Here is a 72089-nt window from a genome sequence, read left to right on the forward strand (position 1 = left end):
CTGAACCCTCAAAACCTTCCCTACATTATCAAATACAACGGCAACCAAGGCAATATAATGATTCGAAAGATTTGCAACAACACATAAGGCTCCACCAGCACTCCAGAGGTTTGTTTCTGGGAGGCTGTCTCAGCAAAACATAGGGTATGGATGAGAATCATCATTTGACTAGACTTTGTTAAGCATATTGGAAAATTGAAGCGTAAAATCTAATGACGTGTATTCACAGGAAGAGGATCTTCACCGGTGGAAATTGGCCGGAGAGCACAGATTAGAAGAGGCACAACTCGCTGAGGAAGCTGCATTTGCACTGGCACAAAAGGAGAATGCGAAAAGTAATGCAGCGATTGAGGGGCACAAGCATCGGAAAGGGTTGCACCCACTTTCCCCGAGATGCTTGACCCTGGCCTGTTGAGGAAGCCTTAAAGTTGGCGCAGCTCGCATTAGAGTGCATTGAAATGAGGCAAAAAGACAGACTGGATCTTGGTAAGATTGTGCTAGCATAGCTAAACAGATTGACAGCAACGAGAGCATGAATTCTTTCAAGCTAGGTGGTAGTGCACTAAACTCACCAAGACAAGTACGTTACAGAACAAGCATGAAAGCTTTTCTTTGTTATAACTTTATTCTGCATATGTCCTCAAAGTTTTTCGTTTTGCTTTGTTGTTTGGTTTCAATGTAGGATGCGATGAGCGACCGCCAACCGGAATACTATAGCCGTTCGAGCACATCATCGTATAACGAAAGAATGTTATCCGGTTATGTTGTCAGGCATTAGCTTAGAATTTCAAATTTCAAATACAGCCTAGAAGTAGCCAAATTTATGTATTAATCGGATTACGTAAGAAGGATAATGTTGTACTTTTTGACCCTAGACCCTAAACAGAACGAGACTGAGTTACAGGCCGCATCAAATTTGGCAAGAGACTTATAACTCAAGTAATTTAAAAACGTGTATCGTTAAACCTGATGTTCTATATTCAAATGACTACAAAATACAACGAGGAGTTCTCGCCAGCGTAAGGACATTCTCGTGATTGGCAAAAGGAAATGGAACAATCAACAATAGGATCAAAGATCTGGAAGAGAAATACTTGTACTACAAGCAGTCTACTTTCTACCACTTCGAGCATTCTACGTTCTTTCAGCAACAAAACTAGTACTCTCTTCTCATTGATCAAATATTTACAGGCCTCGTCAAAAAACACAAACGTACGTTCGTCCCAGCTAGCTTTACAGGTGCACAAGCATTTTCATCCACAAAAGGATTCTTACAATAAAAATAAGGGTTTCTGAATACGAAAGAACCCTTGTATCACCTCTGCATTACATCTGACAACAAAAGTTTTATGTGAAAGTATCATCGCGATCTCCTTCCACTGTATCACCCTCCTCCAGGTTGCTGAACTCAAGGTAATGGGTCGGCCGGTGGTCCTCATGATAGTACTCCCTGGGTGTTCCAAGCTTGATGCCGTACTTCATGCTCGGCGTATGCTTCACCCCCATGAAGTTGTAGTTCCATGGACCAGTGTCCGGAATCTTAAAACCAAACAGAAAATAAACAAATTAACCCAGTAAAAGTAGAGACCCTCCAACAATATTAGATTTAGTGGGAACACAAATAGGCCGAACAAAGTGTATTTACAAATCTCACCATATAGAAACCAAGGAAGCGGTCACTGAGAAGCATCTGCACCTTCTCGTAATGAGTGGGAAGGTATCCGTGAGGATTGCTTCCTGTGTCTTTATTGACACGTCCCCATTCATAACCAGATGGAGTAAGCTTGTACGCAGTTAAGGAGCAGGAACCTGGAGTGAAACTGCAGGTTAAAATGATGCATTTCTCCCCATCCCATTGCTTGGTGTTCTCTAAAATCTTAGCATGAGAAGTGAGATCCTGCAAAGCAACAAAAGGAAAGGGTTATTTTCTTGTTCGCCACATTCCTCTATAGAAAGCAAACCCCAAACAAGCATAACAATCAATCAAAGATCAGAGGGATTGATAGATTGATCATGCAAAATACCTGAGGAGAAAGCTGAGGAAGCTCATTCGGCTGTGTGTGCATCCATCCCAGAGGCTCCAAATCGTTGAGGAAATCATGATCAGGAAGAGCTGATGGAAGATGAACTTGCTGGTGGGTACCCCATTGTGGTGGCATTGCAATGCAGCGGATTTCCTTGACCTGAGGGTTATCGGGTGGGCTTATGCCATACAAGTAACCAGCTATTTGCGTCCTCAGATCCGCAATGCAGATGAACTTTTTTAAAATGTTCTTTGGCATAATATAGGTGTAACCCGTTTCCTGTAACACCATTCATGCTCCCATGTCAATGAATTGAACAAACAAGGATAAGAATAAGAAAAGATCAAAACACAAAAACTATAAAATATCATATTTATTAAAAATAGAACCCTACCTTAATATCTTCTGAATTCACATATATATGATTGACACGGAGATATAGATTTGTAGCTGATATTGCTCTCACACGCCAATCAGTTTTGGAGCCAAATGCACTTTGCTCATAGGGACTAGTAGTGGTGACAATGAGTTCATCACCATGCACATTTGTAGTCCTTGTTGTGACTGCTGTCAGCTGGCTGGCTTCTTTGGCCTGAAAATGCAAATTCAACAATATAAGTTAACTTGAGACGATCAAAAATGGCCCACATATATAATTGAGTCATGAAGAACAAGTCTACATATACACGTCGGTGTTGTGTGTATCAAAATGCAAACCACCAGAAGAGAAACATCACCTGTTTTTCTATTTCCGCAATTTGCTGCCTCTGTTGCGAAGGTGGGGTGATCTCAGCTCCAAGTATAATGTCACGGATCTCAGATTGTGTTAGGGCTGATGTATTCACATTGTTCTTTTTTGCGTAGTCTGACAATATGAGATCCCTAAGAGCAACCTCAACCTGTACCATGCATCATAGAAGTGTGAAAAGGTTAACAATATGGTCAACCGTGGAAAATCTAGCAAAGGTCCATTTGGATACAAAAATCAAAATCATTTTCAGATTTCTGGACAGATCAATGAATGTAACAGACGATGACTAAAGGTTGTCATAGCAACTCTGACTAGTGAGAGTGTGACAACAAAAAGCTGCTTGCAGAAAAAATATTATTTAAAGGAATGCAACACAATGAGATTACCTTCATCCATTGATCATCAGAAAGAGAAGGCCAGATGTGATGTGGCTCGGTAACAACTGTTTTATCAGGCTTCAATAACATCTTTGCCTTCTCATTGTTCACATGAAGAGCACGAAGAATCAAAATTAGCCGAGAGAATGCAGTGTATGATGAAATACTCTTCAACCAATCATCATAAATATTGAAAAGAACCATCTGTGGTTCAGTAGCCTTCAATATCAGATCACCAAACTTCTCAATCTTCAAACAAGCTTGAAAAGGAAGCTGCAGCTCACTTCCTTTTATGACTATGTTGGGGAAATCGAGCAAATGAACCTCTAAGGGATCCAACATTCCCTTACGAGTCACAATAATTTGCTTTGGCTGTTCTTCCACTGGCAAAGAACGCACAAGTGCAGCAACTTCTTCTGCAGTTTTCCACTTTGCCAACTGACCGAGACGCTTCTGTCCTGCCCAGACACTAGTGTGGATAACCTGCAAAATATGAACTTATGACATGAGGTTCAAAACCTCCACAGAAGGGTGAGAAAAGGAAGAAAAAGAGAGAGAGAGAGGGGAGGGGGGGGGGGGGGGGGTGGGGGGGGGTTGGGGGTGGGGTTGTGGTGTTTGTGTGTGGGGTTGAGGGATATCACAGAAACAGAGACATACCTTCAGGAATAACTGCCCTGTCCTTGGATTGAATATGAAGATAGCACCATTGATTGGTTTTGTAGTGAGATTTCCTTCAAATGTCTTATGGATTGTAACACGATACACATTGGTGTCATCAACAAACCAAATAATTTGATTGCTGAAGATCTCCCCATAGTTTTGGGATGATAAATATGGCTCTGTAGGCTCAGAAGAATATAGCTGCAATCCTTTCCTTATTCGCTCCCTCAGGACATATAAGGCTGGATTTGACTGCAAGCACACGAAGACCAATTAGTTAGCTGCTTCTGTTTTAATCTATTCAGAAAATATATCATAAAACTTCAAATGTGTCAGTTGACAAACCTTCATGATCTTGTTCATTGCCTGTTGAAGCAGGGGTTTTGAACCAGGAAACCAGTTACCAAATGCAGAATGCAAATTATAGGCCAAATCAAGACCAATCATCACCCCTGCATGGAACAAGCATGATTAAATTCCCAAAAAAGATAAATACAGACACTGAAACAGTATGGCAACCAGAAAAACCACATACCCGTGGGAGAAGGATAGATGGACATGTTGTCAGTGGTATAGTCCATAAACTTCGCTCGGGTGTAACGCTCAATATCGTGAGAATCATAATCTCCCCAACGCAGTTGTACATCTATCCAGTACTTATTGCTCGCTTTCTGGTCAAAGACATCCTTGGGCTCAGCTACAAGACTAGGTTTTGACATTGGCCATCGATGGGCAGCAAACAGAAGAATGTCAGCACAAGAGCTGTTCATTTTGTAACTCTTCCTGGGATGTATCGTTTCTTTCTGCACGGTTTCAATTTCCAAAGCATCCAACTCTTGATCCAAAACCTGACAGAGATCCATGACAACACTTTCATGAATCTTCTGCCACAAGTGAGCACGGAATATCTGAATCAGTGATATCTTCAAGGTTGGAATCTTCCCGTGCATAAATATTCCAGTTAAATCTAGCTGCACTTGGAAACCAACATATACGTTGGCCCGATTTATGGTAGGTGACCACCAAAGAGTAAATCTACGATTAGGGATTTGATTGAGCCCAGATCTCTGTGCATTGGTCAACTTTTTATACTTCATCGACTCCTCAAAACCAGATGCTTTCTCCCAGAAGAGCCCCTCCCATGTAGGAAAGCTGAAATTGGAAAAAAAAAAAAAAAAAAATGTTCAGTGATGTGCAATTAACTTTCAAAATCAACAGAAATACAGACACTTTACAGAACTTATTTGCCATCCATAACCTGATGTCACTTAAAGATGAAAGCATATGTTAAAACTTAAAACTGACATCTGTTTTCCACACAACCATATATAAGTTTCACCTTTGATATACACCTAAAGCACATGCTAGAATACAAAAAGGCCCCTTAAATATGCTAGGATGCATTTATGTTCCGATGTAATGATGGCTTCTGATTAGTTGCATAAGAAGTAATCTCAGCTATACTTGTGTAGGTCAATATCTTTCATACACAAGCCATGTAATAAAGCACAGTATAATGTTCTGTAGTTTATGGTTTAGGATGACAACAATAGATATTAACTTACTATGTTCCTTTGAATAATGTATGCTCAAGGATTCCTTCAACACCTCCAAGGGCTTGAATCACATCAGTTCTGTAGTTGTTTAAGTTCCATAACTTTCCATCATGCCTCTGGTGTGTCCACCAGAAAGGATTTTGTTTCAACACCTGGTACTGCTTAAAATCTGTCCGAACTCTCCATCCTTTGTCATATGCTAAAGTATGCCGGTCCTTCTGGAACAAAGTATTTATGCGTGGTATTCCCCTATCCCATGAATCCTGTCAACCAAACGAAAAAGTATTTAGAACGATGCAGCAGAATGAAGAAACTAAAATAATGTACAACCCCAGACAAAAGCAAAGGAAGAAACCTTTTTGAAAAAAAATAGGATATAACAGCAGAATGAACACTGGGCAAGAACAGTATACTCACTTCCAAATCTTCAAGAGTCAGACGCCTATTTTGTGCCTGAGCTTCCTGCCTTTTCAGTGCATATTCTGCCCAAACACGTTGAGAATCTATAAATTCACTCTCCCATGGCTGTATGTATCGGTAAAGATTTGGGATCAGCTGGTCCTCTTCATGACTCATTCCACTCCTAAAATGAGTCACACCAACATCTGTCTGCTGACTGTAACGGAGGTCACTTTGTGGAATCAATATGTGACCCATAGATAACATGCCAAGTCCTCCAATTTCTTTTGGCGTGTAAAATATGACAGGTGGAAACCTGCTAGGCATCTTTGAATTCAACCCAATCTTAATACGGGTCTGAATTTTGTTTTCACATTTGACGAGCAAATCCAACAGTTCTTGTGTATGAACAGTTGCTTCACGGAAGTAAGTCATTAGACCAATAAGCGCTGTATTCCATTTGTTAACGATTTTTGTAAACGTTGTAGACCCTGAAGACATAAGAATCTGCCTCACACGATTCTCAAACACCTTCATGTGTTCATCATCAACACGTAAGAAAGCAACTGCAGTCCTCTCCTTTGTCTGCTCATTCTGCAAATTCCAAACCCCATCCCTCGTGTTACTAAATGCTTCTTGACTCATTCTTATCTTCGGAAGTATCCGAACTTCAAATCCAGACATACTGAAAAGCAAATTTGGATTATCCTTGCTGTAAACAGACACAAAGCTGTTCTCCCACTCCAAAGTTGTGATGCTTCGAGGGAGACGGTTCTTCATATCCCAAAAAACACTCCTCCCAAGATTGACATCATGTTTCATAAGCCTCATTCTAGCATCTCTTGGCCAGCATTTCTTATTATTGTATCCAACCATATTTTCATTATTGGGGTCCGGATGCTCAGTAAGATATCGCTGAATAAGGTCCCTAGCCTCCTCGTGGGTGAAGCGGAACAAGATATGCACCCTGTCTATGTATCTAGAATACAGCCTGATAGGATGCCGAGTCTCAACCTTTGTATCCCAATAAGTGATGAACTCATTTGGCATTTGGGGTGGACCGGCAATCTCACTGGCCCGAGTCAGCCCAAGAAGTAACAGATCCAACACAAGCCCATAATATTGTACTACAAAAGATGCAAACTGAAGACCACGTATGAGACCATACGAATTTGTATGACTCATATCTTTGTAGGACAACACCACATTGTTCTTTGCAGTGACATAATCAGCAATATTATGGTCAAGAACAAGCCGCAGGAGCCTATTTAGCATTGTCAAGTCGATCTTCTCAAAGAACTTCTCAAACTTTGTTTGAAGCATCACCACACATTGCCCCTCACTTGTATCCCATATGCTCTGCAAATTATTGATTCCCTGACACCACTTATAAACCAAGAGTGGAGGTGGCTCTGAATCTGCAGGCTTGATCCAGTTGGGAAAGAGATGACGTTTGTCACCCTCATACCATAAATATTGATCAAGATATGCATCTGTAATCTTCTCAAGAGGTTCTATCTCATAAACTGGAATCAGATAGCTATACAAGTCCATGAACTCTATGCCAACTTCTTTGAATGCACGCTGAGTGAGCAAGTGACGCTTAATTCGTGACAATGCCTCATGAGGATTATCATAGGCTTGTTCAATGAGACCCAGCTCTTCTCTTTGAAGTTGGTTCAATCTTACAGCCACACTATAAGACTCCTTCAACCTCTCCAAAGCAAGGATCAGAAGCTTGGTATCATGCTTGTACGACAATGGAGGGAACGGAATGGGTGTAAACTTCCTTGACTCCAACCAGTGCACAGTTGTCGTGTAAATTGCGACTGCCTCTTCTGGTGTGACATATGGACCATCTTTCAAATAATTGTGTTGTCGTTCCTGCTCCGCCTTTAGCCAGAGACGAGTTAATCTTCCAAGATTCTTTCGACAAACTGTCTTATCAACAGTAGCACCTCTTCTTATACGTTCACGATTATAATGAGCAACATTTGTCCACCAGTCTGCCTTTGATTTGACATAACGAAGAATCATATTTTCAATGGGAACTGGCAAACCAGGAACCTTCCAAGGAATGTTTGCTTTCCAGCAACGCCATGCCTCACTGAGATGTTGCAAGATAGTTCTGGCCTTATTTTGCTTGATACCCTCAGGCATGGCATCAAGAACATCATGCATCACAGCAGCTCGAAGCTCCAAGTCAAAATGGCTTTCAACACGCTGCTTAGTAACAGTCTTTGCCACTCCTTTTGAATGGCGCCCCTCAAATTGACGTGCTAGTAAATTCCCCAGCCACCGTTCCAGAAGAGGAACTATGCCACGAAGGAAAAACAACCACACCCTCCACATTGGTGCCCAGAACCCACATCCCGGTCCTTTTCCCACTGGCCCAGTATTGAACCGGTAGTAAATCAAGTGCTTCAAATCTTTGCACATTCTAATCTGCCTCATCAACCTGTACTTGTAACGGTACATTCCAGTCAACTGACCAACATGAGAAAACGTGTATTGTAAGCCATCAGCCAATTGAAAGGCATCAACATTACCCAAACGAAATTGGATATTGGCATCAACTACAAGCTTTGTCAACCGCAAGATTTCACGGCACAGATGAAAAGCATTACCAAACCGAGATTTCTTACGCTCCTTTGTTGTCAGGGTCTTCACAGGCTTCAGATTAAAATTGTAATCAAGGTGAAGGTAATTCAAATTTTTCCTGTGGATCAAGAGATTCAGCATGTTATAACCCTGCTTACAGACTTGAAGACCCGCTTCAGCCCAATCAAGTTCTGTAGTTTGGAAAAACTTGGTAGCTTGGAGAGATCGAAACAAATGTTTCTTCTTTTGAGCTTTGGGTGGTCTGTGATGCAGCTCATTCAATACAAAACATTTCAGCAACTTCTGATAGCTGACTCGAACTTTAACTGGATATGAAGGAGGACAATGTTCCTTATACCACTCGGACACAAGGGGTATATCTTCTGCACGACGAGTCCGACCAGATCTCATGTTAAAAGGGTGCGGGGCAAACAAAAGGGAGATTCCGGCAGCTGTTGTGTCAGTATAAAGCTGAGTATCTTTCAGAAAAGGTTCCACAACATCCGGCAACGTAAAGATATCATCTTCCTCCTCATCAGAAGTTTTCTTCTCACGCCGCTCCTTGTTAGTGCTGGGTATTGGGTGTATCAATGGATCATAATAAAACGCAGGTAGATCAGGATCCTCGGTCTTTATGTACATCACCATGGGTGTGTGATAAACACAGAGCTTGACCTTCCTTGGTCTATTGTTGTAGAGATGAGGGAATGCAATTCTGTACTCTGTTCTAAGAGGTGACCGAATAATGAGTTTGTTGATGTCATTAAATTCATTCCAGTCCTCATCCCCTTTCTCCATATCCCGATACAATGGTTCAAATTTAGGTCCACCTGCAAAAGGTGTAGCAAAACAAAAGAAAAGCATATAAGTTCAAAGCTGATACACCAAATTGAACAACAGGAAAAGATATAACCTAACAACGGCCTTTTTTTAGTTACTCTGTAAGTTAATATTTGTGAAAGGTCATGAAGAAAACAGCGAGCAGCAGAGCATTATCCAAAAACAGTAAACATAACCCTGGCCTAGCATTAACATCCAACATGGGCAGTAAAAAATTAAAAGGAATCACCACTGCACCAAAAATTTTAAAGAGAAAGATTTAAAGTATAATAATGATTGAGACACAACAATGTATATGCTAAATGAAGGAATCAATTGATACTATTATTTCCATAGACTGCACATTCAACTTCTTAAAATCATGCAAAGTGTGAAGATATAGTGTCAAGCAGGAATCCAGAATCACATCAATCCACAAACAGACCCCTTTGGACCTGACAACTATTAATATTGCTAGACGAATGTATCAAGCAACAGTCCATTTCATAGAAGGTTGACACTAGAAAGACACACCACAAACAAACATTGAAAAACAAAAACAATGAAACAAGAGTTATTTTCCTTTCAATAAGTGGCAAGACAAGAGAAAAAATATGGATACCTGGAATGCACATGTTGAGTGCTTTGGCTGTAAAAAAAGACTCCATGTCAAACAGGTAGAAATAATTGCGGTCAATAAGATCAGAAAGCAGCTGTCCTGCTAGTCGATGAAGAGTTGCCATGATCGGAAGCGACAGATGCCACTTCCTATAACTTGGACCGTTAATGAGCTTTGTTTTGACAAGAGGTTTATGGTCATAAAACCATGTATACACAGCAGAATCTTCTTCTTCATCCAACTCCAATTGAATTGGCTCTAGAGGATCAACATCTAACAGATTATCAGCATAGTCTAATGGAGGTTCCTCGTCATCAAATGGTGGAAACCGCATTCTTTTGAAATGCCGACGATCCCTCTTCTCCCTTCTCATCATAATCCACATCGTACCCCACTGTACAAATTAAATAAAACGAATCCACTAAATAACAAGAAGGAGCAAGAAAAGACTATAAACTTCAAGAATTGGATAGCATACTATATAACTTAAGCAGCATATCAATGATATGAAAGAGAGATAAGCACCTGAGCCAAATAGATGGGTTCAACAACCCATGGTATTTCATTTACAAATGTAATTGCCCCAGTTATATGGTACAAAACCTTCACATCCCGGACCTGTTACAGAAGTGATTAATAAAATCAGTGCCACTTTGGTAGATATCACATAATGGACAAATTTAACCATCAAAAATGAAAAGTTTGTAAGGATATGAGAGACATAGAACAAGTACCTGCTCCCATGGCATTGGCATATTCTCAAGGAGCTTGTAAACTGCATGGGGGACAAACTTAAGCGCTCCGAGATACACTCGTTTATCATGACGAAATTTCTTTGAGGACATGTCCCCATGGTCTCTGTCAAAGGACACACCAAATTAAATACTATTCAGGACAAGATCTACCTAATGCAGTAAAGTACAAGCACATTCATCACACGAAACCATGAAAGGATCAGGACACCAGTAAAAAGCATGAAAAAACATATATCATGCCGATTCTAAATAGTGATAACAGAAACGAAATCATACTTGTGAATTCGAAAAACTTTCTAATGAATCAATTTTTCGTGAAAGATGAATATGTACAACAAAAAATAAAAGATATCTCCAATGAAAAATTGAAGTTTCTCTATCTCACATATTCAACCAAAAACAAATCAATTTTCCACTGCTCCTAGGGTGCGTATAAATTGACAAACGGTCCAAAGATTTTCTCATACAATACTTAACCCAACAACATTCAACAATAACCATAAATCTCAAACCCAAAATCGGTCTAACCTCTTCAATAACCTCACACTTACCTGCTACGTGAACAATTTCAACACACTAATACTTAAGCAACCCTATTCTTCACAGTTCTTCTTCCTATGAATTTTCTAGTCATCTCGTTGAAATATAAACACAAAAACCCCAAAACAAATCCCCTATCCGAAACCTAACCTACAGATCTTCGACGCCAAAATGTATATGAAAAATCAAATAAGCATAACAAAGATATACATCAAAGTGAAGCAGAAGCAAACTAACCTAATGATCTTCCTGACATGTTCAGGAGGCATATCCTCCTTCTGCGACTCGACGAACCCGAACTTGCGCTTATCGCTATACCGCTTGGAATTTAGTTGCTGCCATTTCCGGGCCTTCTCCTCAAGCTTCGCCTCGGCATCAGCTGGAGAAGGCAATACCGTGTAAGATGGCTGGGCAGCCGGCGGTGGCGGAATCGACGAACCACCGGTGCCAGGCGGCGCAATCTGGCCGTTGTTCCACATACCGCGGAACAAGAAACCGAATCGAATGTGAAACCCTGCACAAGGCTTGCGAGAGAGAGATTTCCTGCTAGTGTTTCCGCTCGAAGAAGCTTTTGAGGAGCTTCAATGGCGTTTCGCGTTTTCTAGGGTTTTGCAGGGTTTGGCCCTGGTCCCTGAAAAACGCAGAGCCGGATTTGAGATGTTTTTCTTAGAAGGAGAGAGAGAGGCGGTCGTATCGCACGTGACGGTAATGAGGGGTGAGGACCAGACCGCCTTTGGAATGGGCTTACTTCGATAGTTGGATTCTGGTGTGGGCTTTTGGACGACCCAAATTGAATTTAAGCCCACAAACATTAATCCAGTTTTTTATTTTTTCCTGTGGTCGTGTTTGGTACGCGGGACGGGACGGAACAGAGTGGGACGAGGCGTTCCATCCCGCGTTTGGCGCGCCTAAAATGAGTGGAACGCACTGTTCCACGGAACAAGTTTTGGATGATTTTTTTGTTCCACACCCCCACCCTGGAACGGGTTGTTCCATGTCTGTGGGACAGAAATTTCCAAAATTTTAAGACAAAAATACCCCTCGTCTTTTTCAAAATTTACATCAAAAATCATATAACAAACCCTAAAAACTATCCCTCTTCTTCTCAGCTGTCGTGTTCCTCCCTCTGCATCTTCCCTTTCCTCCTCATCTTCTTCCCTGTAGCCTCTTCACCTCTGCATCTTCCGTGTAGCAGCTCTGCGAACCTTCCTCCTCATCCTCTTCCGTAGCATCTTCAGCTCTGCATCTCCGTTCCAGGTTCGATCTGTTTTCGTGTAGCTCTCGGTCTCTCTTTCTTCGATTGTTCAAATGTTTTTTATTTGTTCTCTGTTTATGTATTTGTTCTCTGTTTATTTGTTCTTTTCTTATTTGTTCTTTGTTTGTGTTTGATATTTTGTATCAACTAGAGTGCAGCAAAATACTAACTGATTTCTCATCTGGGTCTGGTACATTTTTTTTCTTTGGTTTTTGTTTCCGCTTTCAATCTGTCTTTCTGGACGGTTAGTTTGGTCAATTTGGTGTTTCTTGGATGCCTTTGTGTTCTTGATTGTTGAGTTGTATGGTTCTGATTTTGTTTCTTGAGTAAATACATATCAATCTGTAATTTGTATTTTGTGAAATGGGAAAAAAAAGGGGATTTTTGGGCATCAGGGTTTTGGTACTTTGATCTGATTTAGGTTTTCTCCTTTGAGGTGCTTTTCTTGCTTTCTGGGCAACAGGGTTGTTGTTCCTGTGGGTGTTTGCTTGAAAGATAAAGCTTTCTCCTTTCTATCTCATAGGAAAGGTAAGCAATTTGGGTTTTGTTGACTTTATCATATTTGTATGGATATTGATTTGAAGTGAGTGAGCTGGTTTTGTTAATGCCTTTAGGTCTTAGTGGATTTCAGGATTTAGCTGTTCATCGCTCATGTTTTAGAGGTTTCAAAAGTTATAATAGGCTAGCTTTTGCACTTCTCTTGACTTTTTGTCGTCTTCGTTCGTTGAACGCGCTGTCGTGTTTGTCTTAAGTTTTAGCTTGAAGTAATCATGCCTGTAATTGGATTGTAATGACTAATGATTTTTGTCTTTGTGAACATTTCTTTCAAACATATCTTGTTTCCAGAGCTGTATTGATTTATATTTTTGTAAATATAGCAATTGGAGAAAAACAGGCCCAATCTCGTTTGCAGCTTTCCAAACCATTGATCCCCTAACTGACACTCAAACAACCCTTAGAAAGCCAAAACAGTTTCGTGATGTCATGCTCAAATCATTTGAACTATGCCTTTATCAGGAAACTAAGTGGTCTGCTTTAGTTTTGCAAAGGAAAGTTAGGAAATGAGAATGTAGAAAAAATAGGGTACACGAAAAAATGAGGGGAGAGGACTTAATTGTTGCATGTTTGAAATCAAGTCAAACTTGATCTGTGAAGTTAGGGGAGAGGACTTCAGTTGTAATTGTAAGGGACATATACAGGATTGGATTGATAGTTATGAGGAATTTATGCTGCACAATGCTTTATGGAGGTAATGTCATATCCAATATAATCATATTACTTTGGAACCTTCATAATCAATCAAACTATATCGTTCGATTGATTGGCTCTTGGTATCCAGACTCTTGCACGAGCCAAACAGTTTTTGCAAAATATGTTCATATGTTAGTCACGTATGTGGTCTCAGTTATTCTTAATCTCTACCAACCTACTTGCCCGCTGTCTGCATTACAGTTTCTATGTTATTGTTGGCAATCAAATGCTAATAATACTCTGTTTAACTTTTGAGAGGCAAGGGTTTGTGCCTCGTGGTTGTTTATTAGTCTTCTATTTTTCATTATGAGACATGACTGATCTTACTTCTACTTTCCTAATTTTTAATATTAAATGTTAGTTTGTTATTGCAGGTATATCCGCTTACAACTTGCCATATTCTAGCACTCTAATCAGTGCAGTTGGGAATTTTGTGGCACATAAATAAGCTGAGTTGCTGGTTCCCTTTTGGTAGCCAACGTTTCTTGAGGACTTCATTCCTTTTTTTCTTATGGTAATGTTCTGTCTCTGTACATAAAAATTCGTTCTTTTGGTTTTCATCATTGCTTAACTATAATAAAATATAACATGATAGTTATATGGACTAGTATGGTCCGGTCCATACACTGGCACTGGATCATATGGCTCAATGGTTTTAGGCTAAGAAAGCAACGTCCATAAACATTATATATTATTACTTCCTTTTAATTTCAATGACTTACTTCATTAGTCTAAACCAAACCCTCCAAGTGAACTATTTTGCGTTGTATAGTTTGTTGGGCCTTGCTTTTTATTATACATTATATTATCATTATTAGCAAGTCCAAGTATCTAAAATGAATTTAGCGTATGTTGATACTCCACTCATTCATGTGTTGTTTTTTTGCATGTGAAGGTATGGATGAATATGAGACTCAATTCTTTGTTCTTTTGAACGTTTGGATTATAATGGCACAAGTCTTTACTATGAATGCACAATTGTTGAGGTATAGACAACAACAAAGGAGACAACGGGAAATAGCTAGTTTAGAGCAGAGGACATTTGTTAGACTTCATGTTAGGAGAGAGGAAATAAATCGTATCACGCGATTGAGTGATACTAACTGTTTGTGGGAGCTACGAATGGATAGGAATGCATTTGCAGTTTTATGTGATTTACTACAAACTCGTGGTGGATTGGTAGATGATGGTCATGTTACAATAGAGGAGCAAGTAGCTACTTTTGTTAACATATTAGCCCAACACAATAAAAATAGGTCAATGCAAGTTAGATTTTTTAGGTCTGGTGAAACTATTAGTCGATATGTCCGTAGAGTATTGCGTGCATTACTCAGTTTGCAAGATGTGTTGTTTGCAAAACCAACCCCTATCCCAGAGGATTGCACAGAATCGAGATGGAAATGCTTTAAGGTAATAATCATAGTAGAATCATTAATAACATAATTATTTGTAATTGCTAATTAATATAAATTTTTCTTTTGTCTAGGGTTGCTTAGGAGCGCTAGATGGAACATACATAGGGGTCACTGTGCCTGATGTCGATAGACCAAGATATAGAACAAGGAAGGGTCATATAGCAACTAATGTGTTAGGCGTATGCACACACGACCTCAAATTCGTATATGTGTTATCCGGTTGGGAGGGATCAGCTACTGATTCGAGAGTTCTTGGTGACGCTGTTACTAGAGCTAATGGCCTCAAGGTCCCAACTGGTAAGATAAACAAGCACCTAGTATTTTTCCTTACCTTTGTTGGCCAACAACTAAAATTTATTATCAACTAATATAGGTACATATTATTTGGTTGATTCCGGATATACGAATGGTGAGGGTTTTCTGGCACCGTATAGAGGCACTAGATACCATTTGCAAGAGTGGGAAAACAATTCACGTGCACCTAGGAATCATGAAGAATATTTTAATATGAAACACTCACGTGCTAGGAATGTCATTGAGAGATGTTTTGGCCTCCTCAAACGACGTTGGGCTATCTTACGAAGTCCTTCCCACTATCCAATCAAGATTCAGGGACGAATGATCACCGCATGTAGTTTACTTCATAATTTTATCAGAATGTATATGGCAGTTGATCCTGAAGAAAATGCAAGGCTTGTGTTTGATGAATTACCTATAAGGGAAGATTTACCAGAAGTATTAGCCTACATTGAAACCGTTGAGTCAAGCCAAATATGGACTCAATGGAGGGATGATCTTGCAAGAGAAATATATGATGAGTGGAGAGGAAGGAGGGCTTGAAAATTGGTTAACACGGTAGTTGTTGTAATTGTCTTTTAGATGTGGACTCAATTTAGTTGTTGTAATTGGCTTGAAAATTCGTAACATCAAGACTATTGAGATGTTTGTTATTGTAATATGGTAATTGGGAGTTATCTAGATGTTATGGCTTATTTGATATGTTTATTTGTGTTACTAAATTTTAATAAATTTTAAAATTAGGGTGTAGTCATTGTCATTTGATTTGGCTTATTTGATTTGGTAATTGATTAGTACAACTAATATAAATTTAGTCATTGTCATTTGATTTGGCTTATTTGATTTGGTAATTGATTAGTACAACTAATATAAATTTATTTGTGTTACTTGTGTAATATATGGCTTATTTGATAGATTATATGGCCACCTCACGTAATTGGATTGATCATGAGGAGGATGTACTACTTACCATCCTCGAGGAGATGGTTGCTGATGGTGTTAGGTGTGAGACCGGCAATTTTAAGGCTGGTACTTTTGTAACCGTTGCCTCCAAGATGAGGGAACAGATTCCTGGCGTTAATATAGAGCCGAAGCATATACAAAACAAATTGAAGCGTCTGAAAGAAAAGTATTCGTCTGCATATGACATGATGAATACATCTGGATTTGGTTGGGATGATGAGAAAAAATGTGTTGTTGTGGATAGTGACGAAATACTACAGGAGTGGGTGAAGGTAAATTTTTTTTTCTTATTCTTTATCAATTAGTTGCTTTGAAAGTCTTAACCTTGATTTCTTTGGGTTCTTATTGTAGAAACATCCCAATGCATCTTGCAAACCAAATAAGCCATTCCCGTTGTATCCACGGCTATGTACGGTGTTTGGGAGAGACCGAGCCACGGGTAGCATTGCTGAATCAGCGGCAGATGCAATTGAAAATATGGGTTTGGAAAGTGAGGATTGTGAGACTTCTGAGATACCTCCCCTTTCACCTACCCCATCTCCTTCTGTTGCTACATCTAGTGCTTCTCAACCTGTTAGGAAGAGGAAGAGGAGTAGGAATGATGGTGATGCAAATATTGTACCTGTTATCAGTGAAGGTTGGAATAAAGCTGTTACTGAAATGAAGAAATTAGGTGAAAGTTTTACTTTTAGAGAAGCAAAAGCTAGACTACCTTCTGAGCTTCAGGCCATGGGTCTCCCATACGATCAGGTGTTAAGAATTTCAATGAAGTTAGTGAAAGATACCGATCTGATGGGTATTTGGACCACCTTGGATGACTCACAGAAGCCAGATTTCATTAAAGTGTTTATGGAGAGCCTTTGAGGTTTTAGTATTTATGGTTTTAGTATGGGGAACTTTATCAACTTCTAAGTGTTTTCATTATTACTTTAGCAAGACATTATTTGTTTTTTAAGTCAGGACGAATGTTTGATTTCAGATATTTCATGTTTAAGTTATGCATATTTCATTTTCTTTGTTTAAGTTCTAAATGTTTAAACCCTAAAATGTTTACGATATGCATGATCATTAAACTTATATATTTTTCAACATTTGTCATGTGCTCTTATGTGGTTTGCCTTGTTCCTACAATGGGGAATATTTAGAGGGGTGTCCTTCTAAACAATGCCAATTCTAATGTTTGTAGAACCTAAACTCCCTGAACAACAACCCACAATTGAAAGGACCAAAATTAGGGACTAAAAATTGAATTGGGGTGTGGCTTTTGCAATTTGCACAATAAAATTTGGCGGGTTTGTGGTGAAAATTCGAATGGAGGTGTAGAAAACGGGAAAAATTACAAATTTTAAAGGGGTTTGCATGTGAAACACAACATATACCTATTTAAATTTGGACCAAGAAAAACAAATAATGGATAATAGTGTTCAAATTTGAACAACTTATTAAAAAAAAAAAAAAAAAAAAAAAAAAGAGTCATGTCCCGTTCCGCCCATAAAATTGTACCAAACAACAGCGGAACATGGGTATTTTAGTCATTTAATCTTTTGGTTCCGTTCCGTCCATGTGCTACCAAACACAGGACGGAACAACAGTCTTGTTCCGTCCTGCGCGTAACAAACATAACACAGAACATCTGTTCCGTCCCGTCCCGTCCCGTCTGCGTACCAAACGCTACCTGTGTGAACCTAAATCCAATTATTTCAAAAGGTCTGTCGTATACGAAAGTTGAACTTAAGATATTTCGCACAAAAATTAAGGGAGATGGTATTAGGACTTGTTTGGAAAGCTTTTAAAATGACTAACAGCTATTTTAGTAAAAATACTTTTGAAATCAATCCTTTGTAAAAAGAGTAAATTGTAGTAATCGTCCCTCAACTAAAAACCCACTACCATTGGTCCCTCAACTTATCAAAATGTGTAGTTATAGTCGTTTTCATCAATTTAGTCAAAATTTTGTCAAAATAAGTTATGTTGGAATAACCATTTATATAATTAGGGTTCCTTAACTCATCAAAATGTGTAATTATGGTCCTTTTCGTCAACTATTTCAAAAATTTTGTCAAAACAAGTTATGTTGGAAGGATCATTGCTACAATTAGGTTAAAGTTAAGGGACCATTTCTCCAGTTGAATTAAAGTTGAGGGATCAATGGTAATAGATTTTTAGTTAAGAGACTATAACTGGACATTTTGATGAGTTGAGGGACCAATGGTAATAGATTTTTAGTTGAGGAACCATAGCTACAATTTATTCTTATAAAAATTCAAGTCAAATTTTCATTTGGTATGAAAGAGATCAAACTTATTTGTTTTTCTGGTGAATTAGTTGAGGGACCATGAAGAATATGGAGTTGTTTTTGCAATTTTTTTTTTTAACTTATCCAATCACATTATATTATTATTTTAATTAGTTTCTTATATTACAAACTTTTTGCTACCCACATATTCTTTTTTATATTTCAACGGTTGATGATGAATATGAGCAAATTTAACGGTAAAAAAAATCTAACTTTCCAAAATTAAATCAAAGGAGATGAAAGTCACAAATAAGCTCAATTTTTTTTCTTTGGCGATGCTGCACCAATTCACTTGCAGCGAGACAAAATCCTGCTCGTCGGCATATGAATGTTGAAACAGAGGTGGAAAGATGTAGATCGAAGAGAGGAAATATTGCGCAAGTTTGTTTTTGCCTTATGGAACAGTAGAAAGGAGATGATCTTTACAGGCTCTCAAGCGAATCCGATACAAGCTTTGAGGTATGGAGAAGACAGGTTAATGAATTCAAAGCTGCAATACCTGGGAAAGTTGTCAGCAAGGATGTTCAAGAAACGGCAAAGTCTTGGGTGTTTGCTGGTCAATTGGTGAGATGGAAGCGACCTGACTTCGGTTCGATCAAATTCAATTGCGATGGTGCATGGAATGCAACTATAATGCATGCAGGAGTTGGGTGGGTGGTTAGAGACTTTTCTTGGGATTTGCAGGTGGCGGGAGGTACGGGGACACTGATCGATGTTCTTAAGCTCTATTGCAGCAGAGGCTGCTGCAGTCAGAGCCGCGCGTAATCCAAACGCTAAACCGGGAAATTGATTGCGATGCAGATGTTGAATGCTTAATTTTCAATATATGGGGGCTTGCTTCTAGGATTCAAGATGCGAAGTTTGTTTTTGTGCCACAAGGAGGAAGCTAGGCATTTTAGACCATTTCCAAAGTAGATGTCAAATTTTAAATTTTAAATTTAAATTTAACAGCTTATATGACATTTTGACATATTTTTATGTTTTGCTCTCTACCGATATGTCAAATTAAACTATTATTTTATAACATTTTTTTTCTTAATTTCTGTCTTATACTTTAAATTTTACAAATAAATAATTCATAATAAAAGTCATATTAATTAATACTAATACAAAGCCGTTGGAGGAGGACAACGAGAGGCGACAGTCGCAGGGCGAGAGTTGATGTGATTGGTTCCTATTTAGGGAGAAGGAGGTCTTGGACGAGAATGCGATCCCGAATGTAAAGCCGTCAAACCTCTGAATCTTGGTGTCTGCACATGGGTTGTACACGCATTTTGTGTTAGATGCTCCCACATTCACCACAATTAACGCCATTAGCAGGAGGAGTAGCAGCATCGCCGCCACCATTGTTGCCGGTGGTGATTGCATTTAGGGTGGTAGTAAGGTAATGGGATGGATGATATTTGGTGGTGGTCAGTGGGTGGTGGTGGTTGAAGCTCAAAAGCCAAAAAAACTCTACCATTCAACAATCAAATAATAAATGACATTAAAATATTAATAAAAGACATTTAATATTTGGTAAAAAAAAATTTAAAGTTGCTGTCAAAGTTGACAGCAAGCCCCTTTGCTACCATTCCATGTCATGCACATAGGATTTGGCATTTCGGTTAGAAACAATTAATGGTTGTCTTTTTTTACTGGCTTATGTGGACAATTTGGCATCTCCTTCAGAGATGCTCTTACGCTGTTGCAAACCATGCTTCCAGGCACGGAGGATCTTTCTTGTGAGATGTATTTGGCCCTGAGTTTCTTTTTAACATTAAAGAAGATGTAAACATTTCAATTTGTATTTAATAAAATCTATATCTTTGACAAAAATAAAAAATAAAAAATAAGTCCAACGGCTAAAACAATTAAAAAAATATTTAATTCAAAGTTCACTTAAAAACTCTATACATAAATGTTTTATGAAAGAAAAATTTAACTTGCACTGAACTTTACTGAGTGGCACTCCTCCACAACTCAAAATTTGTCATGTGTAAAACCAAATTAATATATGATTCTCCTTATTAAATTTAATATAAAAGTTGAAAAAAAAATTACTACATAAACTAAAATCCAAAACACATGTAAAAGATCTATTATCTCAAGCTCACCCTCCTTCCTGTCCCCACCAACCCAACCCCTTCATTTAGTCAATGTTCAATGCATGCCCAAAAATACATATTTCTTGATTCATCAAACCTTTCTTATTTTCCTCTAATCATCAAACTCTTTTTAACAAAGTGAGAATTATTAAGAAAGAAAGGGGGGGAGTTTTATTTGGTTAGGGTTTGAATGTCACTGTTCTTTGTAAATTTATCAAAGTCTTTACCCAGAAACCCTAAAATGATCAGACCAATAAAAGTCATTCCAAATAATGAAGGGAAAACATTAATGAATGGGGGTAGACCAAGCAAGGTCATTAGAGGGAATAAGAAGAAAAATTCACTAATGCAACTAATTTTTAATTGAGGGATTCCAATGAACTGATAGGGGGTGGTTAGTGGGTGTGCATTATGTTCTTATTTATTTTCATTTTTTTTTTCTTTTAGTTTTAAATAATCTTTTTAGTTTTTATATTTAAATATTTTGAAACTTTTAAATAGAAATTATATTAATGTTTAACAAATGGCAAATTTTAAGTTAAAATGTTCATCAAAATAAGTTATGATATTCTAAATTAATTTTATTGACCTAAAAAAAATTTAGCCTGAAAAGGCTAAATTTTAACCAAGAACCATTAGAGTGAAAAAAAATTGTGTGACATCCCATCTTGAGATTTATTGTATTTCATTCTCAGTAGTAGTGAAATTATCAAACTACCCCTAAGATGCCATGTAGGCCTTCCACATGGAACTCGATTTTCCTTTCACTTTTCCAGTCTTATTTTACTATTTTTGAATAGTACTCATTTTTACAAACTCGTGACCGTAGAAGGAACTCAATTCAGAGTTATAAATAAGAAGTGATGTTCGAAACAGTGTAAATTTACTTGAGAGAAATTCAAATTCTAAAAACTGACCTCGTGCATTGTGCATCATTGCTTGGTTCGGCCTGGGAAAACAATAAAAAAAAGCCTTAAAAGAGGCTTAATGATGAGGGATGGCCATGCAAGTCGCTTAAACAAATATTTTTATAGGTTTTGAAACCCGCACTTTTGTGCCGCCATCCAACAGGCATCATTTTTTTTCTTTTTTCTTTTATAAATATATTTTCTTTTTCTCCCTCTATCTCACATCTCTTACTCTCTCTCTCACACACACACGCCATATCCCATCACTTTTCCCTCACATCTCTCTCCCTCACGGTCCCATTTTCCCCCATTTTCTCTCATTTCAATTGATTCTCTCTATACCCACTCAACTTTCTCTCATCTTTCAAACTATCTCATGTAAATCCCTCTTTACCCTCCCTTCCGCTGAGCATCACCACCACCGCTCCAAAGCTCCATCAACACCTCCCAAATTCTCCCAAAAATTATCTAGGACCATATGCAACTCTTTGGTGGTGCCACACTAGGATAAAACAAGGTTCCCATTTCAACGTTCGATGAACTTTGACGAATTGAAACTTCTCGGACAACGGTTAGCTCGAGATGTCTACCATTAAACTCTCTATTGGGTTCTAGTGCGTTTTTGTACCATGCATGCATGTTTCTATGTGTTTAAAGGATAAATATCTAACCCACCATGTTTTCCAGCAAGTTGTAGGATTTTCCATGCCAAACCTCACCAAACCTTGTTGGTTTGGTCAAGTTTGGAGGAGTAGGATGACTTCCCACAATCTCTAGGCCACGGATTTGAGCTTGCATGCTCGAATCCCCTCTGTTCAGAAGGTTCCAAGTCAAGCAGTAGCTTTTAGGCCGTTTTTTGAGTAGCTCTGGCCAACTTTTGGCCTTAAAATGTGTATAATCTTATTCATCTTGTCCTAAGCTTAGTTTTGGTATATTATGGGTCAAATTTGGTTGTGTAACAGCTCCAAATAGGGCATTTGATTTTCTTCCCAAAATTCCAACGAAAATCCAGTTCTTGTGCAAACTAGGAGAAATTAGGTTTATTACATTAATTGTTATCAGTTTAGTGATTAGTGTAGTAATTTTTTCGTTTAGGAGTAGACCACTCGGAGGAGTACTGCGTCCAGAATAGATGGACGGTTACGACCTACATGTATTTGTGAGTGGGTTTTTTCGTTTTTACGTGTATATATATACACACACATATGTGATTTTTTTCCCAACAATTGTTTTTAATACTATGATGTGACATGCCATGTTTAGCTTTACAAATAGACTTTCCATACACTTTATGTTTTTAATAATATTTGTGAGCATAAACTTGTGGCATGACATCCTTGCATTTTATCTGCTTATTATTACATGTTTGCACGGTGTCTCTTAGTTATTTATACTGTCCTGGGCCAAGGACTAACTTCACGTGTAGTTCACATGCATCGTTTACATTTGCTTTGGATCCAGAGTTAGGTGTCAGCCTGTCTTTTTGTGTGATGTTTTGGACTCGTATGTGATGCAACTAGCGGAGCTCACGTGATGTAGTACCAGAATGTAAAACCTACACCCAGCCTGTTCCATGTTTGAATATCTCTACAATGGACTTGTGTGCCTACATAGATTAATGAGCAATGATTTCTTGTAATAACGTTTTGAGATTTAATGTTGAGATACCTTGTTGGTGTACCTTACATCTTTTCACTCACTTATGCTACAAGGTACCATATTACATACTAGTATTATAATATTTTTGGGAAAGCATATACTTGTTTTACAGCGAGGGGTTACACTTTTCGATAAGGTTTTACAAACTTTATTTTCAGACCCACTCACCTTTGTTTTTCGCTCCTCCAAGATTTTAGTGGCAGGGGTTTCGTGACGACAAGGATTATTGGTAAAAGCTATTATATAGGAGACTCATCCTTTTGGTATAAATGTCCTTACTCTTCTTTTACTGCAATTTATCTATGCTCTGACATCACTTGTGTGATATAGGTTCAATCCCGCTCACATGCGCACTTTAAATTAGTTACTTTTAGGTTTTTAATTTATTCACATTTTTCCACATCACTACGCTTTATGGCTTCGACACTTTCTAGGTGTCGACCAACACATTGCGATTTGGATGTCTATGTGGACATTTCGGGTTGAGGTGTGTCAGTTTGGTATCAAAGCATAGGTTAGGCAGTATCGCAATCATCACACACGTAATGTAGGCATTCTCGGTTCTTGAATTCCAATATCATAATTATGCCACCTCGTCGAACACGAAATATGGTAACTTTTCATGAGTTTTGGGTAACTTGGAATGACTATCACTGAAATTTTTCTACGACTTACCGACCTTCTAGAAGAATGCTTTGGTGACCGCCATTAGATTTTTAAGTGAAGAACCTCATTGCCATAGAAAGACCTAAAATGGAGACGTTTTGTTGACCCTGAAGTAGGGTAGCCGTATCGATAATTGTGTACTACCTGAAATTTACCGATCAATCCCAACTACAATGCATCCGTAGTTACCAACCCTTCTTTGTTAGGAAACATCAAGCACTTTCATCCTTGGCAATCTTTATTTTTTGTGCCACCTCCCAAAATTTCCTCGAGGTTTTGCTTCACCTTGAAGTTTTGAAAATGTCTCGAGTAACTATGTTAGTGCTGATGTGGTTGTAATTAACGGAATAACATCTGGGGACAGTCCTAGTTGGTCCCCGACAGCATCAATCTTTCAAACTTATCAGTTATGATTTCAAATCTTCAGAAGGAAGATCAAATTTCAATAATTCTCATTCTCGAGTTTATGGCAGCTGCACAAACACTAGTTTCCATAATTACATACCAAAGACAGTAGTTTGTCTTCCCAAAAGTGATAAAATCACCTCATAAGCGCAACATTCCTAGAAATCTTACCTACTTTGCCGATTATGCCTTAGTTAGTAGCCAACCTTGGTGACGCACCAAAACAAGACTGTCTTGTATCCAGGAGTTGTGAACCAGTATCCAGGCGATATGGTTTCTTTATATTGAAAGTGCAATGTGGTATATGGATATCATAGCATTGCTAGGACACCAGTTCACTATTCCATGGAAACAGACATTACTAGAATACCATAGAGACATTAGGTAATGGTATGGCTGACACACACACACTTATTAAGACAATTAAGGCCATCGAAATCACAATTGTAGAAACTTAGGAGCAAGCCGTGCAAGTGAATATCAAACCTGTAGTCATGTCAATGACATAAACCACCAGTCAATCATCATACCCTTGCTTGTTCAAATACTTCAATCACATGGTACCTCAATTGGGTAGAATCCCAATGCCACAAGGTAAGTTTATTATGTCCTGTGTGACTACAATGATTGCATTGTTTCCATTACCAATCTAATAATGCTAGTTAATCTTATTTCGTTGGATTCATGGATTTCCATGTAATCCACAAGATGGATTGATTATATCATTATTATTCTTTTAGTCATTTTCCGACGACCTGTTATCCCTATGGTCACCTCTATAGGCAAACATTAGAAATTCAAGCACAAATTAATTCTCACTATGAAGGCGAAACTTTTTTTAAGAAAATATAATGAAGGCTTTTTAGCGCGTGTTGTAGAGGAAGACGACAATTCGATATAGCTGGAAATTATGAACCTAGTTAAACTAAATTCTTGATGTCATTCCTAAATATCTATCTATGATACCACTAGATTGAGATGTGTGAGGCACTATTGATCTACGTCCAAGTATAACACCTATTTTCCTTGAATCTTCATCGTAGAGACCTTTGCTTTAATTCATGAAGAGTAAAGACTGAACCTTAAAATTTTACATTGTTTACTAGCAATTCAATAGGGTGATGATTAAAAACAGTTAATCCATATCTTGAATTGAAGATCTCTTAGACCAACTCTATAGAACTCGAGCTTTCTTCAAGATTGATGTGAAGTTTGGTTACAACCAGCTGAAGATCAGAAATAATGATGTTCCTAAGACTGCGTTCAGGACTTGATATGTTCATTATGAGTTCCTTGTGATGTCATGCGGGTTGGCGAATGCTCCAATATCGTTCATGAACCTGACGGACCGTGTATTCTGCCTATATCCCGAGGGATTCGTGATAACTTTATCAAGAACTTCCTTGTTTACTACCAATAATGAAGTCAAACTTTCTAAACCCCGATGATTAAATCTAAGCAATTTCAAAGCCAATTAGCATTACATTAATTTCCCAAATGCTAGTTTTGTTTAGATCATGTGCCTTTTTGGGAGACGTGATATCAACAGACAGCATTCTTGACAATCTCCAAAAGTGTTGCAATAAAAAAAAAAAATCAATTAATGTCTACGATTGCACCTTCGTGTACTACCCCGATTGTGTAAACGTAGTTGCTGACAACTTCAATAGAAAAACACATGAATGATCGAATACCTTTCAGCCTATCCTATCCCATTTTAGTTCAAAAGTATTGATGTGACGTTACTTACAGATCATTAGGAAACTTTGTTAACTAATTTCCAAGTTTGACCCTTTTACTTTTGACTTGACATGAAAAAAGAGATTCCTTAGTTATTAAGCAAATTCCTAATTTGTCGGTAGGTCAAAACAGAAAGAAAGAAATCGTTTGAGTTGTTATAGTCACCCCTTATATCCGGATGAATATAAGAGAATATCACCATGGACTTCGTGTATGAGGAGCCTCGTACACATGGAGACAATGATGATGTTTCGGTGATTGTCCACCCACTTACTAATGTAGCATCTTCTGAAGGTCCATGAGGACACCCTCTAGAGCACTTGGCAAAATCCCGTCCCACATTCATTCTTACTTTTTTCCTTAGCACCAAAAATTTTTGAAACTCTCCCGTAGATCCCTCTTTACTCTTTCACTTTCAGTGAACATCACCACCATCACTCCAAAGCTCCATCAACACCTCCCAAATTCTCCCAAAAATTATCTAGGACCATATGCAACTCCTTAGTGGTGCCACACTAGGACGAAACAAGGTTTCCGTTTCAGCGTTCAATGAACTTTGGTGAATTGAAACTTCTCGGACAACGTTAAGCTTGGGATGTCGACAATTAAAATTTCTCTTGGGTTCCAGTGCGTTTTTCTACCATGCATGCAAGTTTCTAAGTGTTTAAAGGATAAGAATCTAACCCACCATGTTTTCCAACAAGTTGTAGGATTTTCCATGCCAAACTTGGCCAAACCTTAGTGACTTTGTCGAATTTGAAGGTGTAGGACGACTTCCCACAATCTCTAGGCCACGGATTTGAGCTTGCATGCTCGAATCCCCTATGTTCAAAATGTTCCAATTCGGGCAGTAGCTTTTAGGCCATTTTTCGAGCAGCTTTGGCCAACTTTTGGCCTTAAAATGGGTATAATCTTATTCCTCTTGTACTAAGCTTCGTTTTGGTATATTATGGGTCAAATTTGGTTGTGTAATGGCTCCGAACGGGGTATTTGAATTTCTTCCCAAAATTTTGACGAAGATCCCGTTCTTGTACAAACTAGGAGAAATTAGGTTTATTACATTAATTATTAGCAGTTTAGTGATTAGTGTAGTAATTTTTCCTTTTAGGAATAGACCACCTAGAGGAGTACAGTGGGCAGAATAGTTGGACGGTTACGACCTACATGAATTTGTGAGTGGGTCTTTTCGTTTTACGTGCATATACATGTATGTATGTATGTATATGTGATTTTTTCCCAAAAGCTGCTTTTATATACTATGATGTGACATGCCATGTTTAGCTTTACAAATAGATTTTCCGTACAATTTATGTTTTTAATATAATTTGTGAGCATAAACTTGTGGCATGACATCCTTGCATTTTATCTGCTCATTATTACATGTTTGCACAGTGTCTCTTAGTTATATGTACTGCCATGAGCCAATGACCAGCTTCACGTGTAGTTTACATGCACCGTTTACATTCGCTTTGGATCTAGAGTTAGGTGTCAGCATGTCCTTTTGTGTCATGTTTTGGACTTGTATGTGATGCGACTAGCGCAACACACGTGATGTAGTACCAGAGTGTAAAACCTACACCCAACATGTTCCATTGTTTGAATATCTCTACAATGGACTTGCGTGCCTACATAAATTAATGAGCATTGATTTCTTGTAATAATGTTTTGAGATTTAATGTTGAGATATCTTGTTGGTGTACGCTACATCTTTTCACTCACTTCTGCTGCAGGGTTCCGTATTACATACTAGTATTGAAATATTTTTGGGAAAGCATATACCTGTTTTACAGCGAGGGGGTTACACTTTTTGAAAAGGTTTTACAAACTTTATTTTCAGGCCCACTCACCCTTGTTTTTCGCCCCTCCAGGATTTTAGTGGCAGATGTTTCTTGACAACGAGGATTGTTGGTAAAAGCTATTATGTAGGAGACTCCTCCTTTCGGTATAAATGTCCTTACTCTTCTTTTACTACAACTTATCTATGCTTTGACATTAGTTGTGTGATATGGGTTCAATTTCCCTCACATGCGCACTCTAAATTAGTTATTTTCAAGTTTTTAATTTATTCACATTTTTCCACATCACTATACTTTATGGCTTTGTCACTTTGTGGGTATCGACCAACACATCGTGATTTGGGTGTCTACGTGGACATTCCGGATCGAGGTGTGTCAAATTGTTTCTGGATTAAAACTTAAATCTCCTGAATTAAGTATTGTAAGTTTTAAAGCAAGAGTTTGAAAAGGTCTTACGGTTTGTATTTATTGATAATTTTATTAATTGTTTAAAGTTTCGCCATTTATCTCATATTTACTACTTATTTAGTAGTGACGACTAATTTTGTAACCGGAACTAAAATGATGAGTAGAATTTCAAGTAGGGATCATCTATGTGTGTTTTGGCCAGTGAGAATTCAAACACAAGTGCGACCAGCAAAAAATAAGAAATTCAATTCACAGTTTTGGAGGAATTGGATTTTTTGAGGATGAAGTATTTTGATTCTTGAAGAAACAAGTCATTAGTCAAGCATTAGTTACCTATTGGCTCGCATAATTTCTAGGGGCATTTTAATACAGATGCTTGACTTCTGAAATTGTTAGATTAAATATTTGTCCTTTTTTTTTGGGTAGTTTTATTAACACCCGACAATATTATGAATACACCTCACTTTCTTTTATTTGGTTTGAACTTCCCTTTTTACCCTATTTAAATTAGATAAAAAGCAAACAAACAAAATCAACACCGCCTTCTTCGCCATACTACTCCTCGACAGCCACCCACCATGGTGGCACCTCCAATAACAAAATGATCTCAAGTATATCAAAACATATGCCGACTTAGAATTAAACTCATAGAAAGTCAATTCCTAGTCACTTACAATTAAACTCATAAAAAGTCAATTCCTAGTTGACTACGGAAGGATTGTTTCTCTGCAAGTAGCACTTTTTTAGATTTTTCCGGCCCTTCATGTGGGTATCCCTCATTAGGCTGATTTCGGCATTAAAATTTCAATTTTATGGTATTCCATGTTTTGCAGAATATTAGCAGAAGTGAGAATTCTAGAGAGAGAGAACGGCGGGAAGGAGGTGACTATCGTTGGTCGACGACACTAACGAAGAAGGTGGCGGCGGGTGAGCAGTTGAGATAGGGTGTTGGAAAGTTTTCATTTGTTAACTACTGTACACTACTACAATATTAGCTTTAGGTGGCGGATGATGATGGTGGATATTAGAAAAATCATGTCGGATAAATTATATACGACACATCATTTAATTAGTGGCAGATATTAAAAAAATCTTGTCAGTTATATCTAACATAAAGTCCTGGGGGATATTTAATGGCAGATATCAAACAAATCCTATCAGTTATAACCGACAGTATTTTTGAATCCTTTTTAAAAACATTTTTGACATATTCTGGTGGTTTTTAAGTTAATGGTGATGGTTATAACCGACAGAAATTGACTATTTTATTATTTTACTTTCTGGCAGTTATTATTTTAGTATTCTGGTGGCTATAACCGACAGAAATGAAAATTTTATTATTTTAAAATGTTATATTGATTAAAAATAAATAAATACATATGATTTTTTTTTTTTTTCACTCATGACCCTAAAGTCTAATGAACCCAATTCCCACGAGCCATAAATTTTCTAAGAGAAATAATAACAACAATGTAGCATCCCACATCACCCAAGAGAGTGATCCTTAAATGTATATTCCCATCCCTACCTAGCATGAGGCCTTTTGGGAGCTCACACTCCGAAGTTAAGCGAGAAGGGGCTAGAGCAATCCCATGATGGGTGACCCACTGGGATGTTGCTCGTGAGTTCCCAAAAACAAAACCGTGAGGGAATAGTAAACCCAAAGCAGACAATATCGTGCTACAATGGTGGAGCGGGCCCAAGAAGTGATCCGCCCGGGGCTGAGATGTGACAATATGGTATCAGAGCCAATCCTTGGCCGGAAGTGTGCCAACGTCACATCTCGGCCCGGGTCGGATCACTTCCCAGGCCCGCTTCACCATTTAGCACGATATTGTCCGCTTTGTTAAGAACTGTGAGGGAATGGTAAGCCCAAAGCGGACAATATCGTGCTACAGTGGTGGAGCGGGCCCGGGAAGTGATCCGCCTCGGGCTGAGATGTGACAATACGGTATCAGAGCCAATCCTTGGCCAGAAGTGTGCCGACGTCACATCTCGGCCCGGGACGGATCACTTCCCAGGCCCGCTCCACCATTGTAGTACGATATTGTCCCCTTTGGGCTTACCATTCCCTCACGGTTTTGTTTTTGGGAACTCACGAGCAACTTCCTAGTGGGTCACCCATCATGGGATTGCTCTAGCCCCCTTCTCGCTTAACTTCGGAGTTCCTACGAAACCCGAAGCTAGTGAGCTCTCAAAAGGCCTCGTGCTATGTAGGGATGGGAATATACATTTAAGGATCACTCCCCTGGGCGATGTGGGATGCTACAACAAACTACAATCTGAAGCTCAATCATTTTTGTAATAAGGATTATGCTCCCTCACAGGCAAGCAACAAGATACAAAGAAAGTCAAACAATTTTTTTCAATGCGTCACAAAGAACATTGTCTGGCACATAAACACACATGAACATTTGGTGTACTTTATCATGTTTAATTTTATTATTTTAAAATGATATATTGATTAAAAATAAATAAGCACATGTTTAAATATTTTTTTTTTTCACTCATGCCCCTGTTGGATACAGTCGACACGAACAAAGCAAAATTTTGGACGGCCGCTAGAATAATCTTTGAATACTTTTTTTTTTTTGGCAATTTTTTACACATGCTATCTCGGAGTATATACAAACGTATTTGACGGTTGGATCGTCGAAACTAGTTTCGTAGAATGCATATCCTATCAAATTGATAGATTTAACAAATACTTAAGAGTTAATGTTATACGTCCATTAAGTATAAAATAAGATTTATCCAATATTTTAAATTGAAGATCGAATTCATTCATTGCATTCTTATAAGGTCAAGGAGTGTAGTTGTAAAAAATCATCAAAATCAGAGCTAAAATAACCGTTAAATTGTGATTTTTCGTTTATAAACTTCGAAAACTTTTGTTCCGTTACCTAATCTCTGAATGTTTGTTTTTTGTGATTTTTTTCTTATGCGATCTCGGAGTGTGTACAAACAAGGTTGATGGTTGAAACGTTGAAAAACGTTTCGTAGAATGCATATCGCAACGAAATGGTAAATTAAACAAACACTTAGAGTTAATGTTATACTTCCCCATCAAGTATAAAATAAGACTTTGTGGTATCCACTAGTGTAAATATTTTAAATTGAAGATCGAATTCGTTCAATATATTCTTATAGGGTCGAGGAGTGAAACTGTAAAAAAATCATCAAAATCGGAGCTAAAATAACCATTAAATTGTGATTTTGCGTTTATAACTGTCGAAAACTTTTGTTCCGTTATGTAATCTATGAATGTTTGTTTTTTACGATTTTTTACGTATGCGATCTGTGTACAAACAAGTTTGACGGTTAGATCATTGAAAAATTTTCGTAGAATGTGTATCGTGTCAAAACGGTAGATTAAATAAATACTTAAGAGTTAATGTTATACTTCCATTAAGTATAAAATAAGATTACTTCGCACATCCTTCACATGATCGTAGAACTTAAGTGTATTTATTTACACCCATCTTGTCGTACTGACCACTATAGGGTTCCAACTCGTGTGTAGGGATATATGATGTGCTATGGGTTCAGCCGTACATGCCACAAGAGGTGGATCCGGCTGACATATTACTGAGATATGAAGTCGTACAGGTCACTATAGGTGACTTCGACTTATATGCTAGCCATGATTAATGAGATATGTGATGAGATATGAATAAGTCGTACAGGTCACTATAGGTGACTCCAGCTTGCCTGCTAATATGGTTTATTAGGCACATGATTATTTATATTGCTAATGAGATGCTGAGTAGTATTATACTTCTGAGTTTACTGTTAGTATACTTTTGATTTCATACTTCTACGTAGTATGATTTGTTGGAAACTATTTGAGTTTTACGACAAGGGGTTACTACCTTTGATAATGGAAATGATTTTGAAAATGTTTGTTTTGACCACTCACACTTTCTAGTTTTACACCCCTCCAGGTTCTAGTAGCATGGTTCCGTATCGACGAGGACATGTGGCACTCCCAGTTCTGGTGGCATATAATGATGGTATAATTATTATCTTTGTTCACTGTACTTGTTTTATGCTCTGTATCACATGTGAAATGGGTCCATACCCGCTCATCACGTAGTTGTGTATATAGGCACTTTTCGGTTTAAATTTATTCACACTTTACACATCATCACATTTTATGGCTTCGTCACCTTTCGGATGTCGACCAGCATTGTGACATCCCACATCGCCCAGGGGAGTGATCCTTAAATGTATATTCCCATCCCTACCTAGCACGAGGCCTTTTGGGAGCTCATTGGCTTTGGGTTCCATGGGAACTCCGAAGTTAAGCGAGAAGAGGGCTTGAGCAATACCATGATGGGTAACCCACTAGGAAGTTGCTCGTGAGTTCCCAAAAACAAAATCGTGAGGGAATGGTAAGCCCGAAGCGGACAATATCGTGCTATGGTGGTGGAGCGGGCCCGGGAAGTGATCCTCCTCGGGCCGGGATGACAATATTTGGTATCAGAGCCTAACCCTGGTCGCGTGTGTGCCGACGAGGACGTCAGGCCCCTAAGGGGGTGGATTGTGACATCCCACATCGCCCAGAGGAGTGATCCTTAAATGTATATTCCCATCCCTACCTAGCACGAGGCCTTTTGGGAGCTCGTTGGCTTCGGGTTCCATGGGAACTCCGAAGTTAAGCGAGAAGAGGGCTTGAGCAATTCCATGATGGGTGACCCATTGGGAAGTTGCTCGTGAGTTCCCAAAAACAAAACCGTGAGGGAATGGTAAGCCCAAAGCGGACAATATCGTGCTATGGTGGTGGAGTGGGCCCAGGAAGTGATCCTTCCCGGGTGGGGATGTGAAAAGCATAGCTCGATTCAGAGTCCTAGTGGACTTTCCGGGTTTGGGTGTGTCACCAAACAATTATTTATTTAATTTTTAAAAATGTCTTCTATTTAAATACATATTATTTATTTATTTATTAAACCAAACAATTATTATTTTATATTTTAAAATTATAACAAAATTTTGGGGGGGGACATTAAAATTTTGGGAGGGAATATTAGGGGGATTTTTGCCGCCTTTTTTTTTTTTTTATGTCGGTTAGAACCGATAGTAACGAAAATGTTTTTGTCGATTTTATATTTTAAAAAAAAATTCTATCAATTTTAACCGACAGTAATGAAATTTTCCAGAATAAAATCTCTTCCTTGCGCCTGTGTCTTCTTCCTTCCCTCATTTCCTTCTTCTACTCTTCTCTCGTCATTTATTGTCTGCATCTCCAATCTCCTCTTTCATCACAATAGAGTCAAGAAAATGTTCGGTGTCGTCTTCCTGAATCGCAGTTTCCCAATGGACATCACCTCATTCTCCTAAATCGACACATTCCACTGGATTCTCTCTCTCTCTCTCTCTCTCTGAGAATTGATGACAATTTTTTGTAACATTAAATTCCTTATAACTGATATATTTCTTACTTTTTATTGGACAAGAAAACGTTCATCTTAGGTGCAGTGTTTTCATAAAGCAGTAACCTTTCGAGTATGTTTCCTGCAAAGGAGAAACAAAATAAGGGTAACAAGGAACCACTTAGAGCTGTGGTACAGGGGCATTTTGGAGCTCTTGTATCACAACTGTTACAAGGTGAGGGTGTCCAAGGCGTAGCCAATCAGTTTAAAAAGAAACCAGTGAAAACCCCGATGTTTTTCGAAGGGTGTCCAAGGCGTCTTTGTTGCACAATTATGTTTTCCATATACATTTCTTTTATAGTTTGAATTTCTGCTATTTGTTTAATTGTGCTTATTGCACTTTATTCATAATCTACATTCTGATAAGCATAAAAGGTTTTTAAAGCCTGGTGGGGTGATATCTTATATTGTCAATTTTTGTTGTAGGTTCTGTTGAAGGGTGCTTGTGTTGAAGAACTAAAGAAGAACAAGCATGTTGTCTAGTATGCAGTGTTTGCAGCTTACCATCTATCCGTCGAAACTTCCTTCCTTGCTGATGAGGGTGCTACTCTGCCCAAGATGACTCTGAGACACATCAGTATATTTTTTTTATTTATTATTAATATATTTTCTGTCGGTTATAACCGACAAAACTTGTGTCGGCTCTAGTATTTTCTGTCGGTTTTATCCGACAGAGAATGCTCTAATTTATTCTTTATTAATATATTCTCTGTCGGTTATATCCGACACAATTTCTGTCGGTTTTAGAGTATTTTCTGTCAAAAAATTCATTTCCTGATGCAGGCAATTTTGTTGCTTATTATATTTGCACCACCCATTTTCTATCGGATTTTGCTTAATTTCCGACAGTATTATACGTTTCTTGTTGGTTTTTAAACCGACACTAATGGGTACTTTTGCAGTAATGGTAAAAAGGTGGGGTGTCTTCAACAAATAAAAGGGCTAAAATTGGAATTTTAGAAAATAATTTTGAACTTGGGGTGTATTCATAAGATCATGGGGTGTTAATATAAGCATCCATTTTTTTTTTACGAAACGATATTTATATACTAAGGGGTTGAAGGAGTGGGTCAAGTCTCACAATAGGCCATCAATAATAATGTGAGTTTAAATTCATCTTTGGTGAGAATCGAACTTAAGACCTCTCACTTACAAGTGGAGATAAATATTACCAGACTGTAGTACTAAGTGGCAACATTCATGTCTTTTAGACTTTCTTTCTACAATTTAAGTGCCATATATATTGGAAGTAGCCTTTCTCATAATGAAAAATTACCAAATTTGCCATTATATTTAATATACCTATCAGTTTTTGGATGACATGTCAAACAAGATTCATAGATTAATATCATTGGATTCAATTTCAATAAAAATTCTTTCAAACTACACATGGGATGTGATATATGCTCTTACTTGCACCAATGCTTGCAGACGAATTTACTATTGTACCATCATTGAAATTTCTATCATACCAACCATTGAAATTTAACTCTATTTTTCTTTGAATTTTTATCATAAAGGGTCCTTGAGATTGATCAAATTCATCATTTTGGTCCTTCACTTTCAAAATCAATCAATGTCGTCCTTGACATTCACTACCGTACATCAATTTGGTCATTCCGTTAAGATTTCGTCAACTATTCTGTTAGTTTATATGTGGGACCCACAAATTCAATGAAATTGTGGCATCTAGATTACACAAAATAAGAGTTTTTATCGCAAATGGTCCATGACATTGATCAAACTTCTTATTTTGGTCCGTGGGTTTCAAAAATCAATAAATTTGGTCCTAACTTTCACTACTGCACATCAATTTAGTCATTCCTCTAAAATTTCATCTATATTTTTCGTTTGTGTGCTAATGTGGTCCCACTAATCCAATCATATGGCTCCACTTGGATTAACTATAAGAATTTTTTTTTTAAAGTGAACCAACAAACAAGTATTCTCTACTGACATTTCTTGCATCCCAATTGAAAAAAAAAAAAAAAACCTCAATCTAAATTCGATAAAATCGAATCCGAATCCAATTCAAATTTGATAGGATAATAACCAATTGAGGTTCGAGTTCAAGAGGCCAAGTACTTTAGTAGTGTCATGTTGCCTTCCTTTTCTTTTTGAGATACTGTGATGAAGACGATGACGACTTTTTTTTGTTTCTTTTAGTTTTGGTTTAGTTCTTACTTTACTTTTAGTTTTAAATCTTAAAAAAAATAGTTTCTTATAGTTAATCTATGTGGTGCCATATTATTGGATTAGTGGTACAAAAAATATTGACGAAACTTCAACGGAAGGATTAAATTGACATGTGGTATTGAAAGTAAAGGACCAAATTTATTGATTTTTGAAACTCAGGGATAAAAATGAGCAGTTGGATCAATGTTAGGGACCATTTGCGATAAAAATCCGTATTCTGTGTAATCCATGTGTCGCCATTTCATTGGATTTGTAGGTTCCACATACAAACTAATAGAATAGTTAACGAAATCTTAACAAAATGACCAAATTGATGTGCGGCAGTGAATGTTAGGGACGACATTGATTGATTTTGAAAGTGAGGGACCAAAATGATGAGTTTGATCAATCTTAGGGACCATTTGTGATAAAAAACCTTTTCCTTCTATATTGGCCAATGATTTAGTGTTTTTAATGTGTATTTTAGATACGTGCACTTGAATTCATTCATATTTATTACTAGAAGAAAATGTACATCTATTTGTTTGGATGCCTTCCTATATGTTCTTGGTACGTGTTTGGTGCTTTTGATTAACCATATATTTCTTCTTGGTAAGTATTTGGCACATCACTTTATACTTGTTCTTGGTACATATTTAATATGTTACTTTATATGTCTTCTTGGTACGTATTTTGTACGCTCTTATTTTTTTGTATGTAATTGGTATGCTTAAATTTTTTTTCAAGAAAAAAAATCCAAGAACAAACTGAAAAATATCTTGAAGAACAAAATTTTGTATACTTTGATAACTCATATATTTCAACATTTATACCATCCATTCCTAGTCTCTTTGTGATATTTGAGTTAAACTGGTTGCGTTTTACTCTATTTTGTGTTAATGTGCAGTTAATTGTATTTTAGAGCCATTTGAGCGTAAATAAAGCAAAATGGTGCTGAAAGTGGAGAGTTGAATAAGGATTCTAATGTAGAGAGAGATTCAAAGTGTACAATTGAATATGGTGATGAATATGGCTCTTTATAAGACTAATAACAACAAAAAACGTTTGAAATAAATGCTCCATTACTGTGATGTCTTGGCATTCTATAATAGCCTCTTTAACCTTAAAACTGAGAGTTTCAGCCACTTTTACACAAGCTTCCCCTTGGGGACACCCATAGCTCTCTCTCTTCTCTTTCTTTGGCCTTTCTTCCAGAAACAAAATCCTTTCTCCATTCACCATCTGCAACCACCAAAGAAATCACGCAGCTGCGCTATTCTTGGAAAAGTTCAACATCATAATTGCTTCAATGGGGTTTCTTCTATGAACTTTAATTTCAGTCATGTTGTTCTTGATATTTATATATTCTGTAATCATGTTGTGTAATTAAGTTCATAGTTGGGGATTTCGATGTAGCATTGCAAAACTACTCTATGTTATTAAGTTAAAGTATTCAAATTACCAATCTATGTTCTTGTTTCATTCACTGATTTTATAGTATAATTTGTTTGTTAATATTAATGTTTGATCACCTACACATCATGCTTAATCTTGGTGGACATGTGAAAGAATGAAGAAACTGCTATGCATACATCCTGCCATGTGATTTCTTTGGTTCTTTGAAGTTTTCTTGTTCTTAATGAATTCTTAATTGGTAATCTAAGTTGAACATCACAACTAGGTTGCAGATTAGGAGTACTTGATCACAACTACATATCAAATAAATGATCATAAATAAGTAAAACGAACCCTAGTTGCAGATTGGAGAGTTGAATGCGTTTTGACTTAAATTTCACGGAGTTGGCTTGTAATAGTGAAATCGGTATCCCTAGTTCCGTTCGCATCGTTTTTGAATTAATCTATCATTCATCTTTATCTTGTCTTGCATTTTCAGTTACTTTAACTTCCAAAACAAAAATCTAAATTCAGTTTTCATTTTCATTGTTAGTGAGGGTTCACATAAAGCTAGTAATTTGTAGAGTTCTAATCAGTCCATGTGGTTCAACACCCTTACTTGCGCCATTATACTATCCTTATATTTGCACTTGAAATGAACACAACATACTCAACTCATGAAATTAATATACATCTAAGAACAAACTCTGATATATTGAATTTTCTGCTGCAAACATTCATTCACCAAAATTTAAGTGTCTACAAAGACCCCCACTTTAAGGCACCGCGTATACATGTGCTTGTCATGTGTAGAAAGTGTGTTTTGAAGTCCCTCGACATTGTGAATGTACTTTGACCACTATGCTTTGAAGTCCTTTTGCATAGGACTTGATTCGAGGGTGATGAATACTTGATTTTGAGTTAGGCTGGAAGCTTTCTTAAGGGCCATCGAGGTTTAATCCTGAACGAAACAAGACCACGAGTTGCTTCACGTGGTGGTTAAGCTTCGGCTTTGGTGGTGGATGAATCGACACGTTTTTATTGTGCATGTTGATTCTTCACGAGCTTGATGAAGAACACAATTGTTTGGTGTTTGCTTTGCCAAAGAGCTTTCTGGTTTTCTCCAAAGTTTTGGACTACTTCCCTTATCTGAACTCGATTTTGATTTAAGAGTGGTGAACACTGTCTTGAACCGGGCTTGTGTGTGGATGGATCGGCATGAGTGTAAGCCTGAAACCTAGTTCGTGAATTTGTGATTTGAGGTATCGTTTGGTACGTGGGACGGGACGGAACGGAGTAGGACAAGGCGTTCCGTCCCACGTTTGGTGTGCCTAAAACGGGTGGAACAAGCTGTTCCATGAGACGAGTTTTGGGTAAATTTTCGTTCCAACTCACCCCCTGGAATTCCGTGGAACACAAAATTATAACCTCTCCGTCTCCTTCATCTTCCTCCTTGTTTCCATCCGAGGGCATCTTTGCTCTTGCTCTGTCCCATCCCGTCTGCATACCAAACGATACCTGAAGTCACCCTCAAAGTAAGAGATTTTGTGCTTACTTAGGGTACCACCATTAATGTGAAATGAATGGAGGGGCATACTAGGGTCAACTGAGATGGATAATTACGGCGGTTGGCCACCACCTAATCTCTTTCTCGATTTTCCTCCCATCCATGGCTTAATCCTGATGGTTGCCCACTGTCTAGTCGATTTTAGAACACTAGCTTGTAGTGGTAGGTGATGGCAATCACTTTGTTCTCCAAGGGATAAAATTTGTGTAAGAGGATAATAATGTCATTTTAAAAAAAACTAATGAGGACATTATAGGAAATGATGATATTCTTTAAAGGCTCAACTCTACTTTTTATCAAATCAGCTTTAAAAGTAACCGGTAAGAGCTGTTGTCTAGATGTCATTGCTTTTAAAATAAGTAGGATATTTTATTTTTACCAAACATTATTTTATTGCTAACATTTAAATGAAACAACTTTTGATGAAAAATTGTGACATCCCACATCGCCCAGGGGAGTGATCCTTATATGTATATTCTCATCCCTACCTAGCACGAGGCCTTTTGGGAGCTCACTGGCTTCGCGTTCCGTAGGAACTCCGAAGTTAAGCGAGAAGAGGGTTAGAGCAATCCCATGATGGGTGACCCACTGGGAAGTTGCTCGTGAGTTCCCAAAAACAAAACCGTGAGGGAATGGTAAGCCCAAAACGGACAATATCGTGCTACGGTGGTGGAGCGGACCCGGGAAGTGGTTCCGCCCCGGGTCGGGATGTGACAAAAAAAGTAATACCAAACGGGACCTAAAATTGGCAAATTAAAAAAATTTAGACATGAAATTAGGAATTTTTGAAATGTTTGTATGCATTTGAATCCATTTTTTTTTTTTTCAAAAGTTTTCGTTGAAATATCTTTAATGACGTTATTAAAATTTTCGTTGCAACTTGCATTTTTAGTCAACGGTCAATAAAGTTGGTCAAAGAATATAAGTAGACCAAGTTTTTAGACTAAATTTAAAATCATGTGATGTGACATTAATAGAAAATAAACACGTTAATCAGAATTTAAGTGATAATCTAATCATCAACAATCACGCCATCTAGTTTACAAAATATAATTTAGATAAATGATCTCTCTCGCATTAGCCTTGACAAAATAAACATGATAAAACATTTGCTACCTGCAAGGGCATTACATTGAAAGTAAAAAAATGATAAGAGAGAGAATAATTAAAACCCGCAAAATCCGATGTAACTAAAAAACTAAAAAACAGATTTATGTGATGCTTAGTGTCGTGATTAGCATTGAAAACTACTTAACACACAGTTGTAAGAATAAAAAAGCTAATAAATAATCTGAAAATTTGGTAAATTAATAATTTTGAAATGCCACATAAGGGCAGACACCAGCGATATTGACAGAGAGGAAATGTGGCCTGACCCGCTTCTTACACGGGAGTAAGATTTTCTCCTTTCCTATTCTCATTTCTTTTGCTCCTCTTTTTTCACACTTTCTTTTGTCATTTTGTCACTATAAAAGAAATCAACATAACACATTGTTTAATTGCAATGTTCCAGTTGGATGGGAGAAAGGAGACGACAGATTACGAGAGGATTCTTACATGACCTTTTTGGGTATAAAATGCAATAGAGGACAAAAACGCAAAAGCCCACACACTGACACACACACACACCTATAAAAACCCCAAACCCCAACCCTCCGTAAACTTTGCTTTTTTCTCTTCTCCTTCTCCACCTCCCCTTCTCTCACTAGGATTGATCTGCAACTCTTCCGGAGGAAGGTACGTACGCACAGCCACTCACTAATGTATGTATACATTTGAGTGCGTGTTTGGATTTGTGTGTCTCTCTGTTAACTTATATGTGTGTTAGTGATTCTTGAAACGGTGGTCGGTGGAACTGAGAATTATTTGAGGAATTGAATTGGGGACTATAATTTCTTGGGGAGAATTAGAATTTAGAACCCTAATTTTGGTAGTGTTGTTTTGTTTTGGTGGTAATTAGTTGATTGGGGAGGGGACGACAACCATGGCGGCAAGAAGAGAGCTCGTTTATCTAATTCTTCAGTATTTGGAGGAAGACAAATACATGGAGACTGTTCACAGGTCAGTGATCTTCTTCTTTAGCTTCTTCATTTTCAATTTTTGTACATAGGATTGTTTATTTGTTCGTTGGTGGTCGGGTTTTGGCTTTGCTTGGTTGCCAAGAAAATTGAGAAAATTTAAAGGGGATTAGAAAAGAAGGTTTTTGAACCTTTTCTTTTTGTTACTTTGGAAAATCAAAGAAAATAGAACTTGAATTGTTTGGTTTGTACTGAATGAGGTGCTTTTGGTTGTGTGTGAATGAAGGTTGGAGAAAGAGTCCGGGTTTTTCTTCAATATGAAGTATCTTGAGGAAATTGTGACAAATGGTGATTGGGAGGAGGTGGAGAACTACTTGTCAGGATTTACTAAGGTTGAGGACAATAGACACTCATTGAAGATTTTCTTTGAGATTCGGAAACAAAGATACCTTGAGGCTCTTGACAGGTAAGCTCTTTTTGTTTTTTTTTTTTTTTTTTCTTTTTTTTTTTATCTTTGGATGCAGTACTTGTATAGACTGAAGCGTCTTAGTAATAACGTTGTCTTTAATGCAGTCATGATAATGATAAAGCTGTTGAGATTCTTCAGAAGGATTTGAAAGCATTCTCGTCTATCAATCCAGAGATTTTCAAGGAAATAACGATGCTTCTAACATTGGAGAATTTCAGGTGATTTGAGTATTTTTTTTTTTTGTGTGATTAATTTGGTGTTTGGCATCCAATTAATGTTCATTGTTAAATACATGCTCTTGTAATTCATGATTGATTTGGTTTGTGGCGCCAATGTGGCAATTGCTTGTTACTGAATATGAGCCATGGGCAATCAAGGAGTGTTGAAAGTTAATTTCGTACTTTGGAGTACAATGCGACAGGTTTACACATTCATAATATGTTTGTTGGATTGTTATAGATGGATTAATTTTGTAACAATTTTCTTCGTATTTTTTAGAAAGTGGGGCTATTGTGTAGTGTTTGACTTTGCAAAAAAAAAAATGAGGTCCTGACGGGAAGTATCTTTCGTACTCTTAAATTTCATCATTTGCAAATTGTAATCTGTTTCCTTAAAAATATGACATTCACTCCTATTTGTACCTTGAATTTTTTCATTCACAGCATGCGCACTCCTATTATCAAGAAATAATTGTACTTGAATCATTGAAATTGACTGTTAAAAGATAATTGAGAATCAGTGATTTCAGTTACAGATTGCCAAATCTAGGTTACTGACCTGAGACAGTTGGCAATAAGGTTCTGAAGTTGTGAATGTAGTAGTTTAAGTTGTCTGTTTATCTCAATGTGCTGTATGTGCCAAATTTAAATTGCTAGACACCGTAGAGCAACAAGTGTGTAGAACAATGAAGAAAACAACCAGTGCCATGGACTCCTTTGAAGTATGCTTGCTCTAAAAGTTCTCTTTTGTGTTTGTTTGCCTAGTTGTTTGTCCAATGGGTATTTTATATATTTTCTTGTTTTTCACAGTAGCCTCATTGTTTTTAAACGCAGGGAGAATGAGCAACTATCAAGCTATGGTGATGCTAAGACTGGCAGGGCTATAATGCTTGCAGAACTGAAAAAGGTAATTGAGGCAAATCCAATTTTCCATGATAAGCTTGAATTCCCCAAATTTAAGAAGTCAAGGCTGAGGACATTGATCAATCAGAGGTAATTTGAACAATATTTATCTATCTTTGCTATTTCTTTAATTAATGCATGGAATGTGATTTCTTTTTCTTCTGTTTTTTTGTTTTTTTTTGTTTTTATATTGTTTTTTGTTATGCTTGTCGCAGTTTAAACTGGCAGCACCATCTTTGCAATAATCCTAGGCAAAACCCTGACATAAAAACTCTATTTTGGGACCATAGTTGTGGACCAGGTGCTTGTGCTACTTCCCCTGCAATTAACCCTTTAATGGGATCCATTCCAAAAGTAGGTGGCTTTCTACCAATAGGTGCTCATGGTGTAAGTTTGTAAACATATTATATCTTTGGTTTTGGAAGTAGGTTTTGTAGGAATTCTTACTCGTATGTTTATCTAACATACTGTGATTTCGGCCTTTTCAGCCTGCAGCACCTCCTTTGGCATCTCTGCCTGGCTGGATGGCTAACCCATCCTTGGCTCCACACCAAACAGTTTCTTCTGGGCCAATCAGTTTAACAGTTCCCAATAATACATGTATGATTGCATTTGATTTTCTTATTTCCGTATAATATTCTATGTTTGTGGCTTAATTACTGATATTGCTGTATCACAAGGAGACATTACAAATTATGGATGTAATATGATTAATTAAAAGAACCAGTTTTGCAGTGGTAAATAAGACAAAATGGAAGGGAGTATTCTATATGCTTTTGTTTTTATTTCCCTTTGTGTCACCTTTTTAACCGAAGGAATTCCAAATGAATAAAAACATTTACAAACTACAGTTTACATCTACACAAGCAATATAGTATTTGACATTGAAGATAATTAAGAATTTTTTTTGTATACTTATTGAAGGAATGATTGGCATGAATTGCAGACAATTCGATATTTACATTGTATTTTTGTTAGAACAAGGCAACAAGTAGGCATGACTTTGCAAATGTCAAACATATACAGTTTTCTCTTAACTTAGTAAATGGAAACCATAATGATTTGGCAACACTAGATGGAGTTTACTTAATATGGCCTCACTAGAAATTCAAGCTCTTCTTGATGATAAAAAAAACACCATTAATAGTGACTCTGTGGGATCCAATGTTTTAAAAGGCAAAGCCAAGGCATTTCTTGGACAGCCTTGCCTAGGTGATAGCCTCACAGTGCCTAAAATTATTATAATACTTAATGTTATATATAATAATTGTAAAATAATCAAGCAAGCATGCCAAGCAATCAAATATTTGAACTATTATTATTTCTGAAACTCAAATCATAAAGTCATAATAACCTAATAGAAACTAAGTCAGAAACACAAAATTAGCATGAATTTTATAAAAACCCTGCCCAAAACAAGGTTGTATTGGGTTTGGGCTGTTTTTTATCAAAAAAATTCAAATGCCCAGGTTGCCTAGGCGCCTGAGGCGATAGCCTAGGCATTTAGGCTAGTCTCTAGTCCACTCCCATTGGGCAGAGACATTTTTTCATAACCCCACCCCATAAACTGCCTATGCAAGTCTTAAAACTAGTTTTTTAAAACACTTGGGATCTGAATTAAATTGTTTTGATTCTGTCTGTTAAATGCTTACAGTACCCGTTTGTAAACGTATTAGAAGTCATGGGGGAACACATGAAGGACTCAAAACTCTATATGGCATTCTGTTGGTCTTGGTTGTAGTGTTGCTGAACTAACAACCAGCGCATGAGGATGGGTGAAAACCGTAGGAAGTAAGATTGACGCAGAGAGGTTTTCCAACAAACAATCTTCTAAGTGGAATTCATGGGTTAAGAGTGAAACTGATTGGTGGCCCATATTTGGCTTAGTTTTGTTGGTGACATTTAGTAACCTTGAAATTTACTTGGGATTTGTTGATTATTTCAGTGTTGAGATAGTTGTACAGCCTATTACTGCCATTCATATTGCTTTTTCTGTTGGTTGAATTTCTTTAAGAGGAAGAAGAGGAATAGGAAGACCAATTTTGTATGGGTGGAGAATCTGGAGATAATTAAGAAAGATATGATAGTGACTTGTATAAAAATATGGCCATGATAAGTCGGAAAATGGAGGATCGTGATTGATGTAGTCACCCCAAATGGTTGGAAAAGGCCTTGTTCTTGGTAGTTGAAATTCTTTAAGAGGATTATATGATGTTCATTATGCGTGTTTGCCTGACTTATATTTTAGCCTGTAAGAAGTTTCTTTTACATGTTAATTACTGAATACTAAATAGTGCTTGCATGAATTACACTCATGAGATACATGCCAATCATTCTTGTTTTGTCTTGTTTCTGAATCGGAACTTACATCACATCGTTTGGTTTTGTTTATTTAAATTCATCCAAATTTCACTTCTCCAACTAAGTTTTACTATTCTTTTTGCATTTATTTGATATGGTAGCATCTTTGTTAAAGCGCCCAAGGACTCCTCCTAATAACCCGGCAATGGACTATCAAACTGCAGATTCTGGACATGTGTCCAAGAGATCAAGAGCATTGGGAACATCAGATGAGGTATTTTATCAGCATGTTTATGTGCTTATAATTCTTATACTTTACACAAAATTTCGGTTAGTCTATAGCACATTATGATTAATTTGGTAGTCTCTTTTAATTTTTTTGTTTTTTTTTTTCTTTTGCGAGAATATTGTTGTCTTACTGTTTGATTTGTTTTTTTCTTTCTTTCCACACTTATTCTTACTGAAATAAGATTCTGGAACTAGCTTAACTGTGACCGTGCCTTTTCTCTGTGCAGTATAGTTGGTGATACTTAAAATTGTTGCTATGTCCTTTGCGCCTTAACTGTTTTACTATATTTTTGTTACACCTTTTTGAACCAAATAATCTGGCTTTCTCCAAACCTGACCTCCCTTTGCCTTTGCAGGTCAATAATAGGCCTCTTAACGTCTTTCCACACACATATCCTGGCCACATCCATGCCCACCACCCTTACTCTTCTGAGGACTTGCCAAAGACTGTTGTTGTCAATTTGACTCTAGGTTCAGCTGCCAAGAGCTTGGAATTTCATCCCCTGCAACACACTCTGCTTCTTGGTTTGCTCTTGCTGCTTAACGAATTTATTCTCTTTGATCTGATCCTTTTCAGTCAATGTCTAATTGTTGTATGGTTTTGTATTTAAATTTTATTATCTGTTCTACCTTTCAGTTGGAACAAATATTGGTGACATAACGATTTGGGAAGTAGGCAGAAGGGAGAGGCTTGTTTCTCGGAATTTCAAAATTTGGGATCTTTCTGTGTGTTCAATGGCTTTACAGGTGTAATTCGCTTGTTTTTTTTTTTTTTTTTTGTTCTTTTCCCACTCTTTATTGGTACAAAACTTCTTAATGGTTCTAAGGTCTAACCATAAGACTAATATGATGCTGGTTTTCATGTCTTTGTGATAGGCGTCTTTGGCAAATGAATACACTGCATCAGTAAATCGTGTGATTTGGAGTCCTGATGGTTCCCACATTGGCATGTCTTCTCATTACCATTTTATTTTTCATATTGACAGTATACTTGTGCATATTTTCTATTCATGAGAAAATAACTTTCTGTTTTTGGTCATGGGTAAAATTTTTCTTAATGAATTAGTCGAAAATGGTTGAAGTTCACTGATCAGGTTAATACAAATAGTTTTTGTTTCTTATTCCCCAACTTCTGTTTCAGGTATTGCATATTCGAAGCATGTAGTGCACATTTATTCCTATCATGGTGGTGATGATTTACGGAACCACCTAGAGGTTGTAATTCTCTTTTTTTCTTTTTAGTTTGTAGTGACTCGTCAATTCCGAATTGATGGCTGCTAGGTTTCTTCCCATTGTACGGCTATCAGTTTTTTGTTAAGACTGTAATTACTTATGTGCTCATTTGATTTTCCTTTTAATTGCAATTCTTCCAGATTGATGCTCATGCTGGTAATGTTAGTGATCTTGCTTTCACTCACCTAAACAAACAATTATGCATCATAAGTTGCGGAGAGGACAAGACTACTAAGGTTTGGTTTATAGTGCTTTTTCCTTCACTGCTATTGGTAAGGCTAGGCCCTGCAGTCATCAAGGTTCCTTTCTATGCAGGTCTGGGATGCTGTCACTGGCAATAAACTGTATAACTTTGAAGGTCATGAAGCACCAGTTTATTCTGTGTGTGCACACATAAAGGACAACGTTCAGGTGCTTATTATTAGTTATGAGCACTGCTTTTACTCGTGGAAGTTATCGCTTTTAATTTGCTTTATTTTACCTTTATAATTAGAAGTATCAAAAACTTAGTTTTATTGAGCAAGTCTTGTTTTTAAGGTAAATGGTACTTATTTGGTTAACCTTACTGTTACTCAAGGTTGGAGGGAAACTTGTATGTGTAGGGAAATTTTTAAAGCAAGTAAATCATTTTTGTGGTTTCTATAAACTGTCTGTTCTCATATCTTTGTTCCATACCAAAAAAAGATCTTTTAATGAACATATTCTTGATGCTTATTACATTCATTACTGTACCATTATAGTGTCTTTTTCATACTGTTGTTGACAGTTCGGAAACTGTTATTTACCCTAACATAACTGTTGTTATCTTTTTATTTTAGTAAATACTCAGTGAATGTTATTTTATTTTATTTTTTTTTTCTGCATCAGTTCATCTTCGCAACAGCCATTGATGGGAAAATTAAGGCTTGGCTGTATGATAACGTTGGTTGTAGAGTTGATTACCATGCTCCAGGCCATTCTTGCACAAGAATGGTGTATAGTACTGATGGTACAAGGTAATTTATCATTTTTGTTTTTTTCATCAAGTGTTTGAATTCTCTTATCTTTTAAATTCTTCAACTTGAGTACTTTATTTCTTAATTATTCCCATTATTTATTTTTATCATAGGCTCTTCTCCTGTGGGACTAATAAGGAAGGGGAATCATACATTGTGGAATGGAATGAAAACGAGGGGACTGTAAAGCGAACATATAATGGGCTTGGGAAGCAAGCTCATGGCGTTGTGCAGTTTGACACGACGAAGAACCGATTCTTGGCTGCTGGTGATGAGTTCCAAATCAAATATTGGGACATGGACAATGTGAACCTTTTGAATGCCACTGATGCAGAGGGTGGATTACTGGTAATGGCCACATACGCTATCTTCATGTGTTGCTGTCATATTTCAAGGTTATTGTTAATGTTGAAACAACACTTACCTTTAACATCTGTTAGGCTTCTCCTTGTCTACGATTTAACAAGGAAGGAACTATGCTAGCTGTTTCAACAAGTGAGAATGGTGTTAAAGTACTTGCAAATGCCGATGGCATTCGAATTTTACGTGCAATTGAGAATTGTGCAGTTGATGCCTCCCGGATGGCCTCAGGAACTGCAACGGTGGTATGCTGTTCTATCAGATTTATTAAGTGACAAAAAATGTGACACCCTTAAAATGAATAGCCTATCCTGCAGGGACCCATAATTGGAACATCTGGTGGTTCCAGTTCTGCTCATGGAACAAACAACGCGGTTGCAGTTAGAAGTCTGGTAAAGTTTGATTGCTCTTTCATGTGTGTAACTGAGATATAAGTTGTTAAGATAGAACAATTTGTCCTTTTGAAAAGCTGCATTCTTTTAATTATTCAAAGAGCACTGTTGTTAGTTGTTACAGGACATTCTTCACATACCTGAATGTTTTGAGCATTTTTTAGATTCTAATATGGGCTAAACTTTAATCCTTTTTGGAAGTTTGCAAATATTGACTTCTTAACATTTTTAGAACGGAGATGGCCGGAGTTTTGCAAACATCAAAGTAAGGGTTGCTGAGGAGCTAGAGAAACCAAAAACTTGGAAGCTAACTGAAGTTAATGAACCATCTCTTCTTCGCTTCATATGGCTGCCTGATAGCCTGTTGGTAAATAGAGTGAGTATCATTTGATAACCAAGCTTTCATGATGGACTCAATTCCTTTGAAGTATGGTAGGTCGGTAATTGTCTGATGGGTATGCAAGTTTAAGTGCATTGGTAAGACTAACTTTTGGCTGTAGAATACTCATCTGTGTAGCTAAGGTATGCAAGTTTAAGTGCGGTAAGAGTAACTTTTGGTTGTAGAACACTCATCTGTGTGGCTATTCTAAACATGGAATCACAAGTTGTGGTTTCCTGTAGGGCTGCCACCTGGTTGTTTAGTACTTACTGTCATAGAATTTGTAAAGCATGCCCTATAAGTTGTATTAATTCGCTTCTTTTTGAATGTTCTGCATGATACAGCATGTTCTTTTTTATTTTATTTTGGGCAAAACATACAAATTCGAGTTTAAATTTAATTAGATTTGAAAATTTTCGAACCATAGCCCTCAAAGAAAATTAGCAGCTTACGATTTTCGGGTCATGGTAACTCTGTAATGATTAAATGGTGTTATATTGGATTGATGTGTATCTATTTTACCCTTTTTACCCTTTTGATTATCATGATCTAAAATATCGTATCCAGCCCCCTTTTATGCTTTGAACTTTTTCCCTGAGAAGTAAAGAAATTATGGACCCATACACTTCCATTCATATCCCTGTAAATTCTATTTGTGTTGTAGTACTTAAAAATCATCTCTAGACGGGTTTCAACATCAGCCTAGGCACTAAGGCTTCTTTGTGTTTTGAGAATGTCATTATTGCAAAACATGTATATTGTACATTAAGACTGGCGAGATGGAATAATGTGGTACTTGTTTTATGTTTTTGTAACCCATCTTTAAATGGTTTTGTTCTCCATTTCAGATTGTTCGGTTAGTATATGCAAATTCAGGAGCATCTATGTTGGCATTGACGAATACTGGGGTACATAAACTTTGGAAATGGCAGAAGGATGAGAAGAATGTTTCGGGCAAAGTACGGTTTGTTTTTAAGGCAGCATTTCAATCAGTCGCTTTGTCCTTTGAACATTTCTCTATAATCTTTTCTGGTATAAAATGCTTTTGTTTTTGTAGGCAACTACCACTGTGCCACCACTGTTATGGCAACCTGCCAGTGGTATAGTGATGACCAATCAAGTACCCGAGACAACTCTTGAAGATCCTATCCATTGCCTTGCTATTTCAAAGAATGATTCTTATGCACTATCGGCATCTGGAGGGAAGGTTTCGCTTTATAATATGATGAACTATAAGGTAACGGTGTATTTGGATTGTTAATTAGGTGCAATTAGTTGGAATGCATATTGTAATCATTCGCCTGATCATTTTGCATCATGTTTTCAATTTATTAACTCCCATGTTTTCATCCTAAAATTGCAGACGATGATGACCTTTATTGCCTCACCACCTGCAGCAACATTTCTTGCCTTCCATCCGCAGGACAACAACATTATTGCAGTGGGCATGGATGATTCTACAATTCAAATCTACAATGTCCGAATTGACGAGGTACTGAGGGTGAACCGAGACTTGTTAGTACATTCAGTGTTCAGATAGTAATTTTGTTTCTATTGTTGCACAGGTCAAGAACAAGCTCAAAGGTCATCAAAGGAGAGTTACTGGCCTAGCATTTTCCAATGTTCTAAATATTCTTGTATCCGCAGGAGCTGATTCTCAGGTATGCTTATACCACTACGATAGGAGGAACGTGCCTTACCTCTGCGTGCGCGTGTGTAGGCAATAAAATTTATAACTTTAAGGGGTGTGATATCCACACACCCCTTTTTACTTCTCATACACCCTTCTAATTTTGTGCCATCGGATTGGATGAATTGAAGAAGATCAAAGGACAGAATTTAACAAGAGGTGTGTGAGAAGTAAAAAGGGGTGTGTGGATAGCACATCCCAACTTTAATATGGCAGGTTGCGCTGGAAAGTGTCATTTTCATGTTTTTTTCTTTGGTTGTGTACAGTTCAACTTGTTGGGGTGGAGTCACATGAACTATTTTATTTTTCCTACTTCAGCTGTGTGCATGGAGCATTGACGGATGGAGAAACCAGGCTGCTAAGTTCTTGCAGATTCCAACTGGTCGCGTGCCTACACCTAATGCTCAGACCCGTGTTCAGTTTCACCAAGATCAGATACATGTGTTAGCTGCTCATGAAACTCAAATAGCCATATATGAAGCACCGAAGTTGGAGTGCCTTAAACAGGTCTCTTGGGCTTTCTTTTCTGTATTAATTAGCTGGAGCTTGGTTTGTAGCAGTTGTTTATGAAGTGACTAATTTGTTCATTTTTTTGGCTGCGACAGTGGGTGCCACAAGAATCGATTGGTCCTCTCACAGATGCTACCTATTCATGTGATAGCCAGTCAATTTATGCAAGCTTTGAGGATGGAAGTGTATGCATTCTAACTGCCTCTACACTCCGAATCAGATGTCGGATAAGCACTCCTGCATATGTGATGTCTAGTCCCAGGCATGTAATATGGTTACCAGTGGTTTTATACGCACAAATACACTCGCTTGCTCAAATACACACACACATACGATTTGCTTGACCATCATATTACTAATTATTCTGTTGTCTGACAGCACGAAGGTCTACCCAGCTGTGGTTGCTGCTCATCCATCCGACCCTAATCAATTCGCACTTGGACTCACCAATGGGGGAGTTGTGGTGATGGAGCCACCGGAATCAGAGGGGATGTGGGGTACCATGCCTCCAGTTGAGAATGCAGGCCCTAATGCCAGCTCCGCGGTGGTTCGGATCAACAGCCAAGGGTGATAGTGACTCATAGGTTTTCGCAGCGGGTAGGGTTTAGGCTTGGCGGACGGGTATTAGCTAACGCTGATTATTATTTTGGGGAATTCCCTTCATACACATAGAAAAGAGAAGAAGGTAAACATAGAAGAGAGAGGGTTCGTTAGGGCTGACTTTGACGCCTTGCTACACAAGTAATGAATATGGGTATGACAAGGCTTTGACGTTTGTACAGGTTTTCTTTCCTCTTTCTTTTTAATTTATGCATTTCAATATTGTTTTTATCCGTATTTATTAGAATAGGTAACTCAATTTTATTAACAAAATGGGAGCAATAGTGAAGAATTTATGTTCCTCCTACAATCAATTAACGAGCGACTTGAATTTTGAACGGAGAGCTAAAAGCTCTAGGTCATAAGCGATTAATCATATGTCGTTATCTTTCTTTTTATTTTTTATTTATTTTTGTTTATTATTTTTTAAATTGTGGGACCTACAATTGAAACATCATCATTTAATATTCATATTAACAAATTGACTAGTGGAGGTATGACATTGTAACGAATTCGTAAGTTGGTGTATGACATTGCCTCAACATTAAGGTGGTAAGTTGTTGAAGGTTGAGGGGTTTAGTACTTAAGTTCCTTTTTCTCCTCCTGCTGCGTGTTGTTATTGAGCAACTTTTAATCTATGAATGGAAGTTGTATGACAATTGTGAAGTTTATTTCGCCTCAATGTTATCCTTGCGCGTATTGAAAACATTGTATGTCAAAATCAAATTACCAACACTTTCATTATTCTAGGATTTCATAGCGATAAAATGCATATTATCTTGATACAAATATTTGATCACAACCGTATGTCCTCAACTCATCCGCAACAGTAGTAGGTCTAGTTTTCGACTGAATCGGGTCGAAAATATCATGTTTTTAATTTTGATTTAAAAAGTTTTGATTAATTTTTATTTCGGAATTTCAAAACTATTGGAAGCTTCATCTATCCCAAGCTCGAAAGTATCTCATTTATGAAGCGGGATCTTCATTTTAGCTGAAAAATGGGAAAGGCACGCTGAGAGCCGTCTGATCTCTTTTAATGAGATCGTGTGGCTGGGCTTTAACCTTTCGATCTCTTCCTCGCCTTATCATTATAGGCAAATTCGAAGAACGGGTTAAACGATTTGATTTTTATTTTTTTCCTTATAATTTTCTGGAAAAATGGGTTCAAGGAATTTGGGTTGTTGGTTTTTCCAGTTCGACATTTTCTGGAGAACGGATTTGGGTGTCCTCCTGAAGTTTTCAAATTGCACAACACCTTCTGCTGAAGTTTTCAAATTCCCATTTTGGAGAATGGGTTCAATTATTTGGGATCTTTTTTCCCAATTTCTGGGCGCGCCTCCTCAAGGACTGAAATATAGGTACCCAAAAGTAAGGAAAAAAACCCAGAAAACGAAGCTGTGAACCCATTCTAATCAGAATCAAATGAGTTTTCACCTTTGAGTTTGTAAAATAGAAAATAAAGAAAAACCAAATAGTTGAACCCTTCAAATCGGAACACAGTTGGTACTACCTCTACAATTTGAAAAGTAAAATTCGAATCCTTGAACCCATTCTACAGATTACCCCAAATCTGTTGCTTTCGTGGTTGGGTTGATTGAAACACTGGCTTTTCATCGACGAGAGTGGTCCAATCTCTTTAATCAGATCGTGCGGTTGCAATTAAACACGACTTTTTCATTTCTTTTCTCTTTCTTCGTTGCTCTGCCTCGCCAAGGACGCATGGCTAAAACAGCCCAAGTCCATTCGAACCCAAATCTTCTTCCCACTTGATCAGTTTTGGGATCTGGAGATTGGCTTCAGTTATTTGGCCTTGGGTATCTATCTGCCTACCTTGGTTCTAATTGTACCTCTCTTTTCTGGATTTTTCAGGGTTTCAACTGTATACATGTAAATTTCGTTCCATACAAATGATGCATCACAAAGCTCCACGTGACATATGACTCATCATAAATGGACAAATCATCAATGACATGTGACACAAATCAAGCAAAGGAAGCTCAAAAGCATTCCTAAAATTCGGCAAAGAAGAAGAAATCTCCTTAAAAGCAGCAAGGGGCTCAAATTGCTCCCAAAATTGGAAAGAAAGCTAAAACATCTTCACAAAACAAGTAAGAATTGAAGATTGTTCACAAAATAGGCAACAAGCCCTATAGATTTCGGACAAGCAAGAGAAAGTGGCTGAAAACAAGACACAAAACATGCCTAAATTCTCCCAAGGACGAATCAAGACACAAATCAAAGTCAAATCAATGACACGACTTTGGACCCAAGGCAAGCATAAGGGTGGACAATTTCTACATTCAAGGCCGAAATTCTCACATTGAGAAGAACCTCTGCCAAATCTTTGAAGACTGCCAAAGCTCTCTTCAAAGAATGCACAACCAAAGCTGAAACTTTCTTTCGACCAAAGCCGAAGTACTCCCTTGAAGAATTAACAAGCACCGTGCCAATTCCTTCAAGACTTTGTTGAAAGCTCAAAACTTGTAACGAAGTTTGTTTCAATATCAAGTTGCCAAGACTCTTGAATCAATGAAATCCTACATCAACACTACCTTTGCCACAACTTTGAGTTGAAGACCATCCAAGCGTTGTTTCAAGCTCGAAACTTGAAGCAATCGTTTGTCCGAGATCAAGTCATCACAACCCTTGGATCAACAACCTACGCATCTACATCAAATTCAAAGACTGAATCAGAGGAAAGTTGTAAATAGAGATTGTAACCCTACAAATTCATCAATACAAATCAACTTTGTACATGTGTTCCCGCTTCATTCATTAAAGAATTTTCGTATTTACATCTACGATTTGCTTATTTTTTTATTCAAATATCAAGGATTAAAACTTATTGAGTTCTGATTCAAATGTTATGTGTTTAGAATTTGAAGAGAAGAAAAAAAGGAACAAATTCACAACCCATATTTAGATCTAAAATTAAATTAAATTACAAATTATTACCGTACCTTCTCCATTAACTTGCAATCCAGAATCAGAACTTGAAAAATAAAATCCTACTCTCTAGAACGTCCAAAATGGTCAAGGGAGGAAACCAATACATGAATTTGCAAAGATAAAGGAAAAGATAGAAAGAGTGGGGTTTGATTGAATTTGAACCTCCGGTTTGTGGTTCGTCATTCGTGACGCAGAGAAAGGAAAGGACGGAAAGAAAGAACAAGAAATGTTATAAATGCATCTTTAAAGCCCAGCCGCACGATCTCATTAAAAGAGATCATATGGCTCTCACCGTGCCTTCCCCATTTTTCAGCAAAAATGGGGATCCCGCTTCATAAAGCACCCGTACATCTATATATCTATACACATATATATAGAGAGAGGAAATTATAGCAATGATGCTTATTCATCTGCTTCTCACGTTCCGTGAATAGCTGGGACATTGAGGAATATCCAGAAAGGCATTTAAGGAATCGGTCTGATTCTATCTTTGTTCGTTCCGTTTGGTTCTTTTCGTCAACTCCGTTAGAACTTCCGTCATAATGAGACATGTTGGAAGAATCATTTCTGCAATTGGGTCAAAGTTAGGAATCATTGCTCCAATTAGGTTAAAGTTGAGTGACCGTTTCTTCAATTTGGTTAAAGTTGAAGGACTATTCCTACAATTTTCTCATTTAGTTTTCCATATTTGCCTCTTGATTCGACCTCATGTGGGCGGTATGTGACTCATTTAGATGGAAGTTCTAACAGAGTTCACGAAAAGGACTATAGCTGCACATTTTGTTGAATTAAAGAACCAATGGTTATGGATTTTTAGTTGAGGGAGCATTGCTCCAATTAGAATTAAGTTGATGGACCACTACTACAATTTCCTCTATATATATATTCGCAGATGTAATAAACAATTGAAACATATCGGAAATCAATAAGTACATAATTAAGTGTATGTAACAGAATTAAGCAAATTTTATATTTTTTTCATATAGATGTAGATATGTAAATTTCGTTGCATGCAAATGATGCATCACAAAGCTCCACGTGGCCTATGACTCATCACAAATGGACAAGTCATCAATGACATGTGGCACAAATCAAGCAAAGGAAGCTCAAAACTTCCCCAAAATTCGGCCAAAAGGAAGAAATCTCCTTAAAATCGGCGGGGCCCAAATTGTTCCCAAAACCGGAAAGAAAGCTAAAGCATCTTCACAAAACAAGCAAGAATTAAAGATTGCTCGCAAAATAGGCAAGAAAGCCCTATAAATTTCAGCCAAGCAAGGGAAAGTGGCTGAAATTAAGACACAAAACATGCCTAAATTCTCCCATGGATGAATCAAGACACAAGTCAAAGCCAAATCCATCCAATGGCAAGCTTTGAGAAGTCTATAAATACAAGGTCCTCAGACAAGCATAAAGGTCGACAATTTCTACATTAAAGGGCCGAAATTCTCACAAAAGGAGAACCTCTGCCAAATCTTTGAAGACTAATACGTTGCCAAAGCTCTATTTGAAGAACGTACAACCAAAGCGGAAGCATTTCCTTGAAGAATCAACAAGCACTTGTGCCGATTCCTTCAAAACTTTGTTGCAAGCTTAAAACTTGTAACGACGTTCGATTTAAGATCAAGTCGCAAAGTGTTGGAAATGTGCCCTAAAACCAATCATATGATGATACTTACGGACATTTCAAACTAATGTAGTTTAAAGGGCAAACATTATTGTTTGAGCCGTCTCATATAAATGTTATATGCTTAAACGATAAGTCCAAGGAATATGTGATTGGAAGAATGCGATCTAAAGAAGTTAGATTCATGAGACCATTCTTTCGTTGACACATCCTAAACGTTCCTGATCATAGGATTGTCAATTGGGCATTGACAGTCCGTTAAGATCAGTACGTGCTATGTCTTCTCTCAGGGAGAGTGACTAGTCTCGAGTCATTGGTGTGTGTGACATCAAGACAAGTACGTAGGTGCTCAATAGAGAATGAGTTCACTGAACACGATCAACGAAGAGTTCTCATATTCATGTCACATGAGAACTCATGGTTGGGATAATGCAAATTAGTCTTTTGACCTGAGGCATCACAGTTGTCTTGTGGTTAGGTCCTTAATCTTTGATTATGTCAACGTCACTCTATCAGGGTGTCCACGGCATCGTTGGGGTTAAGCCACTTAGCCTTGGAGGCAAGTGAATGCGCAACAAGGGATCTCTAACCTTCAAACTGTTTGAGGGAGAATACTCTATGATATGATTTGGAATCTCTGGCCAGAGTATGAATGAAATGTTGGAATGCGTTCCAGATCACATTCAAGGTAATCATATAAGCACAAGATTCACATTGGATAGTAGACATGAATAAACTATCAAACCAAACAATGTGGTCAAGAGTATTGTATTAGAGAAAGACCGTATTGCATTTGTAATCCTAAACTGAATAGGTTCTCCACCTCTTCTGATTAGCTTGGGTAACCATGATATGCTGCTAGGTGTCACTCATGGTTTGTGGAAGCCCTAAAAGTGTATTATCACTAACGGGAGAATTGAAAGTAAGTTTCAATTCACAATCGATTTGAAAGAGTTTGAATCGCCCACTGCCTCGCTAAAAGGAACCTAATGGATCGTACACCGTGTAAGGTAGAGTTTGAAGATTCAACGGAGATGAGTAAGAATAATTAAATGGTTTAATTATTTATCTAAGGCTAGGATTAATTAATATGTTAATTAATCAAACGAATAAGTTCGTTAAAGACCTCGGGTTAGTTTTGGGCCGCAAGGCCCAATGGGATTTGAATGTCAAGCCCATTAACTCAAGTTGTATGACAACTTGAATAAAACAAAGGGCTTGAAAGCCCAATAAACCTATAGGCTAGCCATGTGTAAAAGAATAGGGCTTTTGGTCCATTAGGTCACTTATTTGAAGGGACTATATAAAGGACTTTATAGCCTAAAATTTACTAAGGGTTATTTTTGGGGGAAAGGATGAGAACACAAGCTCTCCTTTCTCTCTAAAATTTTAGCCAATCTAGAGGGGAAAATCTAGCAATCTTACTTCCTCTAGGTCACTCATTTCTTCTACAATATACCTTGGTGTGGAGACTTAGAGGTTCTCAATTTTGGGAACTTGGAGAAACCTTTTCATCCATCCAAATCCATGGATCCAAGATGCAAGGAATGAAGGCCCTCTCTTTGGGTGATTAGCCTTTGCTTATGCAAAGAGGAATCTACAAAGGTATTGATTTCTCAACTCACTTTGTTTTGAGTTGAGTCTTGGTTCACCTATCTACTAGGCTTTGAATTTCATGGGTAAATGTTTTGTTTTAAGTGCATACAAGCATGATTCCGCCTTTAATTGTTAATTGCATGCTATTGATGTTGCTTAAATGAACATGTTTTTCACAAATTTTCCTTCAAGTGGTATCAGAGCCTAAGTCTAGTAGTTGGTGAATCCTTTTGGGTTTTGTAGTTCATAGTTTGTGATTTGAATGTTGTAATTGTTACAAGCTTTATTCTTGCTTCTTTGAATGTAAATTTTGTTAGAAAATTTGCCATCTCAAATGTTGTAGATGTAGTTCATATGAGCATGAATTTTGGAGCTAAAATTTGGTGCCATATTTTTTGGGGAAATTCGGCCAAATCCAAAGGGTGGAATTTTGGGTTCTTGTTTGACTTGTTAAAAGTGTTTTAAAGTGACTTTTGGAACCCCTATGTACCCTAGTATGGTTGTATGTTATTTCCCTTAAGTTTGAGTGGTTTTGGGAAGTATTTGGGTGAAGAATGTTCATGGAGCTCTTATGGGTTTTCATGAATGTTCTTCATTGTTCTTGATATGTTCTTGCCAAGAACAAAAGGTTTGGTGTTTTGATTCAAAGTTTTGATTTATTTCATAAAGTTTTTGTTTTGAAATATTTCTTATGTTTAAATATATTAGATATTTATTTTGAAAAATTAAAGAAATTATAGTGGGTTAGGTATGTAATGATTTATTCCATTACACACACCCCACTTACAAAAAACTTTGAAATTTTATTTATTACTTTGCTTCAAAATCAGCCACCCTACTCAATTAGGGTCCTAGTGGGGCTTTTGTGCAATTATATAAAGTTTTGATACTTTTGTGTATTTGCATTTTGACCCAAAAGTTTACGTTTTTACGTAAAGGTCCAAAATCACTAAAAGGACAAATTGTTTTGCTCCTTTAATGAAGTTTTATTTTTTGTGGAAAATTTTGGGTTCTAGTTGTAATTACATGAAGTAGTGGACTTTTGTGTTTTTACAAAGTGACCCCAAAAGTTTAAGTTTTTGCAAAATAGCCCAAAAGTTGAGGTTAATTGCACTATGGCCCAAATAAGTTGAGGTCATAGCATTTTGGCCCAAATTAGGTAGAGAACAAAATTGTTTTGTTTCTTTAAATGAGAATTGGATTTTCATTTCATTTAGCTCCATTTAAATCAATTCTATGGATACAAAAACCAAATGAAAATGTTGCATTCAAGTTTAATTAGTTAAAGCGTTAATTAATTAAAGAAAGGGTGATTATGAACCTTAGCCTACGATAATTGAGCTATGTGAAAGGCCGTTTCAAATTTGTTTGAACCATGGGAATGTGTAGATTAAATTTTGGTTGTAATTTGATATGATCAATTGTTGTAAAAGAGCATAAGCTCTTCTTTACTTTAAAGTAATTTGATTTGATCAATTGTTGTAAAAGAGCATAAGCTCTTATTTACTTTGAAGTACTCCTTTCTTGTTTTATTCGATATGCATGAAATTGGAGTAGTTGGGTCCAACGCCCAATAAGACAACACGCCTTAATGTGATTAAACGCGTAACTAAAATCAATCACCATCCCTAGACCGAGATTCAACACTAGGCTCGTGTTTGAATCGAATCAAAGGTTCATAGTCATCCTAAGGCCCTAAGGCAACTATATAGTCCATCAATGAATGCAAACCTTATGTTAGTAGTATCATATACTCTTGCTTTAAAAACCGTTTTAAAAGCTTAGTGGGAGTATTATATACAACTAAATCAATCAAATGGACCAATAGTTGTAATAGGACCAAAATGTTTTAATTGGATTAAAATGTATGTTTATATGTGATGAGACCTAAAACCCTCAACAAATCAATATTAAGTTGATAAGCGAGAGATGCTTTGAATATCTCTTCGTGGCCTTCCACCGTGGTAGGCTCCAATCGTTTGTGACTTGTACACCGGCTTCACCCTATAATGGGGGAGTACAAAGTGCATGCTTACATTCAGGAGGAGTCTATACGCATATGATGAGGTGAGTGTAGACAACGAGTATGACCAACATGATATAATTCTGAGGTTGTGCTTGAACCTCTACATAAACTAAGCATGGTGGGAATAACTTAACTAAGTGCAATGGTGCCAACATGATATAATTCTGAGGCATTCATTCTCTAGAGGCCAAACAAGATGGGTAATTACAAACGTTGTAAATGAGTAAAGCGTTATTCTCTCATCATTATTTTTGCTAACCAACATCGTATAATCGTGAGGTGGGCTTGGTAATGGTGAGCCTCCCATACCCTACTAAGAGTTTCCTCCAAAACTCTCGAATTCCGATGAGGGATATGGAATTTGCCAAAAATAGTGGGTGGTGCTATTTGATTTAAAGACCCGAATCAAATGGCTTAAAATCAATCAATTTATATTCGTTATGTATTTGTTTACCAATATATTTGCAAACGCTATCCAAAACTTGACAAAGAAAAACCGAACGCTTTGATTTCCGGACTTAGTTCTACAATCCCATAGATTGTCTTTAATGGCTTGTAGATGTAACTAAGTAGTCTCATCCTCACAATCTTCCAATTGATAATGTATCATTGGAAGAATATGTTAGATAAGTCTAACATGAGAAGGACAACACTTTTAATGTCATAATTCTTCAAATACAAATTGTTGTATGAAGAAATAAGAGTTGCTTTGAACAACCCTTAATCAACACAAACTTTAGTGCTTGTCTCTTTGTTACATAAACAAGGAACTTGAGAAGTAAGCACAAGGGCATGAACACTTTATGTGCCATGATTCTTCACTTACAAATTGTTGTATGAAGAAATGAGAGTTGCCTTGAACAACTCTTGAAAGTTTGTTATTATGTTTAGAACATAATGGTTGGTTGACAAAAATAGTCCATTTATATGGACTTATGATGATTTTGAATCATTGAGTGTTGAAGTGTTAAACCACTTAACGAGACGGAAACTAGGCAAGGACTTCACCTTTGTGTCCCTATCCTAATGGTTCACTAAGTTTATTGTAAACTATATAGTGAACAATAACCGCACGCTCTCCAAATCGTTTGATGTGTATAACACATTTAAAATAAGTTTCAAGAGAGATAGTGGGAGTTTAGGGACCATGACTATTGTAATCAAAAGGGAAGTCAAATGAAGAAGGCAAAATAACTCCAAGGGAACAAACTTTCTTTATGAAAGGATGGACATTGGAAGGGGTATTTGCAAGAAATGTCTTGCAAGTGTCAAGAACACACCTTTCGAAGGTGTTGTAATATGTTCTTGAAATAGTTCAAAACAGTTGGTTCTTCTACTTGAATGCTTGATTCCGTATTAGTAACTATGTTTTACAATTGTTGTAAAAGTGTGCTAATAAGAAGTAGAAGATTAAATGAGAGAAGGGAAAGTACTTCACATTCGGAAAGTGAATAAAATATAGATCTCTGCGAAAGCGGATTGTACTTACTTCCTCATATGAACTACCAAAGAAATTGGAAAATACTAAAGATTGTCTTCACATTCCAATTTTAAGGAACTTAAATCCGTCACTATAGTAGAGATAGATAAATGTTTTGTTTGACAAAAACATTGTTCTTTATTAATCAATAATTAGATTATTGTAATTTAATTGGTTGTCTCTATAGTAGAGATGATGTGGTAGTTTAACTGTTTAGAATACGATGATGCTTAAAACCCAAAAGGTTGCAAGGTAGTGACTAATCCCAACTGAGTTGTGATACCTCTAAAACATAAGTTACGAGTTGGTCATAGATGGATGCTTTGGATCGTTAGATCCGGATCCAATACCTTCTTGTTAAAATTGTATAGAGGCGAAATGTTCGAATCTTTATTCTTTTGGAAAGAAGAAAGAATCACAAAGTTGTTGAGGTTTATTCACTTAGATGTTAGTGGCACTTGTCCATAACATAATACTACTCATGTTGTATGACATTCACCGAAGATCACTCTCGGTTGGACTATAGTTTATTTTGAATAAACACAAGTCCGAATACTCTGTAAAAGGTTTCAAAGAATTCAAGAAATGTAAGTTGATGAGTAAGACGTCTAAAGTATTTACCTCCTTGGATTTGATCCAAGGAAAGATAACACTTTAGATGAGTTTCCTTGAAAAATATCAAGGAAAGTAGCATCATAAGATAATGAATTTCTCCATTAGGAGAAGAATGAACATAAATAAGATTTAGTTCGTTGGACATTATCAATTACCCATATATATATGTGATATATACTTCTGAGACATGTTAGTTGTAGAGATCCATCCATCATGGATCTTAGCAAGCTAGTGGGAGCTATAAGCGTCTTATGAGAAAAGATCAATTGTTTGATTTCTCATAAAGATGTAAATGAATCTTTTGTTTACTAGGTTTACAAAAGATTAGTGGGAGTTGATCATATTCCTAAATTAGAATATATCTACATGATATATATTAATTTTGAAAATGAAAGGAATTCTTCATCGTTAAAGTTATGACTTTAAACATTCTATAATAATAGAATGTATATGGGAGACATAGTCTATATACATGGGATGGAAATCTATAATGATAGATTTCAAGATATAATTGGATTATATCAATCCCTAAAATAGACAATGAGATGCTAGGAAGTTTCTCATATGATGATAAACTTCAATTAGAATGACAATTCTAGTGAGACTAGGAAGTTGTTCTTCTCAAAGGGAATGTACCCTTTGACTCCCAAAGAAATAATGCGTAAATAGAATCCTTTATGCATACACAGAAAGGTGATTTATGTATTTCATATTGTATGAAAACATTGATATAAGTCGTACCTAGAACGGTACAAGATGATATCAATGCAAGCCCAGGATCAGAACCATGGCAACTGTCAAGTGAATCCTTAGGTATTTAAGAAATACTAAGGATGGATTCCTCAAGAATGAGGAAAAATTAGAGTAACGTAATGGAAGCGTAAATGTATTAGATTATGAATCTAATCCATCATAGAATATCTCTTCATTATGAATGAAGTGATAAAGAGATATCTCTTTATTATGACTAAAGAGATATTTGGGTGGAAACGTTAAAAGTAAATGACTTTAATGTGTTCCATCATGTATGCAAAATATATTGCCATATAGAAGCTTACAACATTGTTGTTTGGATGGGAAAGTTCATTCATGAACTCTTCATTCGGTTCCAACCAGAAAGTGTATGACACTAATGGGGCGATAGCTCAAGCCAGGGAATCAAGGTCTCATCAAGGTCCGAACTCAAATGAGAGACTGAACCACATGATTGAGAATCATGTATAATGGTGACGTCGTTATTCTCAAGGTTGCTTCTATGGATAACATATAGATATCCATTGTTTAGGCCTACTACTCAGCCATTTATGAAATGAATTACAGAAGAGGTACAATCATATGATGACTAAGCTGATTGGCTCTAGTGCAAGTGGGAGATTGTTGGAAATGTGCCCTAAAACCAATCATATGATGATACTTACGGACATTTCAAACTAATGTAGTTTAAAGGGCAAACATTATTGTTTGAGCCGTCTCATATAAATGTTATATGCTTAAACGATAAGTCCAAGGAATATGTGATTGGAAGAATGCGATCTAAAGAAGTTAGATTCATGAGACCATTCTTTCGTTGACACATCCTAAACGTTCCTGATCATAGGATTGTCAATTGGGCATTGACAGTCCGTTAAGATCAGTACGTGCTATGTCTTCTCTCAGGGAGAGTGACTAGTCTCGAGTCATTGGTGTGTGTGACATCAAGACAAGTACGTAGGTGCTCAATAGAGAATGAGTTCACTGAACACGATCAACGAAGAGTTCTCATATTCATGTCACATGAGAACTCATGGTTGGGATAATGCAAATTAGTCTTTTGACCTGAGGCATCACAGTTGTCTTGTGGTTAGGTCCTTAATCTTTGATTATGTCAACGTCACTCTATCAGGGTGTCCACGGCATCGTTGGGGTTAAGCCACTTAGCCTTGGAGGCAAGTGAATGCGCAACAAGGGATCTCTAACCTTCAAACTGTTTGAGGGAGAATACTCTATGATATGATTTGGAATCTCTGGCCAGAGTATGAATGAAATGTTGGAATGCGTTCCAGATCACATTCAAGGTAATCATATAAGCACAAGATTCACATTGGATAGTAGACATGAATAAACTATCAAACCAAACAATGTGGTCAAGAGTATTGTATTAGAGAAAGACCGTATTGCATTTGTAATCCTAAACTGAATAGGTTCTCCACCTCTTCTGATTAGCTTGGGTAACCATGATATGCTGCTAGGTGTCACTCATGGTTTGTGGAAGCCCTAAAAGTGTATTATCACTAACGGGAGAATTGAAAGTAAGTTTCAATTCACAATCGATTTGAAAGAGTTTGAATCGCCCACTGCCTCGCTAAAAGGAACCTAATGGATCGTACACCGTGTAAGGTAGAGTTTGAAGATTCAACGGAGATGAGTAAGAATAATTAAATGGTTTAATTATTTATCTAAGGCTAGGATTAATTAATATGTTAATTAATCAAACGAATAAGTTCGTTAAAGACCTCGGGTTAGTTTTGGGCCGCAAGGCCCAATGGGATTTGAATGTCAAGCCCATTAACTCAAGTTGTATGACAACTTGAATAAAACAAAGGGCTTGAAAGCCCAATAAACCTATAGGCTAGCCATGTGTAAAAGAATAGGGCTTTTGGTCCATTAGGTCACTTATTTGAAGGGACTATATAAAGGACTTTATAGCCTAAAATTTACTAAGGGTTATTTTTGGGGGAAAGGATGAGAACACAAGCTCTCCTTTCTCTCTAAAATTTTAGCCAATCTAGAGGGGAAAATCTAGCAATCTTACTTCCTCTAGGTCACTCATTTCTTCTACAATATACCTTGGTGTGGAGACTTAGAGGTTCTCAATTTTGGGAACTTGGAGAAACCTTTTCATCCATCCAAATCCATGGATCCAAGATGCAAGGAATGAAGGCCCTCTCTTTGGGTGATTAGCCTTTGCTTATGCAAAGAGGAATCTACAAAGGTATTGATTTCTCAACTCACTTTGTTTTGAGTTGAGTCTTGGTTCACCTATCTACTAGGCTTTGAATTTCATGGGTAAATGTTTTGTTTTAAGTGCATACAAGCATGATTCCGCCTTTAATTGTTAATTGCATGCTATTGATGTTGCTTAAATGAACATGTTTTTCACAAATTTTCCTTCACAAAGACCCTTGAATCAACGAAATCCTACATCAACACTACCTTTGCCGCAACTTTGAGGTGAAGACTATCCACACATTGTTTCAAGCTCAAAACTTGAAGCAATTGTTCAATCGTTCATCCAAGATCAAGTCATCGCAACCCTTGGATCAACAACCTACGCATCTACATCAAAATTGAAGACTGAATCAGAGGAAAATTATAAACAGAGATTGTAACCCTACAAATTCATCATTGCAAATCTACTTTGTACATATGTTCTTGTTTCATTCGTTACATACTTTTCATGTTTACAAATTTGGCATGCCCAGTGAGACCTCTTTGCCTCTCATCCTTGTCTTCAAATCCACAAGAAAAATACATGGCATTAAGAAAGGATCAACCTGTTCCCGCAACCAACGCGATTAACAAGAACATCCTTGCTGCAAATGGTAGCACTTTGGGCGTCATAACTCGAAGCAAGGCAAGAGCTCCCTCTACTGTGCCTTCCACCCCTACATCAACTCTGCCAAAGGAGCAAGTGTAGCCGAGGCACGAGCCCGTGATCACCCTAACCTAGCTAAGGGTGCCAAGGGAAGAAAGCCCGATGAGGTACTCAAGTCGTTGACTTCCGATGCTAGCTCAAGTAGTAGCTCGTATCCTGTAGCCATACAAGTCATGACTACTGGTGCGACTTCAATCGAAGAGCAACTGCCACAAATGAGCAAAGTAATCGTAAGGTTGATAAGGACCATGGAGGAAAAGGGCTTACAGATTGCTACACTTGTCAACCATCTAGAAACGCAGTATGATAAGGAAGCTGACCCAAAGGTTGATCCACCAAAGAAAAAAACCGATGAAGAAGAGGAGCCTCTAGTGGAAAAAGCCAAAGAGAAGCTGAATGTGGACCTAGCTACCATGCCCATGGGATCTCTCTCTATCCAACAGCTGCAAGAGATGATCACAGACACCATCAAGGTGTAGTACGAAGGGAGGTCACATGACTCCGTGCTATACTCAAAGCCCTACTCCAAGAAGATTGACGCCTTGAGGATGCCAAGGGGTTATCAGCCGCCTAAATTCATGCAATTCGATGGAAATGGCAATCCTAAGCAATATATTTCCTATTTCATTGAAACGTGCAACAATGCTGGGATAGAGGGAGACTACCTCGTTAAACAGTTCGTGTGCTCCCTAAAAGGTAATGCCTTTGATTGGTACACTGAACTCAAGCCCGAGTCCATCAACATTTGGGATCAGCTTGAAAGAGAATTCCTTAACCGCTTCTACAGCACCTGCCGCACCGTAAGTATGCTAGAGATGACAAGTACGAAGCAGTGGAAGGATGAACCTGCAGTCGATTACATCAATAGGTGGCGTTCATTAAGTCTGGATTGCAAAGATTGGCTTTTTGAAACCTTCGCTATTGAGATATGCGTTCAAGCCATGCACTGGGGGTTACATTACATCCTCTAAGCCATAAAACCGAGAACATTTGAGGAATTGGCAACTTGTTCCCACGACATGAAGCTAAGTATCGCCAATCATGGGAAGAAAGAGCCGATCACCGACTTCAACAAGAATAAGGTGTTCGCTCCAAAGGTAGACAAGACTGAGAAAAAGCTCGCCAAGGAAGCTTTTGCCGTCCATACTACCCCCCATCAAGACCTCCGCCGCGCCCTTCAAGATCTCCTCCAAGAACAAAATGAAGGAGATGAAGAGAAGTGAGCCTTCTTGCACCCAAGATAGGTACAAAAACACCTTGAGGGAACTAGAGCAGAAGACGTACCCTTTTCCTAACTCTGATGTGGCTATAATGCTAGATGACTTGCTGGAAAAGAAGGTAATTGAGTTACTTGAATGCAAGCACCCTGAAGAGATGAATCACGTTAACGATCCTAGATACTGCAAGTATTATCGTATCGTGAGTCATCCTGTTATCAAGTGCTTCATCCTCAAGAAGCTCATCATGAAGCTAGCACAATAAGGGCAAATTGAACTCAACCTGGAAGACACGGCCGCAACACACACTACCACGATTGTGTTTGGATGCTTCGATCCTGTGCCTCTCCAAGTGATGCATGACCATCCTCGACCATGCTCAAGCCACAAGATACCTTCCGTGCAACCATCATTGAGGACAAGCAACCAAAATGTGCCTACAATGATGAAGAAGGATGGACATTGGTGACCTACAAAAGGACAAAGAAGCCAATACCACAAGCCACAAAGCCAAAGATGGAACAAGGGAGAAAACACCGATGCCGCAACAGTAAGAAGCCTAAAAGAAACGTAAGAGCTGCTAAGCTAACGTACGTTGGTGAACCTTTGGAGCAAGAGCCACACATTCCAGTCTCCTTGCACTAGTACTTCCCGAAGGACTTCTTCCACTAGTGCACTACCGTTGCCTGTCACATGGTTGAAGTAGAGATAGAAGAGCCCTCAAAAGGCAAAACTATCGCCATCAAGGAAGAGAAAACTCTCACCCTCATGCCTAATGAAGGCTTGGCAACATACTTTAGCGGTCTTGGCGAGTCCCGACGACCACAAAGTGCAAGAAAGCAAGGATGAAGGCTTGAAACTTCGACCACATGAGTATGCCATATGCTGTGCTGCCCCTGATGCAATCAACTTCACTTACAAAAACTTGCTGATGGGATCAAAGCCTCACATCCGTCCTCTCTTCGTCTCTAGGTACGTGAAAGAGAACAAAATCAACTGCATGCTTGTGAATGGCAAGTCGGCCATAAACATCATGCCAAAGTCAATAATGATCATAATCAACATCAAGGTGGATGAACTATCCCAAAGCCATCTGCTAATCCAAGGTTTTAACCAAGGAGGACAAAGAGCGATGGGCATGATCCGAGTCGAGATGACCATTTGCGAACTCAAGTCAAGCACGCTATTCCACGTGATAGATGCGAGAGCTTCCTACAACTTGCTCTTAGGAAGGCCTTAGATCCACGAGAATGTAATAGTGCCATCCACCTTCCACCAATGCCTAAAGTTTTATTGAGAAGGGTGAAGGTGATACAAGGTGACATCAAGCCATTTACTGAAGCCAAATCACACTTTGCGGACGCCAAGTTCTATATGGATGAAGACATGGTGCCCGAAGCCTTTCCAAAAGAAATCAAATCCACAGGCAAAGCCGCACTTAAGAAATAAGAGTGGCAAGCCATGCCCAAGAAACGGGAAGCCGTGCCATTTTCACTCAAAAACAAAGATGAGCCTGCTAAGCCCACAATAATCTAAGGCAGTGTGACGCCCTCAAAAGGACCAAACACATCCGTCTTCTAATACATCCCAATGTCGAGAAGAAAGAATGGGCAATCCCCATTCGAAACTAGAACAAGCAAAGCTGATACACAGCTACACAAGGACGATGTAAAACTGCTTAAGACAAATGCAGTTTTACCTCTGACACAGCTAGGGAATGCTAAAGTTTCAAAACCACCACAAGGTTTCGTAAAACCCCTATCAAAGGGGGCAGAACCAAGCTTTCTTCCAACCTAAAGGACCAAAGAAGGTTTCGACCCAAACGCCTATAAACTCATGTCAAAGGCTGGGTACGATTTTGCCTCATCTTTAAATCTTGGAAAGAAGAATGCAAACACCGTCAATGACAAAGAACGTAACCTCACTGAGACTCAAAAAAAGTTAAAGGAGCATGGTTACGGAGTTGACAACAACAAAGCTGGACTTGGCTTCACACTAAATACACCCGTGAAGATTTCAAGCAAAGCGAAAAATGTTAGCACTCAACACATCGGCGTGAGTGTTGAACCAAAATCAAGAGAAGCCTAAACATGCCCCTTGAATATCAGTCTTTGATAGGTTGAATTGTTCAAAACCTAGAATTTCGGCACTTGATCGCATTGGTGGTTAAGACCAAACTTTTATCTTCAAGCGGCTTAACACACCAACACCCCAAAGCTTTGTTTTTGAATGGTTATCAAAACCTAAGAAACAAAGCAACACCGCTAGCTCTCCTCTACGACGGTCGGCCTTGGAAAGACTTGAAGAAACCAAGAGCCTTCTAGAAAGAGGAAGACAACGCCAAAAAAAGAAAAGCTCGACGGTTTAGCAGCAAAGGACAACGTTCGAAGCTTGATTCTTTCAAGGATAAATTGCCAAACAACCTTGGAAGTCGACACAAAAGGACAACTGAAGGTAAAGAGGCCCATCATCGTACACATTGGCCAATCTTCACGCCAACAAGCCCAAGATGACGGCACTAAGGAGGAAGTCCAAAACATCTTCCATATCACAATCCAAGAAGACAAAGAAGACGAGATCCCCAAGGAAGACGTCACTAATGCGCCACCACAGCTCGAGGATGGGGGGCAAGCCACGGTTGATGATCTTAAGGAGCTCAGCTTAGGCACAAGCAAGGAACTAAAGCCTATCTTCGTAAGTGCACTATTAAGTGCAGACGAGATTGAAGAGTACTACCAACTACTAATGGAGTACAAAGACGTCTTTGCTTAGACCTACAAAGAAATGCCCAACCTTAACCCTACCATCGTCATGCATCGTCTTGCAGTCAAGCCTAGAACGCAACCGATAAAGCAAACTCAAAGATGCTATTGATTCGAACTTATCCCACAAATTGAGGCCGAGATTGATAAGCTAATTGAAGTAGGCTTCATTCGAGAGGTGCAATACCCTAAATGGATCTTCAACATCGTTGTTGTCCTTAAGAAATCTGGATAAATACATGTTTGTGTAGATTTATGCGACCACTGGCCATGAGGCACTATCCTTCATGCACGACTCCTCTGGATACAATCAAATCTGTATGGTTCCTGAAGATGAGGAACTAACAGCCTTCTGCACTCTAAAAGGTATCTACTTCTACAAGATAATGCCTTTTGGTTTGAAGAATGCTGGGGCTACATATCAACATGCAATGCAGAAGATCTTCAATGACATGCTACACAAAAACGTAAAATGTTACGTAGACGATGTAGTTGTCAAGACCAAAAAGAGATCTAATCACTTGAAGGATTTACGAATGGAGTTCAACAAACAATGACACTACAACCTCAAAATGAACCCGTTGAAGTGTGCATTTGGTGTCACTTTAAGGAACTTCCTCAACTTCATTGTCAAGCACCGTGGCATTGCAGTAGACTAATTGAAGATCAAGGCCATCCAAAGCATGCTTGAACCAAGGAACTTACACGAGCTGAAAAGTCTATAAAGGCAGCTAGCCTTCATCAGGCGCTTCATCTCTAACCTTGCTGGACGTTGTCAACCTTTTAGTCGACTCATGAAGAAGGACGCTCCATTCATATGGGATGACGCTTGTCATAATGCCTTCGAAAACATAAAAAGGTACCTGGCAAGCATAAAAAGGCACCCGTGCCTGGAAAGCCGTTCATCCTATACATTACCGCACAAGAAGGTTCCATTGAAGCATTCTTGGCACAAGAAAATGAAGACCAAAAGGAACGAGCACTCTACTATCTAAGTGGAACTCTCACTAGTGCTGAGCTCAACTACTCACAAATCGAGAAGATGTGCCTTGCCTTAGTCTTTGCTGTCCAAAAGCTAAGACACTACATGCATGCTGACACCATTCACTTGGTTGCTAAAGCCGACCCAGTCAAGTACGTTATGTCCAAACCCATTCTGATAGGGTGACTAGCTAAATGGGTTTTGCTTCTCAATCAATATGAGATCATCCACATCTTAGCTAAAGCCGTTAAGGGACAAGCACTATTAGACTTCCTTGCCGATCATCCAATCCCAGCCGATTGGAAAATCTCAGACGACTTGCCTGATGAGGAAGTGTTCTACATAGACATATTCTTGACATGGACAATGTTCTTCGACGGATCCACACAAACGGACGAAGTGGAGGCAAGAGTAGCATTCGTGTTGCCATAAAGACAATGTACTACCATATTCCTTCCAACTAAGTAAGATATGATCCAACAATATCCCTGAGTACCAAGCGCTGATCATTGGACTCTAAATGGCGATCGACATAGAAATCAAAATAATAGAAGTGTATGGCAACTCTAAGCTCATAATTAATCAACTCTTGACTGAATATGAATTGAGGAAAGATGATCTCGTCCTATACTTTTGGCTAGTAACTCAACTGTTACAAAAGTTCAGGCTGTGACGCTAGAACATGTGCCAAGAAAAGAAAATTAAATAGCGAACGAGCTTGTTAACCTAGCCTCAAGTATGGTGCTAGGAGAAGACAAAGCTGCGGACATGCCAGTTTGCTAAAGATGGGTGATCCCCCTCATAACTGAAATGCTACTAGATGATAAAAACATCATCTCAGTACTTCCAGTCGACATTGAAGAGTGTAGAGAACCGCTGATCGATTACTTGGAGCATGGAAAACTTCCAGATGATCCTAAACACCGCTCTGAAGTCCGTTGACGAGTACCTCGCTTCCTCTACTATAAAGGAACACTTTATCAACACTATTTTGAAGAAGTACTTCTAAGATGCCTAGGTGAGGAAGAAGCCAATCAAGCCATGGAAGAATCATACTCAGGCATATGTGGGGCGCATCAATCTGGACCAAAGCTACATTTCCAACTCAAAAGAATGGGTTACTACTGGCCAAGCATGGTGAAGGATTACCTAGAGTATGCCAAAAGGTGCCAAGCCTGCCAATTCCATGCCAACTTTATACATCAACAACCTAAGCCATTACACCCTACGGTTGCTTTATGGCCATTTGATGCATGGGGATTAGACGTCGGAGGACCAATCACATTGAAATCGTCTGTAGGAGAAGTCTACATCTTAGCTGCAACTGACTACTTCTCCAAGTAGGCTGAAGTCGTACCCCTAAGGGAAGTCAAGAAGGAAACTGTCATCCATTTCATTAAAAAACATATCATCCATCGATATGGTGTCCGTCGCTACATCATCACCGACGATGACTCATGGACGAGCTTTGTGAGAAATACAAATTCAAGAAGCACAACTCTTCCATGTATCATGCTCCGGTTAACGGTCTTGTGGAAGCATTCAACAAAACACTGTGCAACCTCCTAGCATGAAAGAATAAGTGAAACATTTTGGGCATATAGGACGACACATATAACTCCTACCTAAGCTACGCCTTATTCACTTGTATATGGCGTGGAAGCTGTTCTGCCACTTAAAAGTCAAATCCCTTCACTAAGGATGACTATACAAGAAGACTTGACTGAAGAGGAAAATGCAAAGCTACGACTTCAAGAGTTGGAAGCACTCGACGAAAGGAGGCTCGAAGCTCAACAACACTTGGAATGCTCCAATGGAACATAAAAGGCGGCACAATGCTCAATTTTCACACGAGCATAAAAGACGGTACAATGCTTGATAAGAGCATATTTATGCGACTTTGTTAGCTTGTTTCTTTGCATTTAGTGAGTTAGTTTCTATTTATTATAGTGATTTAAGCTATTTTCGTGTGTTTGTAGGTACAATTGGCAAAGGTGACAAGAAATGGCAATTTTTTGGAGCAGTTTTG

The 72089-nt window shown here is 37.9% G+C and overlaps 4 protein-coding genes and 1 long non-coding RNA gene across 7 annotated transcripts; 4 read left to right on the forward strand and 1 right to left on the reverse strand.

Moving 5' to 3' along the window:
- Positions 1 to 1051: 1051 nt before the first annotated feature.
- LOC125478723 (pre-mRNA-processing-splicing factor 8A) lies at positions 1052 to 11655 on the reverse strand. The gene is made up of 15 exons (XM_048587199.1): positions 11339 to 11655; positions 10541 to 10664; positions 10332 to 10424; positions 9810 to 10200; positions 5786 to 9198; positions 5378 to 5631; positions 4348 to 4964; positions 4158 to 4264; positions 3810 to 4064; positions 3162 to 3635; positions 2762 to 2923; positions 2419 to 2616; positions 2025 to 2303; positions 1655 to 1897; positions 1052 to 1539 (listed from the first exon to the last, which is right to left on the reverse strand). Exons 1-15 carry the CDS (start codon positions 11578 to 11580, stop codon positions 1348 to 1350), a joined length of 7044 nt encoding a protein of 2347 aa, XP_048443156.1. The 5' UTR covers positions 11581 to 11655; the 3' UTR covers positions 1052 to 1347.
- Positions 11656 to 12515: 860 nt separating this feature from the next.
- LOC125478735 lies at positions 12516 to 14127 on the forward strand. Its single transcript, XR_007259485.1, has 2 exons — positions 12516 to 12546; positions 13982 to 14127. It is a non-coding gene; the product is annotated as an uncharacterized LOC125478735 (long non-coding RNA).
- Positions 14128 to 14729: 602 nt separating this feature from the next.
- LOC125468053 (protein ANTAGONIST OF LIKE HETEROCHROMATIN PROTEIN 1-like) lies at positions 14730 to 15862 on the forward strand. Its single transcript, XM_048587125.1, has 3 exons — positions 14730 to 14819; positions 15094 to 15319; positions 15396 to 15862. Exons 1-3 carry the CDS (start codon positions 14730 to 14732, stop codon positions 15860 to 15862), a joined length of 783 nt encoding a protein of 260 aa, XP_048443082.1.
- Positions 15863 to 15878: 16 nt separating this feature from the next.
- Positions 15879 to 17258, forward strand: LOC103956727. The gene is made up of 2 exons (XM_009368751.3): positions 15879 to 16554; positions 16634 to 17258. The coding sequence occupies exons 1-2, from the start codon at positions 16219 to 16221 to the stop codon at positions 17144 to 17146; spliced, it is 849 nt and encodes a 282-aa protein (XP_009367026.2). The 5' UTR covers positions 15879 to 16218; the 3' UTR covers positions 17147 to 17258.
- Positions 17259 to 40428: 23170 nt separating this feature from the next.
- On the forward strand, positions 40429 to 51403 carry LOC103939633 (topless-related protein 4). 3 transcript variants are annotated; one of them, XM_048587088.1, is made up of 26 exons: positions 40429 to 40553; positions 40777 to 40877; positions 41121 to 41300; positions 41408 to 41521; positions 42356 to 42514; positions 42640 to 42811; positions 42913 to 43024; positions 44887 to 44999; positions 45370 to 45538; positions 45651 to 45760; positions 45890 to 45959; positions 46155 to 46228; positions 46387 to 46482; positions 46562 to 46657; positions 47114 to 47241; positions 47355 to 47589; positions 47682 to 47846; positions 47919 to 47993; positions 48226 to 48369; positions 49221 to 49331; positions 49430 to 49609; positions 49736 to 49864; positions 49938 to 50033; positions 50381 to 50569; positions 50668 to 50834; positions 50951 to 51403. In XM_048587088.1, the coding sequence occupies exons 2-26, from the start codon at positions 40801 to 40803 to the stop codon at positions 51141 to 51143; spliced, it is 3354 nt and encodes a 1117-aa protein (XP_048443045.1). In that variant the 5' UTR covers positions 40429 to 40553; positions 40777 to 40800; the 3' UTR covers positions 51144 to 51403. The 3 variants fall into 3 exon arrangements, with proteins under 3 accessions (XP_048443045.1, XP_048443046.1, XP_048443047.1); XM_048587089.1 differs by having other exon boundaries at positions 50668 to 50757; positions 50951 to 51134; XM_048587090.1 differs by lacking the exons at positions 50668 to 50834; positions 50951 to 51403 and having other exon boundaries at positions 50329 to 50533.
- The last annotated feature ends 20686 nt before the right edge of the window (positions 51404 to 72089 follow it).

This window comes from the organism of the source record quoted next, unplaced genomic scaffold (genome assembly GCF_019419815.1).
Source record: "Pyrus x bretschneideri cultivar Hongxiangsu unplaced genomic scaffold, Pyrus_bretschneideri_v1 Contig26, whole genome shotgun sequence".
NCBI lineage: Eukaryota > Viridiplantae > Streptophyta > Magnoliopsida > Rosales > Rosaceae > Pyrus > Pyrus x bretschneideri.

Coding starts and splice junctions, on each gene's coding strand:
- LOC125478723 (XM_048587199.1), bottom strand. CDS start 11,580: ATGTGGAACAACGGCCAGATTGCGCCGCCTGGCACCGGTGGTTCGTCG. Junction 5,632..5,785: donor TGACTCTTGAAGATTTGGAA/GTGAGTATACTG, acceptor TTTGGTTGACAG/GATTCATGGGATAGGGGAAT. Junction 4,265..4,347: donor CATCTATCCTTCTCCCACGG/GTATGTGGTTTT, acceptor TGTTCCATGCAG/GGGTGATGATTGGTCTTGAT.
- LOC125468053 (XM_048587125.1), top strand. CDS start 14,730: ATGGATAGGAATGCATTTGCAGTTTTATGTGATTTACTACAAACTCGT. Junction 14,820..15,093: donor ATGTTACAATAGAGGAGCAA/GTAGCTACTTTT, acceptor TCTTTTGTCTAG/GGTTGCTTAGGAGCGCTAGA. Junction 15,320..15,395: donor TGGCCTCAAGGTCCCAACTG/GTAAGATAAACA, acceptor CAACTAATATAG/GTACATATTATTTGGTTGAT.
- LOC103956727 (XM_009368751.3), top strand. CDS start 16,219: ATGGCTTATTTGATAGATTATATGGCCACCTCACGTAATTGGATTGAT. Junction 16,555..16,633: donor TACTACAGGAGTGGGTGAAG/GTAAATTTTTTT, acceptor TTCTTATTGTAG/AAACATCCCAATGCATCTTG.
- LOC103939633 (XM_048587088.1), top strand. CDS start 40,801: ATGGCGGCAAGAAGAGAGCTCGTTTATCTAATTCTTCAGTATTTGGAG. Junction 45,761..45,889: donor TGTGTTCAATGGCTTTACAG/GTGTAATTCGCT, acceptor TCTTTGTGATAG/GCGTCTTTGGCAAATGAATA. Junction 50,835..50,950: donor TATGTGATGTCTAGTCCCAG/GCATGTAATATG, acceptor GTTGTCTGACAG/CACGAAGGTCTACCCAGCTG.